The sequence below is a fragment of the Vespula pensylvanica genome, chromosome 2 (assembly GCF_014466175.1).
Source record: "Vespula pensylvanica isolate Volc-1 chromosome 2, ASM1446617v1, whole genome shotgun sequence".
Classification (NCBI taxonomy): Eukaryota; Metazoa; Arthropoda; class Insecta; order Hymenoptera; family Vespidae; genus Vespula; species Vespula pensylvanica.
This window is the reverse complement of record NC_057686.1, coordinates 10782094-10854182: the sequence shown is the minus strand read 5'-3', so window position 1 is coordinate 10854182 and position 72089 is coordinate 10782094. Positions and strand designations below refer to the sequence as shown.

At 36.9% G+C, this 72089-nt stretch overlaps 4 protein-coding genes across 4 annotated transcripts; 2 read left to right on the top strand and 2 right to left on the bottom strand.

The window, feature by feature from the left end:
* The first annotated feature begins 47148 nt into the window (after nt 1–47148).
* LOC122637815 lies at nt 47149–56414 on the top strand. The gene is made up of 5 exons (XM_043830210.1): nt 47149–47942; nt 53936–54079; nt 54367–54668; nt 54775–55031; nt 55355–56414. The coding sequence occupies exons 1-5, from the start codon at nt 47630–47632 to the stop codon at nt 56106–56108; spliced, it is 1770 nt and encodes a 589-aa protein (XP_043686145.1). The 5' UTR covers nt 47149–47629; the 3' UTR covers nt 56109–56414.
* On the bottom strand, nt 56246–59755 carry LOC122637814 (ATP-dependent RNA helicase DDX24). The gene is made up of 10 exons (XM_043830209.1): nt 59397–59755; nt 58821–59295; nt 58517–58743; nt 58285–58430; nt 57892–58184; nt 57601–57823; nt 57434–57545; nt 57253–57370; nt 57005–57182; nt 56246–56933 (listed from the first exon to the last, which is right to left on the bottom strand). The coding sequence occupies exons 1-10, from the start codon at nt 59580–59582 to the stop codon at nt 56648–56650; spliced, it is 2244 nt and encodes a 747-aa protein (XP_043686144.1). The 5' UTR covers nt 59583–59755; the 3' UTR covers nt 56246–56647.
* A 454-nt stretch (nt 59756–60209) lies between these two features.
* Nucleotides 60210–61930, top strand: LOC122638000. Its single transcript, XM_043830594.1, has 3 exons — nt 60210–60850; nt 60939–61175; nt 61401–61930. Exons 1-3 carry the CDS (start codon nt 60304–60306, stop codon nt 61928–61930), a joined length of 1314 nt encoding a protein of 437 aa, XP_043686529.1. The 5' UTR covers nt 60210–60303.
* On the bottom strand, nt 61625–65147 carry LOC122637999 (conserved oligomeric Golgi complex subunit 8). The gene is made up of 10 exons (XM_043830593.1): nt 64986–65147; nt 64745–64816; nt 64510–64634; nt 64160–64435; nt 63875–64088; nt 63642–63802; nt 63281–63556; nt 63018–63206; nt 62790–62945; nt 61625–62696 (listed from the first exon to the last, which is right to left on the bottom strand). The coding sequence occupies exons 1-10, from the start codon at nt 65038–65040 to the stop codon at nt 62334–62336; spliced, it is 1887 nt and encodes a 628-aa protein (XP_043686528.1). The 5' UTR covers nt 65041–65147; the 3' UTR covers nt 61625–62333.
* Between the last annotated feature and the right edge of the window lie 6942 nt (nt 65148–72089).

Here is a 72089-nt window from a genome sequence, read left to right as displayed (position 1 = left end):
CAATGTGTACTACTGACCAGTAACCTGCCGATACAACGAGAATGTACGTTCGATGTTAGATCATGCATCAAAGTGCAACGGTACTGCTCTGCCGTACGTTTTCCCATCGTTACTTTACCATATGGTCTGAACCAAGTCCTCACGGTGGAGTGGACCACTCTTCGAAATGATACATAACGCGTCGTGGCATAATGAGCCTCCTCGCGCGTCTATTTCCGTCTGGAGTTTAGCGATACATCACTAGTTGGAACGACTGTTGCTAACGTTCGAATAAGAACGATAGTAAGACTTAAAATAGATTCTTCTTCGACGTTCGAAAGACACGGAATCGATCGTTAGATTTTCTTGGACGATATTATTCTCGAATGGCTTTTAAAATGTTTGCATACCTTATCGAGTTTCGTTAATTCCGCGTTCGAGTCCGACATGAATAATGGAGGATTCGAGTTAACGATAAAAACTTGGTTTTACCAAGTCGATGAGGAAATAAGCTTTATTTCTAGAGTTCTTATCGTTCTTATCCGCTAAAGAGAACTTCGAGAACGTAATGTTCACAGATATCCAAGTTTACGGTTATCCGCAATAAGACATTCTCGTGAGAGTTTTTCTTTTTATTTTTCTCTTTAAAAATTCTTTTTTCCCCTTCTCTTCTTTTCATTTTTCTTTTCCTTTTTCACATAGCCTGATACTCGTGCATAGAAAACGAAAAGGTGAAATGGAAGAAGGTGACTACTATCGGCATGGGAACATCCTGTTCGGATTCGATCCCCCTTCGAGCTAACTTGTACGTTCCCGTGTCTATGATACACGATCGAGTGCCGATCGTTCATCCGTCCATCTATCAAGTTACAGTTACCTACTGAAGCAAAGCAGGCGTTACCAATCGATAACACGCGATATCGGACTGATCGGCACGATCACGCGTCTCCCTGGATGATCGGGAAAAAATTAAAGAAAGAAAAAATGGATACTTCTTTTCCGAGAAGAACCTTTGACCAACGAAATTGCGTACCGCGTAATACGAACTGCGAATTCCTGCATAACTTGCGGCAAAACAGCTTAAACAAGCTGGCCGAGGTAGAAAAGCAAAAGTTATCTTCTTTCGTAAGGTGCAGATGAAGGGATAAAGAAAAAAAGAAAGAAAAAAGGGGGAATAAGAAAAGAAGAGAAGAGAAGAGAAGAGAAGAGAAGAGAAGAGAAGAGAAGAGGGAAAGGAATTTCTACCGAAGAAGAAAGAAACAAATAGCAAACAGGATTTTCCTTCCTTTTACATTTTGTTCGTAATGGAATTTATTGAATATAGAAGAAAAAGAAAGAGAGAGAGAGAGAGAGAGAGAGAGAGAGAGAGAGAGAGAGAGAGATAAAAATCGACCGAGTGCCACGAATGTGTACGACTCGATTTGGCGTAATGATCCACATTTCGCGATCGAATCGTTCGATCCTAAGATCTCTTTACGCCCGAACATACGAAGGTGGAGAAGAAAATACTTGAGAGAAGATGCGGGAAAACGCTCTCTCTTTCTCCTTCTCTCTCTCTCTCTCTCTTTCTCGGTCGTTTCAAAGAGAGTAATATGCAAAGGGGAGATCATGCTGGGTAGATCCTCTCGCGGGTACGCGCGTCTGGTTATGCTAATTATATTGTGCCGGTATTACCGAGATATAGTCGGTCCGGTCGTTAAATATCTCGCTGTCGTGCATAAACAATAACTTTATTTTCCGCGAGAGAGCAATGCCAATCGGATTCGTGTCTATGGTCAAGGGTAGTAGTAAAGAGGCGACTCGATAGATATCGAGAGAACTCTCGTTACACTGGTGGATAACCGGATACGTGAGAGAACATGAGACAATGTGTAAGAAAAGAATAAGATAGAGAGAAAAAGTGAGAGAAAGAGAGAGAGAGAGGGAGAAATATATCGAGTATTTAGAATCGTGATAAATAAATCGTCCCACAACATATGTTTCCGTTTAATGCAACGATTTGAAACATCCATAGGAACACTCATAAGAGAGCATCGACGATAATTCTAGCAATCCTTTTAAAATTCTTTCCTCAGTTACTACATAATATATTTCGATATTTTTTCAGAGATATTGAGTATTAATCAATGATCATTATAGATATGACAGAACGAGTTTATAGTAATCGAGTAAGGTTTAAGATTTACATTTGTCCGGGTTCGATGGTCGCTTATTAAAAAATTCACGTTCGCGTGTGGGAATTACGAGGGAGGTTGGATTGCTCGGGGAGAAAAAGACTAACGAAGAGAAAAAGAGGAAGAAGGAAGGTAGAAGAGAAAACGTACATTGGACGTATAGCTCGCTATATATACTATATCGAATCGGAAGGCGAGTTTTTTCTTCTGGTCCTTGCTCGAGAGAGGTTATCAACCTTATCTGAGCAAGTTTTGGAGACAACGCGAACGGTCTCAATGGTTCCCGGCTACTACTTTGTGTTGCCCCTTCGTATTCCACTTATATTCTCTTTTCTTTCCGCGTACGAGTATTACCACTACTACCATGCTCCGTATCCATTGGCATCATCGAACCACGAAGAAGGATTCGAACGTTCGAGGAGTTCGACGACCTTACATGTCAAGACGCATGTACGCTTCTTATTCAGCGACTTCTCCAGCGACTCGCAAGAAAGAAGAATAAAGGAGTCAAAAGAGAGATGCAAGAACTGGGCGGGAGGAAGGGGTGGGGGTGGGGCGAGGGGCAAGCAGCACCCATCGAGCCTCACGAATCGTACGGCTGACACGACGCCGTTATTCGATTCAGGATTCCGCGATTCGTTAACATTCTTGGTCGGACCAAACCTTTTCGAAGATTCGAGTTCGTCCGTGAGTTTACTTCGGTCGAGATCTGTTTCGGCAATGCGGATGATGCCCGATTCCAAAGACACAACAAACGAGGACCTCCTTGGACCCATTCTACCGACGCTGCGATCGCAACCCTTCTCCTTTGTACGCGTGTGTATGTATGCGCGCGTGCGTGTTTGTGTAAGTGTCTGCGTGCGCATGCTCGAGGTACCTCGTTAAATCACAAGCTACTCGATAAAATCGAACCGTTATGATTCTGCGGATAGTTAATGATCGTCGTTAATAAAGATCGTAAAAATGAAAAGTCTTAGGTACATCTTGAATCTTTAGAAAAGCGTGGGAGATAACGACTCGAAGCAATCGAGTAAATCGAACCGTTCTTGATAGCTCTCTATGTCCCGTCGTTTCTGAACCTTTTTAAAAAGTTATAGTAAACTCGATATATACGCTTCGTCGCGGGAAAATGCAAATACCTATCTTATAGCTTTAGAGGAGAACGTTTTAGAGCACGAACGCGGCAGCATCGACGATCTTGGGATGCCGGTCATTCTGGATTGGATTAAGGTGGAGTTCGAGCTCGCTAGAAATATCCTAAATGTTCGCGCGAAAAGAACGATCTAAAGGATCTTCAATTTCGCGATAACGTTTAATGCTAAAATAAAAAAGGAAAAGCTATCCACTTCTTTTCTCAATAATTATTTCTAAAAGAAAGAAAAAAAAAGGAAAGAAGAGAAAAGAAAAGAAAAAAGAAAGGAAAGGATTTCCAAGTCCTTTATATACTCCTTGATCTGAAGATTGAAAAATCATTTTTAATGATGATCGTGATCGATTGGAAGCAAAAAGGAAACATCGTGTCTCTCGCGTCACGTAAGAGCGTTCTATCGCCTCATGAGAACCGTTCGTGCACGGTTAGGAGTAAATCGAGGTTCGAAGTAATTGCACCAACCTAGGAAACGCTTGCTCGTGAAATCCCAGTTTTCATGGAGTCCTCGCGTCCACAGAATAAACTCGGTAATTGGTGAGTCGTGGACGCGTTAAGAAGGAATCCAGGAACGAAGTGCCTTTCTCATTGGAACTCAGCGTCTCATTGATAACGTTTACGCGAACATGTCTGAGAGGAATAAAAAAAGAAAGAGAAAAAAGATGGAGATAGAGATAGAGAAAGAGAAGAATAAAGGAGAACGAATGCAATAGGAATTCAATGCGTTCGAATACGAGACTCTCTTTTTGCTTCTCTCTCTTTCTCTTTCTCTATCTTTGTTTCTCATTGTCCTTTGGCATGGGGGCGCCATTAGGAGAAGGAACGGAGCGTGAGCTCGTCGAAGATGCTAAAAATCGTTCTCCTAACGCGCACCGACGCTAAACGACTGCAATGTTAATGTCTAAAGTATGTTTCCTCTCGAAGCGTACCGCTTAATGGCCGTCGATCCTAAACTGGAAGAGAAAGAGATAGAGGTTGGTCGAACGTTGGACGATGTGCTGCACCTTTGTAAACGCTGCGCCTTCGTCGCACTGTAAAACAGGGCATCGATTTATTTCGTCGCTTTAACAGAGAGAAGCGTGGGTACTCTCTTTCTCTCTCTCTCTCTCTCTCTCTCTTTCTCTCTCTCTCTCTCTCTCTCTCTCTTTTTCTCTTTCACGTGCTATTCAATACCAGAATGAAAACTTATCGGAAGAACGTTACGAATACCGTTTTGTTCTAGCTAAAACGGATAAGATATGGCACGATTAAAGGTTTAATAGGTGTATCCTTTGCGTACGGAAACGAAGGTGGTAAGAATCCTCTCTTGGTTGTTTTATTTACGATTGAAACGACGAACGTTTCTATCCAAGAAAGAGACAGAATGTTTTATGTTAATCTATAGAAACGAATAGATAGTTGAAATTATCCATATATCCTTTTATGATTTTTCTTTATCTCTCGTTTCTTTTTTCTTTTTTTTTTTTGTTTTATTTATACATATCTCTGAAAGATACAAAAATATAAGTTTGTACTGTCTTTACTATCTGACTCGTAGGTCGATAAGGAGATTAGCAAAGATCAAGAAAAAGGAAAAGATATGGAAGAAAGAAGTAAAGAATGAAAAAGGGAGTAAGGATATAAAAAGCAAAGGGTAGACTACGCCTAGTGAATTTTGTATGGGCGTAGCAATGCCATAAAGCTTAAAATACGATGTTCCCGCGATGGACACGTTAATTGCTACGTAGAACGGTTCGGATGAAAGGAGCGTTTGATAAATTGCGTTGTTAAGGCGTCGTGTTAGAGAGTATACGAGATGGTGCGCTCGCGCGTGTTATCCGCGAGGCGCGGATATGCTACTCCGTAGTTATGTATGTATGTACGTAGGACACGGTATTACAAGAGAGTGTATTGGTAAGGCGCAACGCGCTGCTCACCTGCCCCGATCTTTCGGTTCTGATATATCGTTTGCCGAAGGACTGGGCCCCATCGATGGCCTCGAGGCTAAGCAGCAACGAACGAACGTATAAACGAACGTATAAACGAACGTATAAACGAACGTACAAACGAACCAAGTGCTCGAGAGAACGACGTGGATTCCTTCTCTTCGATTCTCTTCTTCTTTGAAAAAGTCCGAGAGAGAGAGACAGAGAGAGATAGATAGATAGATAGAGAGAGAGAGAGAGAGAGAGAGAGAGAGAGAGAGAGAAAGAGTGAGAGAGGAAAGATCACGGATCTCTATGTCTCTTCTTTCGTTAAAGATATTCTTTCTGTCTTTATAATTTCAATTTAACTCTTAACATTAAATCCCTCGAAGGTTATCATGGTTTATATTCGTTAAATTTTATCCCACGGGAATATTGTTTGAACGTTATATAAACATTGTCAGGACGTGGTGAGACTAATTTTTTGTTTATCGATCAGAAAGAAATTTTGTTACAAACGTAATGGAATTAACTCGTGGCCATAATTCGTGATAGCTCGTAAGGGTTAAAGGATATATTAGGGGAATGAGAAAACATCACGCATGAGTTACCAAAATCCAAGAAATTTTCATCGATCGATCGATCAAATTGATGACTTTCATCAGCCACGCGATCATCCGTGGGACGCATTTACACGAACTGAAGGGAACAGTAAGTGAAGGTAAGATGCAAGCGAAGTCGACGACACGAGTAAACCGCTCGTCAATAAAAAAGTTCTCGGAGTCGACGTGTGCACCACTCGCGGCAACTCCGTGACGACCTAACCGAGGTTAATAACTATTGTGATCGTCGTGCACGGCTGTCGAGTCGATGGTTAAGGTCCATGCTCTTGGCACTAACCTCTCGCCGGCAAAATTCCGATATAATGGAGATGACCTACGACTCTTAGGCGACTTAAGTATCCTTCACCTTGAGAGAAACGTCCGCAGAATCTTTCTTCGACTTACGTCAACTTAACTTCCTTTTCGTTTCCCGTTGAATAGAACAAATACGATTAGAACGAACATGTAATTAATGTTTCAAGAACTTTACGCTACTTTGCATAAAGCCTATACGTAATAATAACTTGTACATTATCTAATCTCTATAATTATCTAAGAACGATTATAAAACGGAAGAAAATCGATTCGTACGTTAGAAAATCGATATAAACGGCGTTTGACCCGTTCGACGCATAAATCGTAACAAGCCTGAATCGTCCGTAAGACGAGACGAGTTATCTTATCGAAATAACAGACCGATCAACCTTTTAAATAGAGACTCCGGGCATACGTGGATCGCAAAATAGCGAACTATAAATTGAACGTGGCGAGATAACTGTCTAACCGCTTTGACCCTAGCTAGTATGCGTCGTTGTTGGGTCACCAACAGCTTCATTTCAGCCTTTTAACAGTCAGTATTTTCGCACGTTTTGTAAACTTACAAAGATACTATGCTTCTTCAAGGCGATCGTAAAAATTTCAAGATAAGCGTCTCTCTTACGTTTCGTACGATATTATTTTACATAAAACTTACGACCCACGGGACATTAATATCGTATAATTTTCTTAATAATTTTAACAAAAATTTTCTCTTTCGTTTTACCGATCTTCGAAATTAACGTAACGTATTTGCAATTAACGAGACGCAACGACGTTATTAAGAGACTTTTAAGTGGTATCGTCGAAGCGCGTATATATATCTATCCTCGGATGATTTGAAGTTGTATTATATGGAAATGGTTGAGTATTTCATTGCTCTTGGTCGTACTCGGAAACGTTGTTTCAACTCTCGCAATCCCGCTGTGCCAGAAACGCTCGTTTATACAGGGTGGTTCGCTTAAAAAGCAACATTCGATTATCTCACTGCTTTCGAACTTGCTAAAGGGAATGAATCTCTTTCCGTCTCGTCCGGTAAAATACAAAGAACGGAAACGATCCTTTTTTTCTTCTTCTTCTTCTTTTTTTCTCTTCTTTTTTTTTTCTTCTTACGATACTATCGTCTCGGTCGTTGCCTGACATTTCCACGAAATCACCTGAGCAAAGTGTTTACGAATCGAGAGAAAAGTTAAGAGGTAATAAAATGAAAAAAGTAGTAGGACGTAAATCGAGACGATACGTGTTACGCGATCAATCGATCGTTTTACAAATCGTTAGAAAGTGGAACGATAAATTGGCGTGCTCCGCCAACCATCGAGATTTTCACTTTCGTAGAAACGTCTCTACCGGTTTTACGCTCTCGAAAAGTTAATAAATCGAGATTTACGAAAGGATATTGATAACATGAAAATCAACGAGAATCTGATCGAGTTAAGGCGATTATCTAAGAATGTTCTGAAAATAAATAGAAGATGAAAGGAAATTACAAAAACAAAAAAAGGAAAACAAAACGAGTGGACGAGTCGAAAGGAAGAAGTAATCGTAGCGATAAAAAATATCTACGATAACCGCATAATGATTACTCCGTTCTCGATCGACATTCGTATTTTCCTAAGCTTGAGAAAGCAAGAGAAAGAGAAAACAACCGTTGCGATTATTTGAACGAATAGCGAGCCGGACGTAGAGTTACACGTGTTCTCGCGCAAGACGTTATAAAACAGTGAGCCCGTTACGGACTCTGTTACTGTTAAACCAAAGGTAACCACAGCAAAAAGTCTAATCGAATAATCCCTCGTCCTGTTGCTCTTTCCGAACGTTTATCCCTTTCCTCTTTTCCTGCTCTTTCCTTATTCGTTCTTCCTATATAGCAGTTTGTCTCTCTTAGTATCCGTCTTTCTCTCTGTCTTCTCTAATGTTCTCTCGTTCACTTCCATTCTTGGAAATATACGTTACGTATGGATAAGTTTACCTTCGTTACGTGGACTGAATCACGCCCTATAGAAACACATCGAAACTTGCCCCTAATTGAAAAATTAATTACTAGAGGATTATGGATATATATATATATATATATATATATATATATATAAATGTATGTATATGTATTTATTTATTTAATATATATGTACATATATATATATATATATATAGTAATAAAAATACAATTCAATATTTTAAAGACTTATAGTATTTATCGGGATGAGTAAAAGAATGTACAATTAACATGGCTCATCAAAATCAACCCTTCTGACGTAAATTAACTTTTATTGTTTATGAACGTTCGATATCGTAAATGAATCCCTTGGGAATGTACTTGATGTACATATATTCCATTATTACATTAATATTAGTTTTTATTTATTTTCGTAATAAATTTATCCTGACAAAATTGAACTAGTGTACTTTTAAGGAAATTCAATCTGTGTACATTATGTTGTCAAGATACTCACTTACTCACTCATGGTGAGTACTATAAGCTCTTAAAATATCAAACCCTTTGTTTTACCATCCTATATATTATATATATACAAACACATACACACATGTGTGTATATATATATATATATATATATATATATATATATATAAACGTTTCCTCGGGAGGAAACTACAAGTTACTTATTTTTCCTTTTTTTCCTAGAATAGTTACCCTTTCCGATTTACGTAGAAGAAAAAAAAAAGAAAGAAAAAGCAAGAAACTCGAAGAAGAAGCAATAAATCTTAAAGAAAATCGAGAAGCATCGTTCGTCCCTATTATCAATCGATACTCTCACTCTCTCTCTCTCTCTCTCTCTCATATAACTAAATTTACTCTTTCGTTTGCTCGTATAATAATCGGCCGTAAAGGTAATTTGCAATCTGGAAAGGTATACGCCTATTTCGACGTCGTCGGTAGGAAGAAAGGAAGGGACTCTCTTCGAAGTGTTGTTCGGCAGACGAGATAAAGTTTATCTCAATGTGATATTTCATCCATGTTCGACGTAGATAGAAGCACAGATGTCGTGCGTTTCGATTAAATCGTCGATCAAGGATCGCCGATTTCCCAGGCGCGAAGGTATAACGCGTTTATAAGGTGTTTGCGTACACATGAAGAAAGCGGGCGTGCAACGTATAAATTATTTAAGAAACACGTATCGTGCCATCGTATAATGGCCGATCATAAATAACTTCGAGCGAAAATACGAGAGCCGCGAGGCGCTCTGGCAAAAATCGGCGTGCGCGCCTTCGAATGGAGGATCCATTCCTTCCTCTTCTTCCTTTCGTTTATTCGTTCGTTCGTTCGTTCGTTCGTTCGTTCGTTCGTTCGTTCGTTCGTTCGTTCGTTCGTTCGTTCGTTCGTTCGTTCGTTCGTTCGTTCGTTCGTTCGTTTATTCGTTCGTTCGTTCGTTCGTTCGTTCACTCGATGCTCGCCTAATCGCGCACGATCGTTTATCATTCGACGTACTAGACCGCTCGAAGGATAGAAGGACGTACGTAGTAAGGAATAAGAGCGATGCCGCGTGTCACGCGATTCTCCCGTCGCAGGACCGTCAACTTCTCTCGACGTTTAGTCGAGTAAGTACTTAGATACCTTCGTTAAAAGCACGCACGCATGCATATATCCTATACGATAAATATTATTAATGTCCTATCGCTTTGAAATAGCTATCGAACTCAGAAATACGAATATCAAAGGTGTTTAATCTGTGCAACGTTAAACAGATAAAAGAAAGAAAGAAAGAAAAAATGAAGAAGAAGAAAAAGATAAAGACGAAAAGATATCGATAGGAAGCAATTTCACGGTGACAGTGACTTTTATACTTTGAAATTATAGAAAATTTGCGTTTCAATTACATAGATTAATCGGTACTTTCTATCTTCGAAAAGGTAAATCTTTATTCCGTATTCATTTTCAACGACGAAGATTTACGACCTATTACGTTAATTATCGAGCAAAGGACTTTTTTCCTTACGAGAAAATCGATGCGCGTGTCGTCGATCGTCTGAACGTTAAATGCAAACTGCAAAACTCGTACGGGGAACGAACGTGCTCGCGGTACTTCGTAGCCGAAGGTCAACCGTTAGACTCGCTCTTTACCTCAGGGATAGTCTCGCGAGGTCCAAATGAAATCGATGCCATACGTCGTTCTCGCCCGAAGGCATAATCAAGCGCTCGCGCATTAGTGACCGTGTAACGGCAGAACGATCGGACAGACAGACGGGTAAGCAAGCAAGCAAGCAAGCAAATGAACGAACGAACGAACGAACGAACGAACGAAAGAACGAACGAACGAGCGAGCAAGTGAACGGACATAAACCGATATGAAAGAAAAGAACGGTTGTATAATTTTAGTCCGCTCTTTCTCTCTCTCTCTCTCTCTCTCTCTCTCTCTCTCTCTCTCTCTCTCTCTCTATCCAACCATAAAATTAGTCTTTCGTGTACGCACGGTACAGTTTGAAGACATCAACAAGCAATAGACGCAGCTCGAAATTAATTTTCTACGTGGTATATATTGCAATTGTATCGAGAGAAGGACGTGCAAAAAAGAAATAAGGGAAAAAAATGGAGAAAAGAAGAAAAAGGATACAAGTATAGATAAAAAGTATACAATATCTTTAAGTATACTGTCGATGGTTTATAAATCTATCGGGCACGGTTTTAAAGTCTTTTCGATTAACATTCATCGAGCAGTACCGCCGTTAATGCGCGACGATGTTCGTCTCGAAGGGCCAGAGAGATCGTTCGCGCTAATGGATCGATAGATCGAAAAGAAAAGCCGACCAGTGGAGAAACTTCGAAGGACGCGTAACGACTATGAAGGACTACGGATCAAGGACGTAAATTCAATCTCTTTTCGTTTTCGATACGTTAAAAACCTCAAATCTGAACCGTAAAGTGGCATTTAAGAAGTTCCTAATGAAATTTCAAGAAATAGAAAATTGAAAGATCGTCGAACGACTGAATCATAAAAGACGATTTACCGGTTTGGAAGAATATAAGTCGGATTGTTTCGTCGGTCAGTTAACTTTCATAAATTTATGATTTTATCGAAAGTTATATTCAAGGTAAACTCATCATCGTTCCGGGACATCGATAAACGTTTCGCTCTCTCTTTCCGTCTACCTTTACGTTCCATCAAGTCCACCCCATCCCAATGCACTCTCACGAATGCACTTTCTCTCTCTCTCTCTCTCTCCCTCTCTCTCTCTCTCCCTCTCTCTCTCTCTCTCTCTTTCTCTATCTTTTTCTTTGCGCGATAGTAGCGAACGGCATACCGAAGAAGATAGGCCGTGCTCGAGCCAGAACGAGCCAGACTGCGAACGGTGGAACTATCAATAAGTTTGTATCTGACAAGGGAAGGAATCGGAAAGGGTCTTAGATCAGCGAAGACCATAAAGCCACCCACGGCGAACAATATTTTAGTACGGTAGCAATGCGCGAAACCGGCTCCAACTCTCTGAGAGAGCTTGGTGGAGGTAGTACGCGATCGAGCGAGAAGAGAGCGCGCGTCCTCCGAGTGAACGAGCAACAAACTCGACTCCAGCATCCAACGGCGACGGCTATGCTCCGAAGTCGACCACCGCCTCTCCAATTATCAGATCGACTGTGCACTTTAAAGAGCGATACAACGATAAATGCGCATTCCCAAATATTTTACGTATACTCCCTTACTCCTTCCTTCTTTACCTTTCTCTATCCCTTTGGTTTTCCCTTTATTTCTATTTTCCTTTTCTTCTTTCTCAGAAATTTCTCTCTTCCACACACTTTTGAATATTTCTTATCATTACCGCGTATAATCTATTCCAGTTACTCAACAATCAGGATCGTAACGTTACGTCGCTAACTTTATCTCCTTCTTCTCAAACTTACAATCCGTATAGCACGTTTTATATCTTTCTCCCGTTGGTACGATATTAAGTCGTTCGAAGGAGACCTAATCTTGGAACACAATAAATATGCTTTCTCTACTCCGTCCCTGTCTTTCTTTTGGACGTAACGCGTGCACGGTATATCCGGTAAGTCAACTGTACGTGAACGTACTTTTACACACACACACACACACACACACACACATATATATATATATATATAGTAGATACGTATATAGCATAGATATATGTATCGAAGAACGGGGGTTGGAGTTCTAAGCGCGTTCGACGAACCAGCCGGTCTGTAACTCATGCCGCCTTGACGTATAGGTATTGTCCGCCGTAGTCCAGAAGTCCAGAACTACGAGCTACTACCTTCCTTCGCGAGTTCCGTTGCCGCTATCGTGACCAATTGCTCGTAGATAGAACACACTTCGAAAGAGAAGAGAAGAGGAAAAGGAAAAGGTAAAGGAGAAGGAGAAGGAGAAGGAGTTAGAAAGAAAAGGACGAACGGTGTCCGCCTGATGGTAGTGCCCTGTTGCCTATTGCTGTGCACTTACTGCTGTAACATGCGTTCGTGCCTGACACAATGGGATCTGAATTTCTTTCACGAATACTAGGCGCAAGAACTTACTCCCGATATAAAGCCGACAAATCGTTTTCCCATTGTAAGAAATTCTAGTTGATTCGTTTCATCGTTCTATTCGCATTGGAAAACGCGTATCCTTCGTTGAAAGAGTTACATGGTAAAAGTTTTTCTCGTAACCCACGTTTTGTTCTCAATCGTATTCCTCAACTATGAAAAGATAAAAAGAGGGAGAGATAGAAAGAAAGAGTTAAAACCACTAACGCAATTCGTTCTTTAACGATGCTTCTCAAAGGGATTCACTCTTGATCCGGTCTCTCCACCAGAAGCCACGATATACGATACGCTACCGTGTGTATCGGCAATGGATTAAAGCGATTTAAGTCGACAAATAGCGGTAGACTTATGGAATCGTTAAGCAATTTAACATCGTTACATACGTTCGGTAGTTTCCAACGATAGCCGATCTTACCTTCTATCCCTTTTCTCGGGATAAAGTATATATTTTTGTTTCTTTTTCCCTTCATTCCTCCTTTCTTCCTTTCTTTTTTCGTTCTCCTTGTCGGATATAATTACCCGACTGGACGGCTTTCGGTATGGCGGAGAGATTAATTCGATTTAGATCTGGGATAGCTCCAAGGTCGCGGCCGTTTAATCACTCCACCCCAGGACTCGATCGTTGCCCACCTGTTGGTCCGACCGCTTCTTATATCCTTATTATTCTTATTCTTCTCTTCTTCTTCTTCTTCTTCTTCTTCTTCTTCTTCCTCTTCTTCTTCTTCTTTTTCATTTATTTCGTATTTGCAATATTGCTTACGAAAAATCGACTCATTAGTTGGAAATACTTAACAGGTGCGATTTACGGAGTTTCTGTGATCTACAAACGACGACGATTCATTTACGTAAATTGAAATAATTTTTCAAGTTAACATTTTTATCCTCTCATTCTTAATAGTTCATAAAATCCGATAAAGCGTTTCGGTTTAATACGAAATAGATAGGTACGTTTTTCTTTATTTTTCTTTTTTTTGTCAACCATTTCAGGTCGACGAACCTCTTGATGCCGTTAACAAAGCGAATATGCAACGTAAATCAACATCGAATTTCACGATTCGACGAGCGCACGGCACGACTCCAATCCAATGCATATGCATGTGTATGTACGTATATATGTACTTGTGTGCAGTCGGCAACTAACTGGCACGGAATCAACGAGACGGGTTCGAGTTATATGAAGCGAGATGAGACGACGCAGGATAAGGCACGAAGACGTTCGAGCTTCAAAGTATCCATGAAGGACCCGTGCTCATGTCCGGTAGTTCAACGACCCTACCACCTCAAGGCCGAACCATACACTCATCTGAATACGACGGACCACGGTGAATTCTTCGCAAAAAACCAGTTCGCCCAACTCGGAGGCAGCTCGTTAATTTGGTAATATTTACCGAGTAAACAAACTCGAGTTTTTCTTCCTTACTTTTTCAGGAAGCTTATCAACGTGTTTTACCGTATTACCGTATAAACAAAATTTATAGTCGAATTAAGATAATGTTATTTTTGTTACCTATTCCTAAACATTCGGGACTATCGTAAAGCAGAATACCGATAGAAAGAGAAAGTTGATTTAAAAAAAAAAGAAAAAGAAACAACACGTACGAAAAGAAAAACGTAAGAAATATATCGAATAAAATAACTCTTCGTCCACCGGTTTGCTCTCCTCGAAATTCTTACCAAACATTCTCTGAACGCCATCACTAGAAACGCCCATGCGACTAGACTCGCTGCATGCTATAGTTCGTAAGGAGGAAGTAAGAAATCGATTCGTACGCGTAACAGGTGACTCACGATCTCTTGGAAAAGAGAAAGAAGTAAAACGAGAAATCAACAATAAGCGTATCGATAAGGCCTATCATAGCTATCTTGTGTGCCATATGCTGCGACCGGTGAAGCGTAACAACGAAATGACGACGACTCACTTTCCATGAACCTAACAAACGAATTTATCGAGTCTTTCGATATATTGGTAAGACGAGGAATTATACGATTATCGATATAAAGCTTAAATTCCGCACCAACGTGGCGATACGCGTAACGAGTAAGAAAAAAATGGTTATTCTCCATCTGTCCTCTCTCTCTCTCTCTCTCTCTCTCTCTCTCTCTCTCTCTCTCTCTCTCTCTCTCTCTCTCTCTCTCAATTCCATTCTTACGTCGATCGTTACAAAACGTTCTCTCGTTTTCTGCTTCTTTAAATAAAAAAGAAAAAAGCAAAATGAAAAATAATATAAAAAAAAAAAGAAAATATAAGAAATCTAGAGATAGTAAAATAATAAATAATATCGTTTGACAGAGGATAGTAAAAATGAAAGTGTCTGAGCCATGATCTGATCCAAGGAACTAAATCAATTTTCAACTTGCTTGGTACAACCCCCGACCCATACACGATCATAAACCAGTCTACGTGTGCAAGGCGTTAACTCGGACTGTACGTCGACAAGATATAGCTACCTGTCTCGGACCGAAAATTCTAAAATCCGTCTCGGTGTTCGATTACGAATCCGCATAGTGTATACTAGCTCGGAAGGCCGTCGGTTGTCTTGATAAGAACGCTCGCAGATGGAGGACGATAATTTCTCGTATATCGTAAATGCCACCCCAAGGAAAATCGTCGGCGTTTGTTCTCAACGACGACGACAACGACAACGACGACGACGACGACGACGACGACGACGACGACGACGACGACGACGAAGCAGGTAAGTGAGACATAGAAAATAAATATCGTGCTCGAGTAATGTACAACTGTAATGCGTACCTACGCTACACGTGTAAATGTAAATAAGTTTTGTGAGTAAGAGTAAGGAAGAAAAGGAGAGTGAGTCGTACGTGCAAGAAAATTCTCTCTTTTTCTTACTCTCTTTCTCCGTTTCTTTCTTTCTTTCTTTCTTTTCCGCGATGATGCAAAAAAAAAGGGGGGGGGGAAAGAAAAAAGAAAAAAAGAAAAACAAAGAAAAAAAGAAAAAGAGAAGGAACGCAAGCAGCACGAAACGACCGTCGATAAATTATATGGTCATGGGTTATCGAACGTACAGAGATTATGCAGATGGACGGCACGATAAGAAGAGGAGTTCTTCCTTTCCTTCTTTTTTCACTATCCCTCTTTATTCGAAACTTCCTTTTTCTTCTTCTTTTCTTTTCTGTTTATTATTTTTTATTTTCAATAAGTAATAAAGAGAGAGAGAAAGAGAGAGAGAGAGAGAGAGGGAGAGAGAGAATGGTATAAGGAGACTACGAATACTTCTTTCGATGATTATTATCGTGGGCTACGTCATGTATCACGTCATAGTACACGCTGGTGTAGGATATATTCGTTGGAAAGAGATCGTGAAAGGCTTCCTTAGAGAATCTTTTCTCTCTTTCTCTCGTCGACGTAGAGGACTCGTCCTTGTATCAGTCGGTGGTTCTCCGTCGTTCTCGTCATCGTCGTCGTCGTCGCTCTATGAACATTATCGACGTCGTGGAATAAAAGCAGAAGGAAGAGTAGCAGCAGTAGGGAAAGTAGTGGTAGTAGTAGTAATAGTAGTAGTAGTAATAGTAATAATAGCAGATAGTAGTAGTAGTAGTAGTAGTAGTAGTAGTAGTAGTAGTAGTAGTAGTAAAATAAGAAGAAGAAGAAGAAAAAGAAGAAGAGAGGATTCGCGGGCTATTTGCTACTCGCCGCCGAGAGAAAGCTTCATAAATCTTACGAAGGAACGACGTATTCCCTCGTGCAAAAGGCCTTATGTCATCTGGTCCTTCTTTGGATCGTGTGGGAGGACGTGCTCTCTCGCGCGCGCGCGCGAGTTGGATGCCGCTGGAAAGTAAGAGTCGAGAGAAATCCCAAGGTAGATATCCAGAGAAACAGAGAGAGAAAGAGAGAGAGAGAGAGAGAGAGAGAGAGAGAGAGAGACAAAGAGAGAAAGAGAGAGATTCTCGCGATGTACCGGACCGGTCCTTCGCGTTTCTTCCTTTCGTTCTTTTCTTTCATCCTCCCTCGTTCTTTCCTTTCGTCGTGTACTACTAGGACGCACGACGAATGGAAATCCAGCGGTGATGGGTGAAAGGATCGAGCTTTGTTTACGGAAATATTCTTTACTTATTACGAAGACGATTCGTTCTCACGATGCACGCTTCTTTTTTCTGAACAAAGACCAAAAACGAAATTTACGTATGCGATCCATATTACTTTTCCACTCCCAAATGACTTCTTAGAAGAACTAAGAAAGTATCTATGCACCCTCGATGTTTTTGCATTATCGTCCAGGGTCATAGATTAGAAAAGAGTTTTTTTACCGCGATATTTTATATTTATTACATTCGATAAAGTGGACGCTTTCAACTTGTCTTTTCCAACTTTTTATGGATCAATCCCTTTTCTATCCGTATATTTAAGTACATAAGTATTTATTTACTCGTCATGGATCATGATTTTTCATCTCATGTTATATATCATTCGTTCGATCTACCCAACGCATTTCGTTTGCTTTTCGTGATACATTTTATTATATTATTTACGTATTTTTATTTATTTTATTTTATTTAATCAGATAATTATAATTGATAATGATTTGTTTCACTCGCAAAAAAGAAAAAACTTTTACTAATATTTTTACTTGAAGAAACAACGAGAAAGAAACCTGCAAAAGTGAAATTTCTTAGATGCATCGTTCTCGGCCTCCAACCCATTCCCCATAGATAGCATCTACATGCTAGGACAGATAATTATAAGATATTTCTTTAAATTATATAACATATGCTTTCCACTCGCATCAGAGTTTCCTCCTTCGCACATAGAGAAATCCTTAGGATTTCAATATGTATACACTTATTCTTAAAAATCACGGAAATAAACGACCTGAGGATTTCGTTTCGCTAAGGTTTATACGAGTTAATCAACTCTCAACCTGTTTTGTCACCATCGCGAACTGTTAATAAAACAACGAACACGCACACGGATACGCACTTACGACGAATAGCACGTCCTCTTTGTCGCTCGTTACATTCGCCGTGAATCGTTCGCGTTCACACGACGCGAATTCTCATATCAGATATTCATCTTTCCCTACGATTTTGCCATCGAACGCGACACCATTGTTTTAACTATTGTTGGCATAACTCCGTGAGATTTTTATTACGAAACGGTAAGCAAGTAAATAACACGCGTTCCCGCTTTTCTTCTGTCGACGATTTACCTCGAACATATTGAAAATCATATTTTTTTACTTTACTAGAAACATTTTTTTCTATTAACAAAAATCTTTAATTTTTCTATAAACAAAAATTTTTCTATTAAAAAAAAAAAAAAAAAAAAAGAACGGAAAGCTAAAATTTATCTTCCTTCTTTCTTCCTTTCTTTTTCTTTTTTCTTTTCTTTTTCTTTTTTTCGTTCTTAACGTATCGAGATCATAATGTTGGACTACGGTGACACGAAGTTAGGTATATGGCGTGTGTATGTGCGGTTGCAGCACTGATTTATAACGATTTTAATAGAAATAAAGGCGCCCGAAGGTGCACGCGCGTTACATGCCAAGAAGATAGCGCGCGTTCATAACGTTCCGCGACAATGACATACTCTCGAGAATGCAGCTTAGGATGTAAGAATATGGAGACGGAAAACGACCAGACACGAGCCACGCCAACCTTGCAACATCCTCTTCTTTTTTCTTCTTTTTTTTTTTCTTTCTACAAAGTAGTATTTTTTTTGCAGATCCTTTCAGAAATATATGCAAACGTAAACCTGGTCGAGTTACATTCCTCTATGTTTTTGCTTTAATCGGTAAATTTAATTTGTTAATTCAAATAATGGAAGAAACAAAAAGAAAAAAAATGTCGTTATAAGAATGTAAAGATAAATAAAAAAATCATTAAAAATTTGAACGATATCGTCCAAAAATTAGGTTTCTATCGATAAAAAGAGATTATCTTATCTAAATAAAATATCTTTTATGTAAATACATTCGTACTTTCATTAAGTTGGTCAAGTTATCGTATTTGTAATCGCGCGTGGGCCCGGAAACGTTGGGAAAGGAAACGGAAACGTGTATGTCTCATAAAAAGAACGTATCGCGATCGAAGCCGCTTCTACTTTCGAAAGAGGAGCTCAAGGTCGTGCCATGTTTCCTGACCTACCTGGCTTCCATCGACTCCGTTATGCGTCCGACGTAATAAGAAGGGGAAAACAATCTAAAAAAAAAAAAACACGATGTCACCGATGATATTTTTGTATAATAGAATGTAACCGGGCCGTGGAAACTGGTATCTATTCGTATACGTGTGTTACCATTTTAAGTTTTAGTAAGTAGTAAATAATTTTGACATTCGGAATAACAATTGAGATTGGAAGTGGTGACCTGCAAGTATAACTCGAGCTGACCTAACTTTCCCTTAATTTATAATTCGATTCGAAAAATGAAAAGTGGTAAGAGCGAGAATGAGAGAGACAGAGAAACAGAGAGAAAGAGAGAGAGAGAGAGAGAGAGAGAGAGAGAGAGGAAGAGAGAGCAATTATTGAAATTATATATATATATATATATATATATATATATATATATATATATATATTATATACGAATATATGTTTTTTCATGAAATATTTCTTTTTACTTCTGTTTAATTTTTATTTATTATTTATTTATTAATATAATTTAATATATAATTAAATTAATATATAATTTATAATTTATATAATTATATAATTAAATTTAATATATAATTTAATATATAATTAATAAATTTAACATGCAATTTAATTTATTTATTAATATAATTATATATATTTTATTTATTATTAATCGATGACACGAGTGAACCTGAAGAAATTTAAATAAAAGTATACACGTGCAAATTATATACATATATACGTTGCTAGAAACTGCAGGAGATGAGGAATTCACAAAGATGGAATAGATTCCGCGAAGGCAGCGGCTTCGGATTCTAGATGATCGATTCAGAGTGTGGCCCCATCTCCCGAGTTCCGAGTATAGAAGTCCAGTTAGACTTTAGAATCCGTTCATAGGAATCCCATAATAGAGTGGAAAAAGATGAAATTACGAGCTTGAACGTTCGCCGCATCGTATTGCGAGAGACTTTATTCGCACGATATAAGAGATTCGAGTAAAATCGAGTCGAGTATAAGAGACGATGGGAAAAGAGACGCACATGGACGACGAGGACTTCTCTAAGTACTTGTCTGGTAAATCTTACGATCGCGTAATATGATCTCAAGTATTTGATTACGCCTATAAATCTAACTAGCGGGGTTAAATTGTCGCGGTAAACGATATCCGAGTCAAGCGTAAACTGCTTCATTCGCGAAACTAATATTCTTTTGTTCCGTCTTATTCTCCTCGATGTAAATATTATTCGCAATATAAGAATTCTCGAATCCTGCAGTCTCAAAAAAAAAAAAAAACAAAATAAATAAATAAAATAAAACAAAAAAAGAGAAAAAAGAAAAAAGAGAGGAAGCTCGAAATAAAAGAGAGAATCGAATCATCGTTATTTTTAATTGATCCTGTAAATTCAAGGTTAATCAGAAGAGGATTCGACGAACCACGACCACCACCGTCGAACGATGTTTCCCAACCGATATCGCTCGTTAAAAAACAAACTGTTTTCACGATAGAGATCAACGTAGTTAGCCTTTAATTATCCGTTCGAATGGACGAAATAGACAATGAAAGGAGGAACGGTATATCCTCGGAGAAGACCGCTTGTCGTTGAAGGATTCACGTTCTCCATTTAAAGAAACCCTTTCGCGTCGTATTATCTTTACCTCGCCTAGGCAATTCCGAGATACGGATCACAATCCATTTGCTCTTCCTTATTAGATACGGATCGGCAGCAAGCCGTGAGGAGGCAGCGCCGGCAGACACGATGCACGAAGAAGAAGGAGCAACCGATGCAACCGGCCAACCAACCAAGCAACCAAGCAACCAAGCAACCAAGCAACCAAGCAGCCAGCTAGCCAGGCAGGCAGGCAGATAGGCAGGTAAGCAGCTAGCTAAGCTAGCTAGCTAGCTAGTGAACGAGCGCACTGATGATGACGTTACAATCGATTTCAATCGCGCTCTCGTCCTATCACAAAAGGATCCAAAGGGCTACCCTTCCGTGTCCGCGGGCGCCTACCTTCCGATCCGTATCAACGCGTCTTTTCTCGCGGCAGCCGGATTTTCTCCTTCTTATCCTAAGAACCCTTTCTCCTTTCGTATTTCTCTATTCAGATGGATGGATAATAGACGAACGAATGGATAGATTTATTCCGGTTACGCGTCATGCACCTTCGTAGCCTTAAAGCATTAACGACGTAAAAAAAAAAAAAAAAAAAAAAAAAAAAGAAAAGAAAAGACGAAGAAGAAGAAGAAAAAAGAAAACGAGAAAATAGAGAAGAATAGAGTTGTAATATAACGCGAGTACTATATCGACTATGAGAGAGCGTTTCTTGCTACGTTATTAATGCCTTACGGATCGAACTTGGATCTAATACTATATAATATGATCATTTTTTTTTCATCGGCAATTTACAACGTTCGAGAGAAGACCTAACGAACGAACGCAAAGTGTGTATAGACTAGTCTCTCGGTGGGAAGAACGCGCGAATAAATAGAGAAGCAAAATGATGATACATCCCCGAAAGGAGGGAGATGTAAAGTGCACTTTACTTGAACTCTTAAAAGCATACATACCTACGCACATTTATCTACAGACACATAGATAGACGTATGTACTCACTTAAATCTGTACGCATACCACGAAAGAATTAACGTCGTCCACTCGACTAATACTCGCATCTTCTACGGAGACAATTACCGCGGTCCATATATGCAGTCTGGTGCAAAAGAAAGAATTCTCTTCTCTCTTTCTCTCTCTCTCTCTCTCTCTCTCTCTCTCTCTCTCTCTCATTCTCATTCTCATTTTCTTTCTCTCTGTGCATATAAGTGAGAAGAGTAAAAAAGGAAGGATAGAAGAAAGGAAGCAACAAGGAACGAAACAAAAAGAAATACTAGACAAGGAGTCGTACAGCGTACAGCTCAGAACGCACGAGGAGGATCTTCGGTTCCTTGCGAGAAATCCGACGAACACAAGCGACCGCTCCGTTTCAAACATAGGAGAAGCTTGAAATCGCGTACGGATATACACGAACGATCCGAACGTACAACGTTTCCTGTTAGCTGTTATATTCCCGCACGCACGAGCACGGCAGCGTCCTCTTTCTCTCTTTTTTCTTCTTCTTTTCTTCTCTTTCTTTTCCTCATTCTCTTCTTCGTCTTCTTCTTCTCCTCCTCCTTCTTCTTCTTCCTCTTCTTCTTCTTCTTCTTCTTCTTCTTCTTCTACTTGCTTACCGTTCTATCTCCCTCCCAGACAATTTGCTTGCGACCCTAAGATTTATGCGGTCCCGGCAAACAGTGCCACTACTGTTACTTTCTTCCTCGTAGAATCGCGCGGTACACGCGGTAGAAAATCCGTCTTACCTTCCTCCTCCTCCTCTTCTCTTCTTCCTCTTCTTCTTCTTCTTCTTCTTCTTCTTCTTTTTTTTCTTTTTCTTTTTCTTCTCCTTCTTCTTCTTCTTCTTCTTTTTTTTCTTTTTCTTTTTCTTCTCCTTCTTCTTCTTCTTCTTCTTCGAACGATGCCTGAAACGTTGTTACGCCGCACTTTCGACGAATACGAGTAAAACGAGTAGCTAACTCATGATCGCCGTGAAACTAGCCATAATTTTTTTGTTTTTCCTTCCTTTTTCTTTTTTTTCTTTTTTGTTTTTCTTTCTTTCTTTCTTTCTCTCTTTTTATCAAAGTTTCTCTTCGTTCTCCTTTCTTTCCAACCGAGACAACTCGTGTACTTCATAAAAATAAATGGCAAAAATAAAGAAATTTCTAAACATGGACATCTTATAGCATTAAGATCGTAGGTAGCGATTTGTCTCTCGAAGGCTTATCAGGTTGTTGCATCGATATAATTTATGTGAATCGATGAAACGAGAAACGTTTCGAAAGCTCTCAGAAAGAGAACTCGTCTTATCAATGGAACGTACCGTATAACGATACCAGATTGGATGCCGGAATTAATACAAGAAGGTCGAGAAATTATCAGAGATAAGGTGTCGGTTTGAAGAAGAAGAAGAAGAAGAAGAAGAAGAAAAATAAGGACGTACAGTGAAGTATCCTAGCGGATACCGTGATAGCTGTTTTATCTGTTGTATAATTCTGATAGCCCGAGAGACTGTATTTATTACGCTAATACTGATAATAGCTCGTACCTATTGAAGATGCGTGATAGAAGAAAGTTCGCTGCCACCGTTAAGCGACATCGAGGCCATACCTGTGTAAACCCTGTGAGGTGTGGTCAAGAAGATTCGCATCAATAATCGAAGCTTTCCAATGGCGTGAATTTTCGAAATTATTCACTGAAAAATATCAAAATTTTATTACCAATCCAATATGAACCATATTTCAAGATACCGCTTCGAAATTGAGAAAAATTGTAATAAATAAAATTGAATAAGTTTCTACGATCGTCAATGATAATATTCCAGAAATATTTGTACGAATTTTAATGAAAAATCAATAGCGTAAGAAAAGATTCATCAAAATTATTTAAAAAAATGTTATATACGCTATCGTAACGATGAAGTTACGCCAATGTTTCCTCAGCAATGTCATTAGCAGTTTTACCGATATCAACTATGTATATCCTTCGATCGTTTGTGATCACGTATGTAAGTTCATGATTCCGTTCTTCGATGCGATCGACAAAGACAACGAACGAAGATGTTGCAATCGTGTTCGAAGTCGACGGAGTAAAGAAGTAGGGAACTTGTTATATCCGCCAAAGTGGAGCAAGATTTATATACGAATTTGTAATTTAGATAGGGATTTAATTAGTACCGAACACGAGGTCGCTATACGTCTATCCGCACTTACGTATCCATCCACGTCCACCGAGCTATTAGCGATAATGGTTCGTTTCCATGAAGATGAAGTACCAGTAACGATCAAGCATGACCAGAGGAGAAGAGAGAGAGAGAGAGAGAGAGAGAGAGAGAGAGAGAGAAAGAGGGAGAAAGAGAGAGAGAGAGAGAGAGAAGAGTTTAGTACAGCCCCTGCAGCTTTTGTATTTTTAACACTCGGAATGTTCCATCGGCACCAGCATCACCTACGTCGTCCTCGTTGTCGTCTTCGACATCGACTGCACGGTGTCCTCGTGAAACCTGCGGTCAAGGAACCGAAGGACACGATTTATTATGATTGGTTCGCCATATATCGACTACCAGACACCCCGGGCAAAAATGAAAGCACGTTTATGGCTGTCTCACCGCGGGTATAGTTTGCCTTATTGTTCTTTAAACGAAAAAGAAAAAGAGAAGGAGAGGGAGAGGGAGAGAGAGAGAGAGAAAGTGACTAAGAGAGACGAGAGAGATAAAGAAAAAGAAAGAGAGAGAGAAATAGGAGAAGAGAAAATGGAGGGCGACTTTCTTTCGGCTTACCGTTACGTTAAAATATGCGATCGGTGCAGGTGCGTTTGGTGCTTTTGCAATTACTCGCATGCCGAGTTTATCGTGCTTTTTACGACGCGTAGAAAAGACCAATCGTCTATTATCTGTCCTGGTTGTATTACTTTTTCCCTTCGATATGATTTACGTGTACGTTATGTACCTACGTAAAGGCGAGCTTTGCCCTTCTAACGATATATATATGTGTGTGTGTGTGTCATATCGTTACGATATATATATATATAACAATATATATATATATATATAACAATATATATATATATATATATATATATATATATACGTATATACGAACACAAAGAGAGAAAGAGAGAGAGAGAGAGAGAGAGAGAAAGAGAGAAACTTACACGCTTGTTATAAGAAAACAATATGGTCTCCCAATGTCGAGAGATCACGTATAACGCAACGACATTTTCCGGCTTCTCAGGTACGATTCTTTTGAATTGCGTGAATCGTCCAGCAATTCGCACGAGACTCGTCTCTCTCCTTATCCTTCGGAGGTCGATGGGACAAGTCAGTGAAGTCTCTACTCCGAAGAATAAGAGAAACAGGAATCCTAGGCGTGGAACCTGACTGAATTGCGTAGCGACTTATGGGAAATGTGAAAGCTGCTCCCGTAACGTGGGTGTTGTCGATCTCACGCACGCATTTCAAGACTCGTTCCTTCGCTTATCTCTCTCTTTTCTTCTCTTTTCCTTTTTTTTTCTTTTTCTTTTTCTTTTTCCCTCCTCTTCGCTTTTTAATATTCATTTCGAAATCTCTGTTGATTTTACGTTGGGTTCATCTTGAAATGGTCCGTTGAAAGAAGAAGGATTTAAATGCAAGTAGAAAGAGAGAAATAGTCAGGGAAGATAAAGAGAGAGAGAGAGAGAGAGAGAGAGTATATATACACTTATGCGAATGAAATAACGAACGGCTTATGCTCTGCTATACAAATAAGCGTCGCGTCTTCCGAGCTTGAACTTGGCAGCCGACGTTATTTATCACCAGGAAGCGTGGGACCTCTGATTAACGAAGGTCAGAGTCGGTGCACAGAAACTACAAGTACAAACCGTTCTCCTTCTCTCTCCCTTCACCTTACAGTAGTGGAGATCTATCGATAGTGCGTCCATTTAAATCGTTCTGCTCGACTTTATTGCCCCGAGTACGACTGTACGAAGGTAAGAGAAAATTCGTATCGATGAACAAAAAAAAAAAAGAAAAAAAATAGAAGAAGGAAAGGGAAAAAAAACAATTGTCCAACGATCGATGCCCTTAATCGTCTTAAGATAATACTCCGAGTAATTTGTGGCAATTTAAGGAAACTAATTTTCAAGAACAACGAATTACCCATCCACTTAGAAATAGCAGAAAATCTTACGAATCGATCAAACCGGTAGTTAATCACGAGTCCACGAAGTAATTTCCAACTAGCCTCTGTAACCTCTGTAATCGCGATCGCGCGATCTTAGCGGACGACGCTGTGGACTTTACGAACTCTTCTCTCCTTATAGATTTTATCGATAATTTAAACAAAAAAAAAAAAAGAAAGAAAAAGGAAGGGAAAAAGAAAAAGCAAAGAGCTACTATTTTTGGTTGCGTGAGAAAGTAAAAAGAAAGAAGGAAAAGAAAAAGAATTAGTAAGTAAGTAAAAAAAAAGAAATATTTGTTGATTATTCGATACGACCAAATTAATGGATCGTTGAATTTCAAGAGAGATCTTACGTAAAGTCGACGAGAGTTACGTAAATCGAGGAACGAAAGCACGATCTTCTTGGGTGCCGATCGAGAGCGACGTCTCTTCTTCGTTGCTCTTCTCTTGGCAGAGAAGGAGATCTTTTCTTTTCACTGTCACACCAGAAACAAGAGAGGAAGCAGAAGAGGAAAGATCAGAGCGTCCAGTCGAGCTAAGATCGGTGACCACGGAAAAAGACAGACAGAGAGAGAGAGAGAGAGAGAGAGAGAGAGAGAGAGAGAGAGAGAGAGAGAGAGAGAGAGAGAGAGAGAGAGAGAGAGGAACACCCGCAAGTACCGTTAGTTTCTTCCTCAAGCGGCCCCCCGGGACCAGACGTGTAATTTATATATCGCCCTGTGCTTACCTTCTCGTCCTCTTCGTCACCGTCGACGTCGTCATCATCGTTGTCCTCGTCGTCGTCCTCGTCGTCATCTGTTAGCTCCGCGAAACATACACAAGCTTTTTTATCACTCCGAAAGAAATAGAGAAATGGATACGTGAACGAGACACATTAAGTTTTTCGTAAGTTCGGACGAAAGCGAAACGATAGAGTATCGTAGATGTGATAATTAATAAAAAGAGATAAAAATGATGGTTGACGTTAGATATAGTTTGAAACTTCTTCTAGGAGAGGTATCGCGATAAAAAAGATATGAATCTTTTGATATTACAAAAGTCAAACGGCGAAACTTCCGACAACCTTATAGAATTTGTCGATTTAACGTTCTTTTTTGTTATTATAACGATTAGAAGTAATCCCCGGTGGTACCGTCATTTCCTGGTAACGCCTTTGGATGTAATCTCCATGAAGAGTTAGCAGTATCCTTAGAGGATGTCGATTATCATTGTCGCCCCGTCTCACGTACAGGATCTTCTGTCGAGTCATTATGACGCGGCAACTATAAGGGAAGAAATTGGAAAGGGAATTTCTTTGCGAACGATACGCGGAAGAAGATAGCTTTCCTACGGTTCTAAAAGTTTGCAAGAATGTATCATCGTGTACCAATCACGTTTGCTTTCCTCGCAGTCGTCGCAAGTAAGCAAGCAAGCAAGCAAGCAAGTAAGCAAGCAAGCGAACGAGCGAGCGAGCAAGCGTAATAACCTTTGGGTGGATCGTAAAGATGAAAGTTTAAAAGGAACGATACTCTTTCGTCCTTCTTCGTATCCTTCCCCATTCCGATGTCCCCGAGATACGCTCGGAACGGATCACGGTAGATCCGCATGGATCGCAATGATCATCGCTCAGAAGTTCGAAGACGTTCAGAAGACGTTTTAAGGACGCTAACGTTCTTTAGGGACCTGAGGGACGCTCGAGAAAGAAACGAGGCGGATCGCTCGCGCTTCCTGCTCGAAGTTTACGATATCCAGCGAGCTTTGACACGAGAAGATCGCGATGACCCACGATTTATATTCCACTAGCAACCATAACTACAACCTCCTCGGGACGGTACCGGACACGGGACTGGATTGGACGCTCAACGCACGCATGCAAATGCAACTCGCGGTGCTGATGCGACCACGTCCATTAGGATTGATCGACTACATTAATACAACTTAGTGCCGACATGCTTGCGACTCGCGTGGATTCCATCCTCTCTTTCTCTCTCTTTCTCTCTCTCTCTCTCTCGTTCTCCCTCCTTTATTTATTCCCCTATTTCGTTTCCTCTTTTCTCCTTTTTCCTCTCTCTCTCTCTCTCTCTCTCTCTCTCTCTATTCCTTCTCTTCTTCGCTCGACAGATCCGCAGATCTTACGATCTCGCAACGTGCCACGCCGTTTTGAGGCTGCTCGACCAGCCGAGAGCTATCGACCATCGGTGTCTACTTCCGACAAGCTATCTTCCCTCCTCTATCTGTATACGCGTCTTTCGAACGACAACCACGGCGACGAAAGAAACTTCAACGAAACCTTATGCTTAGATCTTCAACGAGTTTCACACGCGATTACATCGATCAATTCTAATCGATAATTTCTACAAAAATTCTCGATATCTAACGATCTTATCATATCTAATACTAACGCATTAAATATCTGAAGCACGATAGTGTGTCACTGTATAAAACGAGAATGTAAATTTTCTAATTATCGATATTCTATTCGTTGTTTAAAACTTCAAAGAGAAATATTAAGAAACGGAGAAAGAATGTGTTTTGTGATTTGTGTATAGTGCACGCGTTGAACGCACGATTCCGTTCGCGGGTCGAGCGTGTAATCCTCGACCCCTTAACCCTCCCCTCACTTCTTACCTCGCGGCTTTCGCGTACATAACGCGTGTACGTGTAACGTGCACGTTAAACGTTAAGTCGTGCAAAGCTCGCGGGAGCATAAATTTCCTCGCGTGCACGGTGCATCCTGCTGCTGTTGCTGTTGCTGCTGATGCTGTTGCTCCTGGTGCTGGTGCTGCTGTTATTGCTACGGCTGCATCGACTTTGCAAACTAACCGACGAATCAACGAAAAAACGAATCCCTCTGCTTACTGCAAATTTCGACGATACATTTTCTTTTCTTTGTCTGTGATCTTGTAATTTACGTAATGTAATAATTATTATTACATTAGATAATATAATAATTATTAATTATTAGATATAACAATAATATATATTAATATTATATATAATATAATATAAATAATTATGTATTTATAATAATAAATATTATTACTATTATTGTTGTTGTTGTTGTCGTCGTCATTGTTGTTATTGTTGTTATTAAATACGCGTAGAAATAAGTATATACATAAGTATCTACAAATGAACTATCTAAAAAGAAAAGAAAAAATTTGTAATAAACGTAACAACAATCATGGAAAATAAATGATATAAGTAAATAGTCGAATTTTTTTAAGTTCATTTCTATGCAATCCTTTCGTCCTTCCTCGTCTAATTTACCGTTCACCAGATATAAGAAGTCTAAAGTGCGTGACGCTTATTATCTCGATTCTTCTTCAAGAGAGAACCACGCGTACGTGAATTGCATACCCGCAAAAATTACGACTTGGCGAAACGATAAAAGTTTCGCGCGCCTCTCTCTTTCTCTTCGTCGTATATATCCCTTCGGGACATTCAGTAACGCTGCAAGAAGAAGGAAGAAAGAGTAACAGAGAAAAACTTATAGAGAAGAATGTAAGATAGAGAGAAAGAGAAAGAGCAAGAGAGAAAGAGAGAAAGAAAGACAGAGAGAGAGAGAGAGAAAGAGAGAAAGAAGACACGTCAGTTCTTTTGGGCAACGCAGACTATTAAAGTTAAGGATCGGCAACGCCCATCGCGATCATAGTGATTACCAGATGCGTATTACGATGCAAAAGCTGCCTAATTCCTCCACCTCCACATGCTATTCCTCCTTCTCCTCCTTTTCCTCCTCTTTTTCTTCCTTCTCCTTCTCTTTGTAACTCTTTAGTTGAAACCATCTTCTCTATCTTTCTCTACTCCCCTCCTTTTTTGCTCCTTTTCGAATCGTGCTGTTTCCATCTCCTAAGATCAAGGAAAGAAGAAGTAAAAGAAGAAAAAGAAGGAGAAGAAGAAGAAGAAGAGGAGGATAAAGAAGAAGAAGAAGAAGAAGAAAAATAAAAAAGGGACTCGAGGGAAGAAGAATTGGGGTGCGAAAAGGATACGTCCTTCGCGCCACGTCCTTATCTCACGCGCATCTCTTACATGCTTCGTTTATCCCCCTTTAACGATGAGAAGAGAGAAGGTGCTCGCGAGTACGAAGAGAAAGAAAGATAGATAGAGAGACCGAGAGGAGGCAGGCCATTAGGGCATTACGGCTATCGTGCCTTCGAAGTCGCGCACGTTCTACGTAGGTATAGCATACTCTAGCAATCGTGTTATATGTGTAAGCATGTATACGTTTGTGCGTGTGTATATATGTGTATATAAATATCTACACACATAACTATACTTGATACGATATCGAACCACGTTAGGACCATCCTTGTCACGCTTTCAAGGCCGAAGGGTAAGAAAAATTGATCCTTCGGCGATTTCAATAAAACGTCGGACCGATAGTTACGCGTGGCCGTTAAGAGGCTTCTTTAAAGGCGATAACGCGGCTCGACTATGCATCCTTTATAGTTGCATTAACGGCGAATATCGTTTGACGATTATCACCGGGTGGTGCTTACAAACTCTCCTTCTCTATCTCGTCTATATCGTAATCTTTAGAGAACTTATTCGCTTCCTTCTTCGAATCGGAACTTACCGACGAACGACGAAAACAGAATAAGAGAAAATTGCTATTACGCTATAATATATCTCAAACGAGCGTACGATCTGTCGTTGTCGTGCTCATTAAAGAACCTGAAATAGTTCTATCGCTGAAACTCAGGATGGGGGTTGGTAAGCCGGTAAACCGTAAGAAAAGCGAGAAAACCGCGGAGACGGTTATAATAAAATCTAATTAATAGTAAGCTCTTGAGAATTATAGTATGGAAAGAACGGAGTGCCAAAGGAAGAGTTAAATAAGTGCGTGCCGAATGGTACGGACCTTGCTAGTTCTACCTTTCTCTCTTTCCGCGCACATTTTTTTTATCATTTTCTTTTTTCTTTTTCTCCGTGTCTTTCTTTCTTTCTATTTTCCTTTCCTCATCAGCAGAAGCGTGTACCTCGAGTTCTCTTCTCCCTCCATTTTTCTCTCCGTCTCTCTCTCTCTCTCTTTCTTACTCGCACTGCTAATTAGAATGATTCCGAACTAACGACCACGAAGTTCTCCAGACGCACGACCGTGTACCAAAGGCGATTCGCTGCCGCAGATCGTCGTAAACGACAATATTTATGGACACGAAACGTAGAGAGAAACGTAAAGACAAAGATAGAGAAAGAGAAGAAGGGTTGGTACAAACGGAGAGAGTGACAAAGGAAATAAGCGTTATAAGGAAAAAGGGAGGAAAAGGTTTAAGAACAGTACGGGACATTTACCGTGCAATTACGCAGCCCGATAGTGTATCCGAATAAAGTTATTACCCCGAGTCCTTTTCGTATTATATTACGCGTAATGAATCGTACGATGTAAACTAATACCGTGATCTTCCTACCAAAGAATTTAACGTATGCGATTTTTGTAAAAATACAAAGATTAAACTATCGAATTGCGATCAGATAATCAAAGAGAGAGAGAGAGAGAGAGAGAGAGAGAGAGAGAGAGAGAGAGAGAGAGAGGAAGAGAGAGAGGAAGAGTACAAAATTTCATGCAACTAACGAGCATCACTTTCTTTCGATCTTCGCGTCACGTTGTATTACATTCGAATCGATTTCAAACTAAAAAGAAACCTCGATGATCCTGAATCGCGTGTGAAACCGTAGAATCCCGTGAACTCGTACGTCGACGCGTGATTGACGTTCTTTCGTGGAAGTATTTATCGTGTCAGTGATCAGAATGATCGCGAGAAGTTGATTTCGGTTGGCCTGGATAGCCGACGACTGGTTCACGAAACCTTCTCTCTGTCGTTGTCGTTTTCGTTGTCGTCGTCGTCGTCGTCGTCGTCGTCGTCGTCGTCGTCGTCGTCGTCTCTGTTGTTCTCTCACTTCTCTTGAGTAAAAACAGGTTAACCCACGCTTCGTACAAAATCTTCTCCCTTCCGAGGCAGGTCCAGCCTCGGAGGCTGCAGCTGCAGCCATCGTGAGGTGTCGTTGCCACCTGACGTGTTCTCTCTTTCTCTTTCTCTCTCTCTCTCTCTCTCTCTCTCTCTCTCTCTCTCTCTCTCTCTCACTCTGCCCCTTTCCCTCTCGTGTCGTTCAACGTGACGCAAGGTAAAACGAAGTTTCCCTTCTTCTTCGTCTTTTTCTTCTAATCTCGTCGACGTCTCGTCTTCACTCGGATACGTCGCTATCTTAGGCGAGACCTATCGTGCCAGCTGAAAAGATTTTCTTCGTCGTAAGTATAATCATTTTTTGTACCGTCGTCGGAGTGCCTGAGGTGACAACGCGATCTCGCTCTACGTGACTTCTTCTCTTTCCTTTTTTTTTTTTCTTTTTTTCGTGGAAAAGAAAAAAAAATAAAGGAAACGAGTAAACAGGAATTTAAAAACAACGGATGTGATATGGCTGATTAGAAGCTTGCTAAATTTTTGTGGAGAGAAAAAATGGAAAAGAGAAAAAGGACGCGCAAGCACTTAGATCGTAAACGTGTGCCTTGAACGCACGAAGGATTTGATTAACTCAAGGATATATGCATGGTAAGTTGTAAAAAGTTCTCTGCAAAGACAATACGTCCTTTTTCTTCTTACTCGCTATCTCATAGAGACCAGAACTAAGAACGTCGGAGTAGTAACGCATGCCAATTCTAAAGCAAGAAACGATGTCACCGTAATTGGTAGGTTTAAACTTCGAGCATGGTCGCCCGTTGAGTGGAAGGGGGAAGCCTCGCAAAAAGGTCGAAACTCATTATCTCGGTTTTGCTTCGACCAACGCTTACGGGCTATCCCGTACGTATGAGCCTGATCCAATTTAGGTTATGGCCGATCTTGAGCACGCGAAGTGGAAAAACACGAAGGGTAGAGTAATTAAGTCGACAAGCGCGTTTCGATGCCTGTTTATATGGGTCAGTCGGTAGAGAATCCAATCGAATGAAATTTCCTTTTGATTATCCTTACCCATTGCACGAATCTCTCTAGAAATTCCATTTATTTATCCGACGGTTTATTTTACGATTTACCGTGATAATTCAAATTGAAATTATCGATGAAAAATTAATGATTAAGATTAATTGAATAAATTGAAATCGTTAAGTCGTATTAAAATTTTAAATTGCGATTCGCCAGTTCTACCTATACGATATTTCCTAGCCTTCTCTCGTCCTCTTGATTCTGAGGTTCTTTGTCTTCGGCGTAAAAAGTGTAAAACCGTCGTAAAGTTTCAGAATCGTTTTATTTCTACCTTCGCGCACGAACCTTTTGACGCGTATAATGTAACCTGTACCTACATGAAATTTTAAACGAACACGAATATTCTGCGAGGCGTCGTAAGATACGAAGGACGAGGGCTTTACAAGAGCGGAACGCATGTACGTTTCCGAAAGAAAGAGGTGAGATACGCCTTTACCTCGTGACGTTTTTACGTTATATTATATGGAACACCAGACGGACTGTAAATCATAGCAACAACGTACGTAACATTGGAGAAACGGTTCGGCGTTTAGCGTAGGAAATTTATGCACGGAAAGTGCAGATCGGAAATACATAATTCAAGATGGGCAATACTTGTAACAGGCTCAACTTGAATTTCTGTGTATATATTGTACGCGCATATGTTCGTTGATAGTTTGCTACAACTATTTTCTTTGTCAATCTGAAATGCGAATTAATTGAAATTATTTAAGGTCAAAACTTTAATTAATTATACACGTTTCCTGTCCTTTAAAAACTCAATCATTTTTCTCTTCCATTCGAGACACTAATTTCTTGCGCAAGATAACTATCGTAGATTTCGAAAGATCGAAAATTTCAAACAATTCTCGAGAGACGAACACGCTCGTTCGCACGATTGTACTAACTTAATAAGAAGCACGACCGTGATGTGGGCCGCACAATGCTTGCTCGATACGATCTTCGAATGCGGGTCCTTTCACGTTAAGACCTAGCGGTTACATTAGATTTCTTAAACCGTAACAATAAGACGGTCTATTAGGTGTTTGACGCATGCATTGAAATCAAGCGAACCTTTCAGTTAAATCACTATCCTCAAATGTTCGAAACGAATCTAATAAAATTTGTAATACATAACTTCTAATTTAAGAAAAACATCGATACTAAAATATTCTTTATGTTTCTCAATGAGATAAATTAAATAAAATTATAATTATAAATTAATTTCTCAAAAATAAATTAAATTGTTTGTTTATAAATCAAATTAGTTTGTAATTAATAAAGTAAATGTAAAATATATTTAATTAGAAATTTTTATGGAATTTGGAAAATATTTTTCTAACACACTGAAATTTGTAGCCTTTAGCTCAATGCTACTTGTTTTATACAATTTTTTATTAAATGAAACGCGAATAATATCTCACCACGTGGAGGTTGTTATATACGCAGACACACGAATGAAGATAATATATTAATTAACCGCATTTATAATCGAATTTTCCATTCACTCAGTCAAAAAATCGATTAAAGATATCTAAACCGCGATTTTGTCTTATCCTGTTCAAGAACAAGAATGAATTGAATAAATTATCTTTTTGAAAAAAAAAAAAACTTTATACAAGTATGTAATATAATATATTTTTTCAATATAATTTACACAACCTGGATATGTACAAATTATATTCTATAATAAATATAGTAATATTATTATTATACAATATTATTGTCACTACAATGTTTCAATAATAAATAAAAACTCGAAAATCTATTAATTATAAATGGTAAGCAAACGTGGTTTGAAGCGTATTAAAATAAATCTATCCTTCTTAAATTAATTTAATTATTATGCGCTGCGTGACAGTCGACTACACTTTCGATTTCAATATACAATAGTATTTAGATATCCTTAATAATATTCAAATTAATAAATCCATGTAAGTAATAATAAGCATAAAACTCAATAAGTATCATGAGTAATCTAGCAAGCCTTAAGAACTAACATGCGATGCAATAAATAAATTCTTTATGCACATACAGATATACCTTTCCATAATGCCATAATATTAAAGTATTTTTCGCATAACAAATCTATATACTATTATAAATTTTATATTTATAATTTACAAAATTAATAATAGTTATAAACAATTCTAAAAGTGTCAAGAAATAAATTGTCTTGATAGATAAAAGGTTACAAGTTCATTTTAGGCTTATTGGTATTGGAAACGAAAAGCAAACTAAATTTTTGCGGAAGTTAATAAAAAATAAATGTAACAATGTATTATTAAATAACTATTAGAGAAATTGATTAGTGAATATCATCATTTGTAGTAATAAATCTTGAATCAATCATTATAATGATATATATTTAATTAATTTAAATAATAACTAAATATTAAGAACAACTCTTTTTTTTTAATCTTGACTATTAATAGAATAATCAAAAGTAATTACAATTATATTCAATATTAAATCTCCGAAGTTCAGTTATGCAAGTAAATACATAATGAAGCACCTTATAATCAGGTGCTAATAATTAATACGATATAAACGATTTTAAAGAGTTTATAGTTTAAATTTGTAATTAAGCACAAATCAAGAGATTTTTTCAACGCAAAATCGAAAACAGTTGATATAAATAATATCGATGATTGTCCATTGGTGTTTAAATGAAACAAAAAGAATGTAATTATTTAATAGTAATAATAATTTATAATAATGAAAGTTCATACGTAAGATCATACCTAGCAGAAGGCACTTTTCATTTAATGTTCCTATTTATTCCTAATGTTTTCTAACTTTCGATATCGATGAATTAAATTTTATACTTATAACTCTATATTATAATAGCTACATAATAAAATAAAAAAAAAAGATCAATTTTGTTAATTTACTGTAATCAACAAAAATATGAAATAAATCTTTAAACTTACTACAATAATAAAATATATGCTATTGTATAAATATATTTTTCATATAGCTTACACAAAACTTTATATAAAATTCAATTTAAAAGAACAAAATTAAAAATATTACGAACAAAAAGAATTTTAATATATATAAATTCTTATTTTTAATCGAACAATATTTATCTACGTTTAATAAAATGCATTTTTAAGTCTAATTTATTTTAACTAAATATTTATCTATTTTTATATTGATTCAGGCACATTCATACGTGCCAAGAAGATGACAAGGTACATCATATCCAATTTTAATAAATAATATCGGCGAGGAAAATGACAACGTAGCAAAGTGATAAAATATATAATATGATAAGACAACGAGCCATTCTCGGAAGGCCCTATTATGCTAAGAACCTTCGAAAATAACTCATAGTTGATAGTTGCCCTCTTGAGCCATAGTTTGTAGAGTCCTCTTCGGTATATAGCCTCTTATTTGCTTCGTATTCTAGTCACTAGGCACATTCGAGTATTCCCTACATATAATTTATAATAAAAGAAAATTCAAATAAAAGGACTATTTTCTTTACTTTATGTGCCTAGTGAACTTATCTTACCTTACAAACGATCAAAACTTACGGATCCAGAAAATTCACCAACCGTATAAACACATACATACAGATTTACACGAATATTCAAGCAAATATTAATTCTAATGTTATTGTAATCTAAAATTAGGCGTATGTATTGAAAAATTCAAAATTCGGAGGAATAATAACTATGAAAAATGTAATATTTTTAATTTATAAGAAAATTTATATAATATGAAATATAATTAAATTTATTTATAAGAATTTATGGAAGAATTATTATTAAAAGTTATAAATGTTTTTAAACGAAGTATAAATTAAAACGAAGTATTAATATGTTTAATACTAAATATCTGACATATAATCAAAAATCTTTGCGATTTTTGTGGAAAAAAAATAAAATTAGTTTTGTAATAAATGTAACTGAAACTGTTTGATATATGAATCATTTAATTTATGAAATTACAGAATGGTTATGAGGTAAATAACATATATATATATATATATATATATATATATACATATATAAATATTATTATAATTAATAAAAAACAAATCTAACAAAGTATTATTAAATAACTATTAGAGGAATTGATTAGTGAATATTATTATTTGTGGTAATAAATCTTGCATCAATCATTATAATGATATGTATTTAGTTAATTTAAATAATAAATAATTATAAACAAATGTTTCTATTTTTTGTAAAAAAACTCTTGAATATTTTTAACATTTCTGACATATCCTTGAATATATCCTGAATTGAATTTGTATACTGTATCTTATCTGTCCTTACTTCTATAAATTCAATCAAATATTCATACAAAAAAACATGTTATTTGCCTTAACACAAATACACATTAACACAAACATTTCACGACTATGTAATGAGTTTATGAAATATTACAGTACACTAATCAATTCGGAACAAAATTTCGTGAAATTATAATTTATTAACTAATTCTTAATAAACAATGAGTTCATATACATTCTCAGAAATTTTTATAACAAACACAATGCACATTTATAAAAGATAAATTCTTCGAATAATTTACAAAATTAACAATAAAAAAAAAAAACAAAAAGTCGATAGAAATAAGAGCAATAAGTATTTGTAAAGTTCTTATTTTGAACTATTTAGAAAAAAGTTTATAATATAAACCTATTTTATTATTGTTTCCTAATTATGATTAACTTCGTTTATATGTTTATAAACGTTATCAGTATCAATAAAGTTCAAAACTTTCTATTATTGATAATTATTGTCGTGAAAAATGCGAAAATATACGGAAACTACGATATAAGAAAGAGAAATTATTATTAATTTACATAATCAGTATAAATGTTTATTAGAAATTTCGCAAATTATAAACGGACCTCGATCAAAGTATAATTACATATAGTATAATTACAAGGTATAATGCATTAGATACAAAGTATAATTGATAGCTATAGATTAAGGAAGTAGCTGTAAAATAACACAAAAAGTAGACATCTGCAGAAAATTAATCAGTATACTGGACAAGTCGTTATTAGGATGATAAAACAAAATCTAAAAATAAATGTAATAACAATAATTGAATTCCTTAAAAAAAAAAAAATAATTTAGATATTAATTTATCTGTTAATACTATCTGTGCATAGTTTCATACGAAATCAAAGGTATCACAATCAGGTGTCCCGTAAAAAATGTTTCGTAAGTGAAACGAATTAAAAGAATTGAAAGATTATAATTTGCAAATAATAATATTAGCACATTAATGGAGTACTGGAATAGAATTATTTCTATAAATAAGAGTAAATGTAATATTTTCGGATCTGATAGACATTGTACTATTTGAAGAAAGAAAACTGAAAAAATCCAGTTCATTACTCTAACTTATTACGCGCCTGAATGAACTCATTGTATACTAATTAGAGATTCGAACCAATTTGCTATAATCGATTGTCAGAACTAATAACCATTGGGTAATAAACTACTCTCAAAATAAATACTAGTATGTTCTAGCATATAATCACATCAATCTATTAATAAGTAGAGAATGAGAGAGAAAGAGAGAGAGAGAGAGATTTTATTTATTCATTATAATATAATGACTCTATTGTTCTAATACTGGTATATAATTATATTAATAGTATACAAGTATTTTATTTATTAAAATGTTGAATGTCGCACGCACACCGATGGCCCATATCGGACTTTCCATCCAGGCTATTATGGTTATTTTATGTAAAATAAAACGTGATCATGTAATACTTCAGAATATCATCAGCAGGTGCATAATTATGATATATGATGCAATTTTCATACTATTTTCGACTTACAAGGGAGAAACGAAGCATATTATATTTACTATGCTTTACTATGCTCTTTTATCGAAGTCGGATGATTAACATCTGACTTTTCCGTTAATATTTTTTATTCGTGATATCTCGCAAATTTGAAAATAATACGTTTTAAATTATATATTTTTTTTAATGAATTATAATTTTAATATAATTTTAATATAATTTTAATAAGTTTAAATTAATTAATAGAATTAGAGAAATATTAATTTTCAGAAATCGATTGATATATTAGAAGATGTACGTTAGAAAAAATATATTAATTACCTATAATTACGAGAACAACGAAGCTCCATTCAACTTGGTAATATCTTGTATATGATTGTCGTGAAAATTTCGAATATTTCAATCTATTATAAAAAAAATGAAGAAATGTTAAAAATACGATATACAAGTATAAAACCTATCACAAAAATTACTTTATTAATTACAATTATGGAAATAAACAACCAAAAAACGCAAAATCTACTAATAAAGCCAAAAAATGCAGAGAAAAGTAAAAATATTATCATGACATATATTTTCGCTATAAATATCTTTTACTTACGATTGTTGTTTGACTCGTGAATAATACGTTTTAAAAATCATGTTTTTTAGGAATCGATTGATACACTAAAAGAAGAAGTGTGATAGAAAAAATATGCTAATTAGTTATAATTACGAGAACAACGAAGCTCCATGCAATTTGTCATCACTGATCTATCTAATATAATAAGTACCAACTTGATGATCAAAATAATTGAACTATTTCCATTCAATATGAACGAAGCATCATATCGTATATCTTTGTTGAGAAAGTTGAAAATTTTTCGAACTATTATAATAAAAACCACGATAACGTATATCGTATATCTCCAAACCATGAAAATGAAGAAAGAGCGATATATATAATAACATATAATAATAAGATCGTTTATGATCAGAAAAAGTATTACTTCCCGTAATAAAAATCTATTGCAATGTTTTTATCGCCTATAATAAACCAGTTAATAAGTATGTTGTTTTTTTTAAATAAAGTAGAGATAAAACCATTTAGAAGTAATATTGAATTACTATAAGAATATTTACTAATAATATATATATATATATATATATATATATATATATATATATATATACATATAAATATATTTAGATAGATAGATAGATAAGGTAGTAATTTCATTCGGTAATAATGAAAATTAACGAGTGATACTTAGAAAATGTATCGATGACAGGAAAGTGAATTTTAAATAGAACATTTTTTCAAAAGAAATATTTGAGATATGAATTTTCGATCCTTTGATCATTTTAATGATCAAGATGTTAAATATCTTGCAATTACATTTACAAGTAAGCAAGGTTCATGGCTAAGCGATATAAAACTCTCGTATATATTGAATGATCCTTAAGTATTACAGTCATCGAAAGGAAAGGATAAAAAGGAAAAGGAGACACACGTACCGTTATCAAATCGTCCAAGCAAGTTCGATGCGTGCACGAATTGGACGTTGTAGCAATTTTAATTCTTTCCTTAATGGACATTCCACGATTACTAAGGCGACAGCAGACGATTTCGTTAATTAGTGTAAAATAAATCGAAATGAAGAAACGCGAAAGATGTTACTTCTCTTTCTCTCTCTCTCTCTCTCTCTCTTTCTCGTTTCATATAGCTTGTTAAAAAATAATGAAAGTTGCTCCTCTAATTAAATCGTTCCAACTAAAAAGTGGATTTATGACAATTATATTGACTTTGAACTCGAAGATATTATATCAAGTACTTCCTTGCAATTATCGTACAGTATCATATAATATATAAAGAAGCTACGATTAAAAAGCTTCTTACGTAACTCCGTGTCTTCGTAAAAGTCAATGACTTTCCGAATATAACAATCGCTTCCGAAAACGCATAAGTGTTCGAATGCGAACGAATTCCAGGGTCGATATTTATGGTCCTCGTTAAACGTACACGGTCCAAACGTTCTCGCTGTAATAACTCGAGAAACGAAAAAAATTGCGGTTCCTCGAAGGCTCAAAGCCCATTCCGGTTTGCACGATTAAGGTTTTACGTCGTTGCAACGGCTTGAACAAACACTGTTTTCGCGAGAGGCGAGAGAATTTTGCGGTTCCGATTATTATCCCGTGTCGTAAAGAAAGCTGCTGCTTTTACGCCTTCCATCCTTCCCTTCTCGACTTACCTTCGTCAAGTCCTTGCGAAACACTTCGAACAATAACATCTCCCTTTGTATTTTTTTTAACATGAGATGAAAGAATAATGAAATATGGGATATGTAAAGGATTCGAGTGCAAACGTTACATGGTAAAAGAAATAAGAAAAAGGCAGAAAAAGAGAGAGAGAGAGAGAAAGAGAGAGGAGAGAGAAGTCATGGATGACAGTCGAATGTTAATTTACTTGGAGACAAAGTGTCAAGACGTGCCAATGCGAAAGCCAGAATTGGCGAGGTGCGTCCTGCGTTTCCATGATTTCATGCTAATTTAATGTATCGGACGATGGCATGCATTCCAATGTCATCTCTCTTAATAAGTATGGTACGCATTTCTTAATAGTCAGGAAGTCGTCGGTCGATTTAAAACGGGTAGAATGACCGCACGCTCTCATTTCTTTCTTATACCATATTCCAAGTAACTTTGTTAGAAAAAGATTGATCGTATTAATTGGTATAAGAACGGTGTGAAATTAATACGATTTACAGATCGGAGAACAAATGAAGAGAATTCAAGTTATTCGTGATCCTTGAAAAATTATTATATATAAACTTTATCGATAGAAACAGTACAAAAATAACAAAATGAAGATAAACATTTGCCATGAAATTTCTCGATTTAACTAATTGAACGAGGTCGTCGAAATGATTTTATCCTACTATGGAACTTTCGTTGCAATCTTCTCTCTCTCTCTCTCTCTCTCTCTCTCTCTCTCTCTCTCTCTCTCTCTCTCTCTTTACAGAGAAGAGAAACACCAATAATCGTTCTCCACGAGTGGGTGTAACTACAGAAATTACACAGCCGGCCGTTTACATGGCATACTCGTACGATAACGCGTTCTTGCTACCGTGTCAGCTCTTATCTCGAAAAGTCTTCGTATCTTGAACAGTCATACTGTTCTCTCCTATCCCTTTCATTTGCATAAAAATTCACATAGAGAGTACTTTATAAGCCTTACTGCCGTAACGACATCTCTTCGTTCGCGCGATATAATTCGCATCGAGTGGATTTGATACGATCCTTGAGAATTCTCGCGTCGATATTTTAACTACGATATTGCTATCATACTTTTTTGTTTTCTTTTTTTTTCGTTTGATTATCACTCCTCTTTGGAAAGAATCATCGTTCTAATTTGATTCTTAAATTGTTTCGATAAGAGATAAAATTAAAAAAAAAAAAAAGAAACAAAAGGGGAAGAAAAAAGAAATTTCAGTGAAAGAAAGAAAAAAAAAGAATAAAAGAAAGAAGAGAAATAAAGATTTTCTCGAGACAGAGGCAACGAGTCGACGCTTGGAACTTATGAAAAACGCGCGACTCTTCGTGACCTCAGGCATACTGCCCTTTGTCCATATCCACTTGGAATTCTTTAAAAGTTTCTCTCTTTCTCTCACTTCAACCCTTTCTCTCTCTTTCTCTCCTATCTCCTTTTTCCACCATAAAGACGAGAACACCAGACAACAATGAGATGAGGGGAGACTGTAAGAGAAAGAAAGAAAGAAAGAAAGAAAGAAAGAAAGAAAGGAAAATAGAAAGGAAGAAAGAAAGAAAGAAAGAAAGAAAGAAAGAAAGAAAGAAGGAGAGAGAGAGAGAAAGAAAGAGAGTTCAGTTAAAGTGGCGGTGGCGACGATAAAAATGCCAAGTACCTTGCAATTACAACTGCAGGTAAGCAAGGTTCGTGGCTAGCGATGGCTACGAGCGAACATACAAATCCATCCTAAAATCTTAGGATAGAAAATATAAATTTGCTAAAATAAATATGAAGTATTTAAAAGTTACAAGGTATTCGTAAATAGTTCGATAGAAAGACGGTATCAAAGAAGAATAATAAAAACGATGACGGTTTTCAAAATTTGCTCGGAGATCGCGAAAGGTTTGTAGATGCTTCTACGAGAAAAAGCAGAGACCTCGGCAAAGAGGCCTTCCTCTCTAGCGGAGTATACTCGTCTACGTTCTTCGTTGTGCTACTAATAAAAGATATTGCTCCACGAAAGAAAAGAAAAGAAAAGAAAAGAAAAGAAAAGAAAAGAAAAGAAATAGAGAGAAAAAGAAAAGAGAAAACAGAAGGATGAAAAAGAAAGCTTCTTGGGTATTGTACAGCACCTGCCACCTTCGCTGACTTTGATATTGCCTTACTTAACTTCATTTGCACGTGTATTATTTTTATTGTCTTAAGTAGTCGGTAGATACGTGAACATGACTGTTCTTAAAGCATTCGGTCTATTTCGCTACAGATTCGTCAAGCATATTACATCTGCTGTACTTTTCAAGGTGAAACTAAAGAAAAGATAGAGATTGAAAAGAAAGAGAAAGAAGAAGAAGAAGAAAAAGAAGCAGAAGAGGAAGAAGAAGAAGAGGAAGAAGACGAAGAAGAAGAAGAAGAAGCGAGGAGAAAGAGGTCGAAGCCTGTGCAATTTCAAAATGGAATCGAATGGCTAGTGTGAGCCGATCTCAAAGGCTGCGATTCGAACGGTCCTTTTTCTTTTCTTTATCCTCTCCCTTTCTTTTGCTGCTTCCTCGGGGAAGATCCAAGAAGAGAGAAATCGATATGACCTCGCGCAAGGTCTAATTAAATCTATAAGGTTCTCGGTAAGCAGACGATGACCGAGCCGAGCCGAGCTGATGGAATTCCAGGTACACCACCGGCCTCCGTAGAGAGAGAGAGCTTAGATACGAATTCCTCTCTTCCAATTGGACCCTCCTCTTTTCCTTCCACCCTTCGCTAAGGTCGCTCGAGCAGAGAGAATAGTTTCGCAATGAAAGAGAGAGAAAGATAGTGAAAGAGGGAGAAAAAGAAAGAAAGAGAGAGAAAGAGAGAGAGGTTCTCCAACGGAACGGCCCCGAGAAACAAACTGGTATGCCAACGGGATTTACGAGCACCGTCTTCGCACTTTTCCAAGTGATTAGGATCGCCGGGTGAGCAGCGCGCTCGATAAGCTTCCACTTTCGATCCTCTGCCCCGGGATTTTATCTCGCGAATCTTGCGACTCTCGAACGAGCGTCATAAAATTATCGCTCGTTTTGCGCTGTAATTACCCTCCCTTTCTACCACCACTACTATAACACCACCACCACCACCACCACCACCACCACCACCATCGTCAACACTACCACCTCCACGTACGAAGATCCACGCGAGAGAAAAGTTGAATCGAATTCTTTCTTATCCTTCCGGCGGATCATGTTTCGTTATCTTTCAAAATCGAAAATTGGAAAGAAACTATATTAAAGTTTAACGAGTACACGGAGAGCGTGCATCTAACATTATGGTGTTCAGTGAACGCACCACTGTTGTTCCATGTAATTCAAGAAAGTTACTTCGACGTACGAGGCACGTTCTCCGCTACGTTCACTCGTACTTCATTCTCATAAATTATGTCGTACGTTCCCGCGATTACGCTCGCGAAACCCTTTGTTTCGTCGTCATACTTGTCCTCGGCCTCGTCGTCGTTGTCTTCTCTAGGAAGATAGAGAGAAAGGAGAAAGAAGATTCCGCACCACACCCTGACTCGCCTGGTAATAATAATTGTTTGCGCCTCTTACATCGAAAATGGCGTCCTTGTCCTTGCAAGGCTACCACTCCGTATACTCGAGTCTCTTTTCCAACGATCCTTCTAGCAACGCCGTGGGAAAATCGTTGCGATCGCGATGGCACCCTTCCACCCCCACCTTCTTCCATATCTCCTCCTTCTCTTCCTCCTCTTCTTTCTTCTCTTCCTCCTCTTTTTCCTCCTTCCACCAACATCGTCTCTTACCGGCCGCTCGCTTTGACTGATCTTTTAGCGAGATTAGTTCCTATCTCTTGTATGGTCTTTACTAAACGCATCCGCGGTAAATATAGAATTAAATGGACCGAGACATTGCTACCGACGATATTAATAAACTTCACATTTCACATACCCCAAGACTCTCTCTTTCTATCTCTCTCCCTCTCTCTCTCTCTCTCTCTCTCTCTCTCTGTCTGTTTGTCTGTCTCTCTCTCTTTCTCTCTCTCTCTCTCTCTCTCTCTCTCTCTCTCTTATGAATGAGAGAGAAAGAGAGGAAAGAATTTCCTCTCTATCATTGCTCCTGCGGTATCTTTCTCGAGTATCGTCGAGGTTCTCGTTCTCGTCCTCGTAACTTCACCGTCGTTAAATATTTTACAGTTTTTCGCGGACGTCCACGACTCCACATCGTCGAGTCGATACATCGAATCGAATTGAAATCGTTCGAGGAAAAAAGTAACGTCGAATAAACGAGTCGTTCTTTAAATAAACATCGACCTTCCAAGGCAAAATAAAAATAGGAATGACCGTGAAAATGAAATCAAAGGATAGATAATTGTAAAGTAAAAAGATTTCAACTAAATTTACTATTTACTTATATCGTCGTAAAACAAATCAATTAAATCGGCAAACGTTTCAGATCAAAAAGCGGTAGTTCGTTCGATAATAGGATATTGCACGTTATCTTTGTTACACAATGTCCTGTTCTTTTTTTTTTCTTTAACTTAACGTAGTCAACATTTCCATCGTTCATCGAGCGCAGCGAATGATCGCTTGCGCGTAACACGACAACTCGATATTGCATTATATCGATGAAGCAATAAAATCCAGCTTGCACATACGTTACGCATACGAATATATATATATATATATATATATATATATATATATATATATATATATACATTGACCAAAGATAACACGTATCGAGACGCAGCACGGATGACGATGCAATTATAAACTTATGAACAAAAGAATGAAGAGTTGAATCGATACAAGTAGTTAAATTTTGTAAAATCTATTATCTACGAATTAGATTATTTATTTACAAACAACTAATAAAACGATAGTTTCTTAGAAAGAAGATTGAAGATTCTTTCTTTAAAAAAAAAAGAAGATAGGGGAATATAGTTTTTCACGAAATAGTTTAACAGAAAGGGACACGCGTACGTCCGGAGGAAGCTCCATTCCGCTCGATTACGCTCCAAGAGGATATTATATGGAGGAACTATTAAGGGCGGTTCGCTTCTGCGGGTAACAGCTTCTCGAGCATAATGGTAGAAGGATCCTTCTATTGAATAAACCCACGTCTCGCGCGTGAGGTTAGACGAGGTATAGTAGTACAACGTATTCTGTTGAGCAACAACGACAACGACAACAACAAGAAGGAGAACGACGAGGACGACGAGGACGACGACTTGAAGCAAAGTTTGCCAAAGACTGTTCGGCCGAGTACAGGCTGGTAGCATAGTGTGACGTGTGAGATGGTAGAAAAGGTGGTGGTGGTGGCGATGGTGGTGATGGTGGTGATGGTGGTGGTGGTGGTGGTGGTGGTGGTGGTGGTGGTTGTAGGCCCACGAGATACAACACATACTACCGGCCTACGTGTTTCTTCTTTCTCTGTCGTAGTGTCAGCAGGCCTCTTACGCTCGGCTCACTTTGTGCGAGGCGTCAGTGACTTCGCGTCCGCCGCTCCGATCGGATCTTCTCCTGGATCAAGTACACGAAAGCTCATCTCTACGTTCGTAGATCGTTCGTTGAGTATCTGAAAAGCGTTTAAATAAAATCCATTAAAAAGGATTCGCGAATAATTTTGATTGGCGTGCTCCTCGACGAGCCTTCGAACCTCCATATTTATTCTCTTATAAAATAAATATGAGAGAAGAGAAACGGTCCCGTAAAAACATTCGACATATTATTCAAACCTCTGAAAGATGAACGTTCCAGAACTTCGCTCCAAGTGGAAAGATCTTCTAGATCGTTCGTTCTTTTGAATAGAATGCTAGGAGAATTCGCTCGTTTAGATCACGATTTCTCTGGTGCGATTTAAAATCGCGCGGTAAGAAAACTGCTGCTGCTGCTGCTGCTGCCGCTGCTGCTGTTGCTGTTGCTGCTACTCCGATCGATCGCTTCGGCATGCGAGAGAACGGAGCGAGATATCGAGGCATTTGAAGGGCTCCCCATGGCCTGCGAGAGAACGCAGAGCGATAAAACTTGGAGAACGCGAGAGGGAAGGAGAAAGAGGGATATGTATCTTACGTAGCACGTGAGAAAGCGGAGATGCACCGGTAGATCGTTAAACGCGACGGGGATCGAACCGCGGGAGATAACCGGCGTGCAAAAGAGAGAAAAACAAAAAAAGAACAAAAAGAAAAGAAAGGAAAGAGATACCTACGTATAGAGAGAAAAAGGGAGATAGAGAGAGAAAACGAGAAACGACGAAGGAAGAATCGCAGTACGCTCGATAGATCGATCTCGATCGTGCATCGGAATCCTCTCGAATCTTTTCCCGCCGTTTGAATCGATCTCGGTCGATCGATTGAAAAAAGTGCCGACTCGCGAGTGTTCTTCTTTCGGAAGCGTTTCAGAAACTATCCGCGAGTATCTAGAACGTGCCAAATCGAACGTCTGCTACGTACAACGAATGCAAAATCGTAAACCTCGATTTCACTACGTACTGTTGCAGCTTGGTAACAGTTTAGCGTGTAGTGAATGAATTTTGCCTTTATCGAGAAAAATTCAAGAGGGAAATAAGAAGAGATAGAGAGAGATTAGATAATAAATAAAGAGGTAATAGAAAAAGAAGGAAAGAAGGAAGGAAAGAGAACACGTTGAAAGTGACAGTGAATGGCAGGGTACGAAGAGGCCGAGTGACATAATCGAAGAAAGTGCTAGAGTAAGAGAGAAAAAGAGAGAGAAAGAAAGAGAGAGAGAGAAAGGGGTATAGAAAGAGAGAGAGAGAGAGAGAGAGAGAGAGAAAGAGAGAAAGAGGGGAGAGGACCGAACCTGTTATTAACCGGTAAACGCGCAGCCGCGCTCCTGTCAAGGTGGTGGTAATGAACCGACGAGAAGGTGCAGAGATTCGAAATGCTTTTAAAGACAGGGAACGGTACGGTCATCCGGCCGGTGCGAAAATCAAATGACGAATCGCCCGAGAGATCGGGCACGATGCTTCTTCTTCCTCGTGTGTTTCCTTTCTCGTACGGTCCTCGAGCTTTTCGATCGTTCTTCCAATAGAAAAGAAGAAGAAGAAGAGGAGGAGGCTCGATCGTGATATGTTGGAGAGGTGTTTCAGAGAAAAAGGAAGAGGAAAAAAGAGAAGGAGTTGTGTCGTCCTTGTGATCGGCTAGATCGAGAAAGTAAGAGAAAAAAGATTAGGAAGGAAAAAAGGAATAAGAAGAAAAAGAAGAAGAATAAAAAAGAAATATAAGGAAGTATGTCGTCGAACGGTGAGTTCTCGACAATGTCCAGCGAGGAAATGCCCTCGTTACCGAAGAGTCTACCGAGTTCTCGCGAGGCGACGGCCGAGGGTAGTTCCGGCTCGAGTGGCGGATATATGCCGCTTCGAGAGTTCCTAGATCGATTTTCGCTACCGAGGGTCGTCAGGCTTGAAGGTACCAGCGGCAGGCCCGTCCTCCTTTACAAACAACAACAGAGATCTCTTCGAGTAACTGCTACCTTACTGATACATCGATATCGACACGACGTTAAAGTAGGACCAGAAATTGTCATTCCTGAGGGTTATCCAGGTAAGTTTTTCTTATCGTTATAGATCTATCATATTTGGAAGTTAAACGTTCTGATTCATCCTAAAAAGAATCACTTTCTTTATATTCCTCTTTTATAGAGGTGCAAGGAATAGACTGTGAAATTGATGGCACGCGATACCTCGTCTTCTCGCTTCAATTGATCCCAGGCAAATTGTGTAACAACATGCGTGGTGACCGCGGCGAGCTTTACAACTCGCTCATAAATTCGTACTTGCTACGTGGCAACGTAACGCAGGCTTATGTAGTATGTAGTATGTAGTATGTATCTATATCGCGAGAGTAGTAACAGTAAATCGCGGTAAGGAAACGTTATTTAACGCCCACGAATTCGCGGACACGCGGATGGAAAGGGAGCATTATTCACGATGAATCCAGGACACAAAGCGAAATCATTTTTCTCTCTACCCTTTGTGCCCACGTATGTTTCTATATACACATGAGTATTATACATGCCTATGTGTTCGTGTCTAAACATACACATACACATTTTTTTTTCTTTTTCAAGTGCATACATATATATATATATATTTTTTTTTTATTTTCCTTTTTTTTTCAAATGTAATAACAAAAAAATTTATCAGGTTTTTCTTTTTCAATCGATTTGAACCCTTCCAATATTCTTCCTAGGATAAACATCTCGACTCGACAACGCTAGCTCGTCGTCGAACGATTCCAATCGAACGTTGGAAAGATCGAGAGTGCAAATTCTCAGGTGGTCTCGCGTAAACGGAACGCGCCGTGTTTCGAAGTCCAGTTGCGCTCCCAATGCGGATTTCTGACTAAACCGATTCAACGACCAGTTTCCCTTCTGCGTCATCGTTGGAATTTCAACGCGTGCAACGCGCTTTCGTTTCGAGGCCGCTTGACTTTCGTCACACGGCTAATTCGATTAGTTTGACGCACGTGCGTGAAATTCGCGATTGGATTCGTGATCGTGAGAGAGCATGAAGGAATCGCGTGTCGTTTCCTTCGTCGTTATTCCATTGACCTATTTTAAGGCTCGTTTGTTTATTGCTTGAAAGAACTCATTTTCCTATAACTGTAGCTTTTCTTTCGTCGTAAAAGAAAGAAGAATATTAAAGAAAAAAAGAAAGAAAAGAAAAGGAAAAAGAAGAAAGAACAAAATGAAAAAAAGGAAAGAGAAGAAGAAAAATAGAAAAGGATTTCTCAGTCCGTCGAGCAACATCAATGTTAAACGACGATCTTGTTCTTCCCTTCCTTGAGATCTCACGAAGAGTTAAGACGTTATAGCAGGATCGAAACGACGTCGTTAACGTCGAAGGAATTAGCGAGACGTCTTTCGTATCGTCGATGCGCCGTCGCCTTTCGTATCGTTCGTAATTTTCTCGCCGATGTGGAAAGAGAGAAGGCCACGGCAAAAAGGGGTACCACTACTCGGCTCGTGATTCTCTTCCACGAAAGAAGACGAAGAGAAGGAGGAAGAAGGCGACGAAGAAGAAGAGGAAGAAGAAGAAGAAGAAGTAGAAGAAAGACGAAGAGAGAAAAAGAGAGAAAGAAAGAGAGAGAGAGAGAGAGAAAGAAAGAAGTATAAAGCTGCTGTGAGAGAAGCAGCATTAGAGGCGTATGCTCCTCTCTTCGTGCTCGCTATATATCATCGTAATCAGCTTACGTTCGCGTGTAAAAAGCTCGCAAGAAAAGCAAGCCCGTCTCTTATCCTCTATTTTTATCTTCTCAATCCACCGAACGATTTCCGAGTGCAAGAGAAACGAAGAGAAAGAGAGAAAGAGAGAAACAAGGAAAAATAGAGAAAGACATAGAGAGAGAGAGAGAAAGAGAGAGAAGGAAAACGGTAAAACGATGCTGGGAAGAAGCAAATGAAGACATCGTTTCGTGGGATAAGAAGAACATTATTGCCATCTCTTCTTGAATGAGTACCTCGAATCAAAATAGCTAAAGTAGAACGAGATACGTCTACTGAGATTGAGGAAACATTAAACGGTTTGTTCCGTTTGTCGAGTGTCTCCTACGAAGGGTTGGAAAACTAATTAAAAAGTAAAAAAATAATAAAACTAGAAAAAAGCCACCAGATATAATTATACGTGGTAAAAAGGATAATAATAGCCAATTTGCTAAGATCTATTAAACTTAAGATGGAAGAAAACGTAATGGAATTATACGATCTACCTGAAAACGAAGGATTTCCGTTTCTAATTTCATAAAGAGAAATAGGAAATGAAAAATATAGAAGGAAAGAGTAATATATACATATATGTGTGTGTGTAGGTATCTTAGTTCTCTATGCGTTCTTGAAATCGGTAGTACAGCGAGAAACGGAATCTACTTCGAGAGGAACTTGAACCTTCAACCAGGATAAAATTACTAGGGAAGATTCAGCACGAGGATCCCGATTCCAAGGACCGATAGCGAGGATGAACGATATCGCACAAATCACCAGCTCTCGCTTAACCACCATTTGCGAAAGCCCTTGCAAACGACTTCGGGCTCCAGTTTACAGTAATTTATTAGGCGTGTAAAAGCACCGTCGAGTACCACGAGATAGGTCGATGGCCAGACTTTCGATCGAGTCACGATTGAATCTACTCTTGCGTGTGACTCGAACGAGCTCTCTTTGTTTTTTTTCTTTCTTTCTTTTTCCTTCTCCCTTTTACTTCTTTAATTTCTTTCGCACGTGCCATTCAAAACGATGCCTCCTAAAATTTTATAGAACGGTTTACGAGTTAATCGTATGAACGATCGTTCGGTACCATTTCGACTTTGTAATACAAGCAAGAACTTTTCATTAAAGAGCCGACAGCACTGCACGAACAAGATTTATGAACCGTGATTATGAAAAAAGGAAAGAAATAAAAAGAAAGCTAAGAAAGAAAATAAGAAAAGGAAAGAAAAGAAATAGATAGACTTTTGTTGAATCCTTCGGTATCTCTGTAGTCTCGAACGATCTTGAAAACGAGCTGTTTCAAAGGATGTTGCGATGTACATGCTAATTTGTGTTTCTACTAATAAATTATACGTTCTAATGACTCTTCACTTTATCAGCGTGAACGCGCTTATACGGTCTTAAAGAAGACTCCCTTCGTAAAATCTCGTCTCCCGCGTTCCGCGCTTTTATATCCACATTCGATATATCGTTATTATTCCCTCGACTACTATTTCCTTCTTAGACGGTTTTATGCGCAACGAGAACGTCGTGTGCCAGACGAGTCCTCGACCCGTCCTGAGTCTTGATTTTAAATAACAGTCATTATGACGTAGCTATAACTCTTCGAAGCCGGATACAGAGAAATTATGCGGATAGTAGCGGATGGGTAACTCCTTCGTGTGTACTTACGCTTTTCCCATTACTACTTCAACGTAAAACTTCATGTATTATTAACAACGGAGTCAGTCGTTTTAAATGTCTTTTCAAATGCGTAATCCTAAAGATATAAGTCTCGTCGATCTAACGGCAAATTCGATAGATATGTTAATGGAAAAAAAAAAAAAAAAAAAAGGAAAAGAGTAGGAAGGTATGCTCGAGAAAAAGGGTCTCCCCTTTTCTAAAGGTCGTCTTTAGAATTTCGAGAGTTCGACGACCTAAACCAAGATAACATCTGCTTTTCTATCGAAGCAACGGCCTGTTGATTCGTAGGGTCTATTGTACCTTTTCATCGAAAGAAAATCTTCACCCCCGCGTAGCGTCCTTCAGGTTGGTTAGGGATCTAAAATCTGAATTAGGATTGATTCCTTAAAAATACCGAGTTAAAACGTGACGGGGAATACAATAAGGCCCGAGGAACATCTGCTTTCATCAGATAGGTTTAAAACGACGATTCGATAAGAAGACCACAGATGAATGAAAGAAGAATATAAAAAGGTAAAAGGAAGAGAGAGAGAGAGAGAGAGAGAGAGAGAGAGAGAGAGAGAGAGAGAGAGAGAGAATAGTATAGTATCGCTTTAGTACTGTTTTTCTCTTTTTCTTTTTTTCTTTTCTTCTTCTTCTTCTTCTTCCTTTCTTTTATTCTTTCTTTTTTTTTTTTTTAATTCTAAACGCACGTTTATAGTCACTATAGACGTACACAAGTACGTTTGTCACGAAACCTATCTAATGTTGATCTCCCGTGCCGAACGTTAAATTCTGATGCGTGTCTATGAATACCTTTTACAACGTGTTCCGTTTGGTAACGGGTTACGTTTACGACGCTATAATACTCGTACGACTAGGGTTAGCCAAGCATTGGTCTATGTCTACGTCTATGTCGCCTGAACATTTCTTTCTATATATACTTCTTTTATATATGTATATGTATATATATATATATATATATATATATATAATATATGTATATATATATATATATGTATTTATGTTTTATAGTACACTCGTACCAATTAGATATAACTATATACAAAACCAGAATCGATGACAAAAGATACATCGATCGATCGATAAATCACACATTTTTTAATGAAATGAGATTAATTAGCTGTGAAACTAATTAATGGAATAAAACGATCAAGAGATAAAATAATTAATGGGAACAAATAATCTTGAAATCGATCTTCAATTGAACGTCATTGCGAAATCTTTTTCTTTAATTATCCATGCATAACTATTAACCATGCTACCTTGTCAAGCGTAATAAAGTAAAGAAAACAAGAGAAGGCAATAAAATCTTGCAACGTTTCGCCGCCTTCGACTCAGCAAAACTTTATTTTTCCGTGGATTTTTTTTTTTCCAAGCGGATGCTACGATCTTGGTAATTACGAGCAGAAAGGCGCTTAAACAGCCGCGTTAACTATGCCGAATACACGCAGAGAAATGGAAAGTAAAGGAAGGCCGCAGTTGTGCAAGGGCCTACTCTTTACATTTTCTTTTCCGGACCGATCGTCTCCCCTTCTTTCTATTACTTTAGAACGTTATCTTCGTTCCGTGCGAACGCTGTTTCTCTAACATCCTTATCTTTTATATATTTTAATAAAATTCAAGATATAACTATCCGTTGTTTCGCTTAACTCATTCTTTACTGATCTCAGATATGCAAATGAATTATTCTACGAGAAAAATTATTAAAAAGAAAAAAAAAAAAAAGAAAAGAACTACTGAAAAGATAGAAATAATTTCGATTTCATGGGATCTTTTTATTTCTATGATTCGTTCGTACGATAAAGTTTAACGACGATTCTTCCAAACTTCTTATAAAATAAAAATCAAAATAAAAGTCAAAGTAGAAATAATTATTAAGGAGAAGAGAAAGATGCAAAATTCTACACGAAGCATTCTCTTTGATTTCGACGTAAAAAAAAAAAAAAAAAAAAGAAAAAAAGAAAGAAAAGAAAAGAAATTCGTAGAAAAGAACGTTTCTTTCGGAAAGAAAGGAAGGAGAAGAGGCGGCATGCAAGAAAGAGAAAGAGGTAAAGGTGAGATAGAAATAGAGGTAGAGGTAGAAGTAGAGGTAGAGGTTGAGGTTGAGGTTGAGGTTGAGGATGAGGATGAGGATGAAGAGAATCGTGTTTCTTAAAGACCGCGTTGAACGAGGAGCACGCACGCGCGCGCGCGTGCATTCGCCCATCAGGCCGGCATTCTTAAATCAATTAACGACAACGAAAAGAACCGGCCGACCTTCGATCAGCCAACCCATTCGAGAAGAGACTACTGTGTCTCTCGAATCTTCTTCCTCTTCTTTCCTTCTCTCTCTCATTTGTTCTTTTTCTCTTTCTCTTTCTCTTTCTCTCTGTATTTACCGACTCGCGCTACTCAAATCGTTTCTCTTTGGGGTTCGACAAAATGCCGCCCTTTTTATAATCCTCTACGACGAATTTAAGAAAATATTTTCTCCTTCCTCTTTGCTATTTCCTATGACACGAATATCCTATCCTTTTCATAGAAATTAACAAAAATTTCTTTCATAGAATAGAAACCCCTTTGTCGGTAAGATTCTAACGAGATAAGAAACTCTTTCACAAAGTTTTTTGATTATATAAAAATAATACAATTTTTGTTTCCCTCGTAGGATGGTTTTCTGTGATATCCGGTAATAACACAACGGGTAGTGCACGCGTCTACAGAAGGGTGGAATCCTTGGTACGAGCCGGTGTACCAGCTTTCCTTCTGGCGGCGCCATTGAGAGCATATACACTTACGCACTCGAAAATGGGTAATTTATTTTTTTACTAGACTTTCAGAATTTTTCTTCCGTATGAAATTTTAATATATTTCTTCTGTTAGAAATTTGTCAAACGTTCTTCTTTCTATCTCTCTTTCTTTTCTCTCTGTTTCTCTTCTCTCTATGACGAATGAAAAGAAAAAAAAAAAAAAGAAACTTTCTTCTCTCTATTAGAAATTGTATCATTTTTATTTTATCAAAATGAACGATAATTATTTCTATGATTCAAAGAGATCTATACATTCCTTTTTTTTTTTTTTTTTTTTATTTGATTTTAGAAAATGGGAATCTTCGTGCTCACTACACAAAAACTACGATAAGAGCCGGTGAGATACTGCGACTGATAGCCGTTTTTCAAGATACGAGAAAATGCACCTCGGTTACTTTCGGTATCTCCGGAGGATCATCGGAGAGAGATCAATACGCGCAATGTTTGGATCCTCACGGACGAGAAGTGTTTGCACCACTCTCAGCGAGGGGTGAATTTTACGCGATATGTCAGAACGGAAGTACGGATACTGGAAGCGATGCAGTGCTCTATAAAGTTCATCATCTTGCAAAGAGGCCTTTACCTTTGAGAGTAGGTTGCGCTTTTGTCTCTTCTAATCATCAAATTATAATATTTAATAATTCGTTTGTCGAGTTTTACTTCTCTTCAAATGTAAAGATTACTTTTATTTTCATAGGTACGACTGATAGCAGGTCCACTGCCGGTTCCATTACCAAGAGAATATGGTGGTTTGATGCAATTGGAATCTTCAACGCGTGGTCCTATCGTTTTAGGATGTATAGTTCCAGAAAGGCCGGTCCATAATCCAGAAATGTTGGAATTAGTAGTATCTGGTAATGGTGCACCTAGAGTGAGAAGAGCACGATTAGGTTATCCATCAGAAGCAAGATTGTTGGCATCACCGAAGATGCAAAGACTCCTTGCCGCGTGCAGGTAAAATGCATTATCCCTTTTCCAATGAACATTCCAATCCGTTGATAATAATAAATGATTCCCTTATGGATTCAATGATTTCTAAAAAAGAAAAGCTTCTCTTTATAAAACATTAAAGACTGTTAGACGATTCGCACTTACCATTTTTCTTCGTATCTAAGATACACGATGGAACGCGTAAGTTCTTTAGCATAAATGCAAAAGGCACGTTCAAAGTAATGCGACATATACGTCGATGTCACGTAGGACGGTATGCATTCGAAAGATGCAAAGCGTTCGCGAATGCATGTTCGAGCGTGGCTTAACTGGTTCTTCCACTTTAGCCGAGCAGTCGGAGATCGTGCAACGGAACCACGAGTGGCACCTTTGAAATTACATCCAAGCACGGAGAACTTAAAGGAGATGCATTTGAAGAAGATCAAGCCGAAGCCGGAAACGAGACCGATACTTCAGAGTTTGAGGGATGGCCTGGAGCAACTGAAGAAGACTACTGTTAGGGAAAGAAGCCGGACGAGGCAGAATTCTGGAAATGGTTTTCTAGAAAGGATCTCGAAGCTTGCTCAAGGTAGTCGTAGCAGAAATCCCGCTAAGAAATCAGCGTCGTTCACATTCGCTGTTAGACCCGAAGTCGCTATGAAGTCTCAGGAACGCTACTCCAGTTTGGAGCCAGAAACTACCTCTCGACAGAGTCGCGTGGACTCTTCCAAACAACCTGTACAAAGATCGGTGTCGACCAGTGTCTTGGAGGTTCCACCAACGAGCGTCGAACTTCAACCGAATTATTCTCGCGTCCGTGACAGTCTGACACCTCTTCCGCCAGTTCCACAACCGACGAAACCCAAAGCCGATGAGATTTATGCAGAGATATGCGACAATAACACGACTGTCCAGATACAAAACTGTCCTGGAAGTCACGTCATGGCTAGCATTAAGATTATCGTAAAGGGTAATGACGCTCCGTTGGAAGAACAAAATCCAATCCGCAAGAATAGATATATCAATTCGATAATAATTAACGATCAGATCGACTCAATTATCAGCACAGAGGACGAAGTTATTTACAATACGATATTTTGAACAGATTGGATTACGATCTATCTATGTATTTCGATTATTCTTTTTTTTTTTGGAGCCATCAGAGATACCATTTAGAAAATAGAGATGGGCTGTGCTTCGTGATCAATATCGCACCGATCGTACTTCTCTCGTAGTTATTCTTTTTCAATTTGTATTATATTTACGTAAGGAAAATTCTTTGGAATAAGTATGCGTAAGTTTAGTTACGAGTCTAATATACTTTGTACATATTTTTTGCCACATGCGTTAACTGTAATAAGGCTACGTACGCGCGCATATTAAAACTGCAGATCGCTCGATGTAATTAAAAAAAAAAAGAACAAAAAAATTTAAAAAAAAAACAAAAAAAACAAAAAAAAAAACAAAAAATATGACTTTATAATTCATGGATGATAAAGCTGAAGTAACACCAGTTAAAAGTAATCCTTTTTATCACCTTTTGAGGACGACAAAATAATAAAAAATAAATGTATGTTTTTGATGTCCCTTTCCTTTTTCGTTGTTTTCTTTTTTTTTTTATTAACCTTTATACATTAAATTTATTTCGAATTCTGTACTTTTCTTTTCTTTATCGGTCTTTTCCTTTTTAAAGAATCTACGTTCTTTTTTGTCGTTTTTTTTGGATCTTTTTCTAAAACTTTTTTCATTATATCGATTGCTTTTGAATAGCTTTGATTTAAATTGTAATCTGTATTAGTATCCGGATATTTTCCAGAGAATCCTTTTGGAACTAATGGTTTTGATAAGAGAGATGCTAAATGATGTCTTTTTGTCTTCAAGGAACGTCGTAAATCTGCTATTTCCTTCGATTCGATTGTTGTTTCTCTAAAATGAAATATAGAAGAGATCAGTAAAATAAAATTAAAAAAGCATTAATAATATGGAAGAAACATTACAGTTGATCTTCATCCAAAATGATATCCATATCTTCTACTGCTTTTTGTAACCACCCTTTGTGTACATTATTTCTTTTGCATTTTAATTCTAAGCTATCTATTTCTCTAGCAATATCGATTCTTTCCTTTACGGCTATTAACAGTCTATCTATCACTGGAAATGTAGGTATATCTTCGGCTAAAAAAAAAACAAAAGATCATATTTCAAAAGTAATCAAAATAATTATTAATGATAATCGTAGACTTACTTCGTCCTAGAGTTTTACACAATTTGCTATAATTCTGTTTTTCTGATGGTTCCATCATAAGAACTGTTATTCCTTCTTTTTGAGCTCGCGCGGTTCTACCACTTCTATGTACATAGCTCTAAAAATTTATTGATAAAATAATGCATAATAGAGTATAAATTATTGTTCAAGTAATATATACCTCAGATGTCCTAGGGACTTGGTAGTGTATTACATGTTCAACGTTAGGAATATCTAATCCCCTTGCAGCTACGTCTGTTGCTATCAATATACCATTCTCATCAGCCTGAAATCTGCATTATTTTTTTTATGACTATAGGTCACTAAAAATCCTTTATAATTTCTTACCTTTCAAGATTTTTTAAACGTTGTCTTTGTTGCATGTTAGCATGTAAAGGTAAAGGATTACATTCCAATATGTTAAAAAGAGTGGCCAAACGTTTAACACAGCCAATACTGTTACAAAAAACTAAAGTTCGTCCACTGTGTCTTTTTAAGAAATAATAAAGGTAATAATCTTTGTGATCTATTGTACATGCAATTCTACATTCTGTCAAATTGGTAGCAGTACCTGAGAATAAAAATTAATGTTATAATTTGTTTTTTTAATAAAAAATACCAAGTTAATAATCTGCTTACCAGTTTCTTTTGTAATATCCACTATTTTTGGATTTTTTATTTTTAACATATCTATGATCTTTTGTAATTTTTGACCGGGTGTAAGTTTAAATATTTTACTTTTTCCAAATCTTTTCTTTTTCCTTTGTAAATAATCAGGAATATCATGAACCAAGGTTAATGTCGCAGAAAATACAAAAGTTTGTCTTTCCTTCGACTTCTTTTCATTCGCATTAATTCTTTCTATTATATCTTGCAATTCTTGAAAATGTCCTTTTTCTAACATTCTATCGGTTTCATCGATCGCTAAATATCTGATACATATACACATTTTTATTATTTTCTTATTAAAATCATTATATTAGAAAAAAACTGATTATATTGGCATTAAGTTTATTATATTTATACACGTACTTAATAGAATTCAATTGATTCAGATGCACATTACCAAGTTGTATCAATTCCCATAATCTTCCTGGAGTGGCAATTACTATTTCAGGACCTTTACTTAAAAGTCTTTCTTGTTTAACAGCAGCCATGCCACCTACTACAACTGCTATCTATATAAAAGATTTATCTTAATAAATAATATTAAGTAGATTGATTAATAAATAAATAGATCGATTTTTGACGTAATTTTTATTACCTTTATATCAGTATATTTTGCAGCTTTAACAAGATGGTCTTTTATTTGAATAGCTAATTCTCTTGTTGGCGTTAATATCAATGCATACAATGGTTTTGTCGAAGAATTTCTTTTCTCCTCTATTTTTACATTATCTATTACACGTACGCATCCAATTCCATCAATGTTAGCATTATTTTCCTCTAATTCTCCCTCACTCGTATCAGAATTCTCACTTCTATCAAAATCTTTAACATATTTAGATGTGATATAATAAACACTAACATAATTCATATTAAGTCAAATAATAGATATACATTCTTACCATCTTCATCATTGAAATGTTCGTCATCACTTTTATCTTGTAACTGATCTTGTTTTTGTTTTAGATGTTTATTCTTTAATTCTAATATACCATTTAAAATAGGAATACCAAAAGCTAAAGTTTTTCCACTACCTGTTTCAGCAGCTCCAAGAATATCTCTATGTCCTAATATCGCTGGCGCCAGAGTTAAAGATTGTATAATTGTAGGAGTATAAAACTTTTGATCCGATAAAGCTTTTATTATCTCATTCGGTGTACCAAGGACACTCCAAGCAGAAACATTAATATCTATTATATCGCTTTCATTACAATCAGTCTTATTATCTTCGTTTTCATGTAAACTTATACTTTTGTTAGACTTTGATAATGATTTTGTATTTGATTCTTTGATTTTAGCTTTCTTTGTCCGAGGCTCTAGATCTTTATTGTTTACAATTTTCTCTTCTATATCGTCACATTGCCATTTAGATACTGACTATATGAAATATATATACATATGTAAAAACTATGTTATTAACAGAGCAAAAAGATCAGATAAACATACTTAAAAAAAGATAAAAAATAAAAAAGAATTACCTTACTCCTTTTTTTAGACTTATTCGTAGTTGCAACAATTTTTGTTTTTTTATTGGATTTTTCTAAATTATAATCAGTTAATTCTTCTATACCAATTAAACCTTCAGCATATCCATCAGAAAATACTGCACCATCTAACTTGAATGGTTTCCATCCATTAGATTCTAAGTGTTTTAATTTCGTCATTTTCTTAAACACTTGCTACAATTACTGTTAATAATAAATTACTATAATTATTTTTCTAGAAGAAAAACATAACCTTACTACTTGAAAACAATGCTAAACGTCGACACGCGGTACGACATGCGGTAATCTCGATAGTTTCGATCATCGAGAGATATCGAAAATTAAGTTAAATGATAGGTTATACAAATTTTTCATTATTACGATTACTGATATCGAATTTTAAAAACACTACTTGTTTCTATTCCATCCAATCGAATACAATTATTGTAAAATGATTTACCAAAATTGTTTATAACTTTTCATTTGTATAAACAGAAACCTTCATGTCAACACAAATGCTTTGAAGTCGGTATATATATATATATATATATATATATATATATATATATATATATATATAAATACGATTCTGTTTCAGGTTAAAATTTATCATTTTATATTAAAAAGAAATAGATAATAAATGTAGGTTATTAACGAATTTTTCTATAAACAATTATCCTGTCTTTTCTCTCGAATGATAACGACCATATGCTATTTTCTTATTTACTTATATTCTTATAAGTCATTTGTGTATACTTGCGGAAGGTCAGAACGTCTCGCAAAGGAAAGAAAAACTTGTATGTTCATAATATAATGCTCGATAGACGTAGATGCGAAATCAAGTCATATTTAATCTTCGTTGGGATAAAACTCAAGAATTTCATTTTATTTAATCACGAAGATGTATAAAAAGGCAAATAAAGTGATTAGCACTCCCATCGAAAGTGAATTCCCAAATAGTTCATTGTCGATGTCGGATATAAAGCATAGCTCGTCGGATGGTGTAAAACAAATAAATACAAGTGGTATTAAAAGAATTGCATCCGATAGTAGTACTAATAACAAAAAAATCAAACGTAAACGAAGAGTTAGAAAATTGTATAAGAGAGCTGCGTATTATAATAAAAAAGGAAGAAGATTAATCTTATCGGAAACCTCTAATAGCGAATGGGAAACACAATCTATAGATACATATACGGATAAAATAAAATTATTACAAACGAAAGAAAAGAAAAATCAACAAGAAATTCCATACAAATTATACGAAACTCCGGAACGTATACGTGATGCGAAATATAACGATCACAATAATTTCTTACTCTCACCGAGTTTAATCTCTTTAAGATCAAACGATAATTCTCCGAACAAAGATATCGTCGATAAAGAAGATGATTTAGTGTTTTTGGATGAAGATAACAAAGAAATTGATCGTATCTCTCCTATTTTTGGTATGGAAATTATTCGAAATTATGAATATAGTTTTTTTAGTAAATTCACAAATTGATAAATTCCTTTTTCATTATTAATTGTTATTAGTGAGATCAAATCAGGTTAAGAAGTACCCATCGGCGAGAGAAAAAACATCGGCGAAAAAATTATTAGTAAATAGAGAAAGTGGAAATTGGCTCGTAGATGTTCGAATACCTACGAATAGTGCCGATTTATTATGGGATAAATACATATCAGAGCATTCCGATGAATTCCCTCAACATTTTCGATCTAGTAACATCTATAAGACTGATACAAAAAGGATTGATACAGAAAGTGATACTGGTGAGTTTTCGCATTTATTCAATCATTAAATTTCACGCGCGAAATAAATATTTTTCTAATTTATTTTGGCTTTTTTAAGTATTATTTTGTTTTCATGTAGTAATGAAAATAATTTGTTTTCAATGTTGTAATGACGGACTTTGTTTATGTGATTTTCGTGCACGTAAATCGAGAAATCAATGTACATGTATTCTATAATTTAGAAGAACGTTATTTTATCTTCAGATACAGATGTTGGTGATATTTTAAATATACTTGATGGAGAGAAATTAAAGTTATTGAAAACCAGAGAATTGTCTAGAATCAAGGGTAGTTTCAATAAAAGAACGGGTTTGTTAACAACAAACAATGATAAGATTGTTTATATATCAGACAATGAAAGTGATTCGAAATCCTGTAAATCAAAATGGCGGAGAGGAAAATGGATTAAGAAAAAAGAAAAATTTATGTTCAGTTCAAGCGATAGTACGGATTGTGAAATACAGAAACAAAATGGTAATTTAATGTCATTTAACGAATTTAATGCGAAGCTTAAAGTGAATAGACCTAATCGTGATTCGAATCGTAAAATGAAGAGATATCTTTCGTCTCGAAATAAAAACCACGTATGTACTTCTTTAGCTTCGTCGTCCACAATGTCGAAAGACAACTCTAAAGTTAAAATTAAATCGATGGTATCTTTAAAGTCTGTACATTACAAAAGACAATCAAGTGGTAATTATCATATAACGACTATAGAGTCTTCGTCGTCGTAAAATCAAAATTTGTTTATATTTATTTATCTTTTTCTGGTCTATTTATTATTTATATTTATTTATTTATGTTTTCTTTATTATTTTATTATACTTATATTATATATATTAGATGTACTAAAAGTATTGAAACATATCAAATAATGTCTGTATGTTATTGCATCGAGGAAATTTATGTTTGTTATATTTGGAAAAATAATATAAATTCTAATTTATATTTGCTTGCTTTGAATCATGTATCAAATTATTATATTTTCAATCATGCCAATTGAAGTATGTATGAAAAGAAAAGTTACTTGTGTATCGTTTAATACATATATAAATAAAAATATGATTTATTTCATTTATATTATTCAAGCACAAAATAGCACATAATTCATTTCTTTTTTTTTAAATTTACAATAATTTATTCTGATTTAGAACTACTAGGATTTATAGATGTTAAAATGTTTTCTGTTGATTGCGTTGAAATTTGTTTAATATCTCCTTCGTTGGATTCTTCATCTTTTATGTTAGATTTTTCATCTTTCACATTATTCTCTATTGTTTCTTCAGTTTCAATTATTTCTATTTTCTGGATTGACGTAGCAACAACTTCTTCCGAATTTTTCAAATTTTCAGAATTTGTAGAAATATTACCAGAGTTTAAAATATTTTGTGTAGTAGGCAAAGGTAGTTTAGATACAATAGAAGCTTTTAAACTTGCAGTAGGTGGTAGTAAAAATAGTACAGGTTCTAATATACTTTTATGATCCAAATATGTAATGCCCTGTAATTAAATATTATAGATAACATTATTCATCTTATATCTATTTTATACTGAGAAACAGAAATTTATAGAAAATATTTTATATGTATATACCTCTTGCTGTAGTACGATTTCTGAAATTCCCAAATGCTTTGAGACTTGATTTGGTGGAAAGATAGCATGTATACAATACTGTATATAAGAAATTAAGTATTCACTCAAGCATTCTGCAAATTTAATCATATTATCTCGCTCTATAGCAGCAAATGCCTATATAAAAGATATTCGATCTTAATAAAATGGAAAGAACATCCGTAGGAAAATGTATTTGCTATAATATACCTGTTGTTCTTGTTTATAAAAAATTAACATTGCTTTAGCTACAGAGTGGAGTGATTCTTGCAAAAGTTTAGTGCACATGGTGGATACTGCGACTGGTGCGCATAGTCTAAGTTCATTAAATGCAGAAATTAATCCATTACAATATTCTGCTAATGGATAAAATTCTACAAGTTGTTCCGGTGGAATTTCCTATCAAATATTATAATATTTAGATGTATATTTTTTAATATATATAAGAACAATTAAATGAACAATATACATACAGATTTAGTTGTAGTTTCAGACTTAATATCAGTTCTTTGTGGTTTGTTAATTAATGTAAATGTCTCCATATCTTTTTCAAATTTTCGTGTCGTTCTTCTAATAGCTAATTCGAATCGGTCTCCTATTACTCTTACAAATATATCAGACATTCGTCCTGTAAAATCAGCACCTACTCTACCAAACGATAAACCAAAATATGTGCATTGACCCAAAATGGAATCTATAGATGTTACGCCTGGTAAATCTTGTTCTAATGTTGTAAGAAACTGCGTTATCTACAATGATAATAATAATAATAATGATGATGATAAGAAGTTAATAAGTTTTACGTTTGAGAAATTAATAAGGTGTAGATGATACCTTTTCATCTAGCCAATGATAAAATATAGCTGATTCATTTACATTTGGATCCCTACCAGGCATTATCAGTTCGTCATCGTTGAACATAGCTCTATATTGTGTTATAATATTAAACAAATGTATCCTAGATAATTCTATAGTTTTCGTTACATGAAGATTAGCTAAAAAGATTAATACAAATTACTGTCAACTATTGGTTATTTGTAAATATATATATAACATAGATAACTTACGATCTTCTTTTGGAATAGCATTCAAAAGACTTTGCAGCCAACTATCGCGTGCTTGAAGAAATTTTATACGAAGCTCAGGTTCTGTAAAAGCATCCATGGAACGTAAGAGTCCTACTAGTTGCAAACATCTTGGAAGCGGCAAATCTCCTCTAAGCGATCCAACAACTTGTCCGACCATTCCAGACCAACTACTTTCAATTTCTGCTACTATAGACTATATGATTATTTAAGAAAGTGTATCATTTTTTATTTTGTTTTGATATATATTTCCTATAATATACATACCGCTATAATTGGAATATCGCCATGCTTAGCCCCTAACTGGCGTGCATATTGAGAAAGTTCTAACGCTTCATTATATTGATTACTTCTTAAACAAGACTCCATTAATTGTGGCATCTCTAATACCTCAAGTAATTCAGCATTTCTCGTTAATGTTAAACTATTTATTCTTCTACGTGTACTAATATCTTTAGAAGTATCACAAAACGTTTGGCACTTTTCCACAAATTCTGGAATTTTTTGCACCAGCCTATCGAGACGTATTTCGGTCTCATTAAACTTGAAACGACATAACATGATTAATCAATTGTCAAATTAAACAACGAAAAAGATTATATATTGCGTATTATTACCTCCTTAAATATTTCTCTAGAACTCTCCGCAGTTTGTATAAAAGTTTTATAATTTCCAAATACCAATTCTTGAGTTGTTTCTAATACTGATTTTCTCTCATCCGATAAATGATCGGGTTCTTTAACTTTAATTTAAAAGGCGTCGTTAATATGACAACAAATTTATTGGATATTTTGTATATATTAAAATATAGTTTATATCGTAAATATAATTACATGTTACAGTAAAACTTACTTAATTGATCAACATCAAATCCACCAAGTTTTGACAGATATTGACCAAAGTTTGAATTTTCCATCCATGGTTCTATAATAAGTCATAAAAAGTATAAAAAATCAGAATATCTTATGAAACTTCCTTTTATTCTTTTTTGTATAAAATACAAATGTATCAATGATATGTATATTATATTTATTATGTTTATATAAAAGTAACAGCAACGTATTACAAGAAATAAAAATTTCCAATGATTTACCTGGTATTCCTTCAGGGAATACAAGATTTATTACTTTCTCGGTATCTAGATCCATATTTTGTTTTATGACAGCTTTATTTATTCATAGTATTATAAAAATTATTTTCTTCAGGATATGCACACGTTTTACAACCTACTGTCATTTCTTAACGGATTAGTACTTACACGTACTATCATCTATGGGCGAAAAACAGGAATGAAATTATAATTTCCTACATTACCATCAAATACAGTTAGTTCAACATTCATCGCTTAAATAACATTGCAGTTTTTTCCTTTCTCACAAAGCAAATATATCGATGTATCATGAGGTAAACATTCAACATATTTACCGTACAACTTCAGACGACTTTAACTTTCTCTACAGAACCCAGATGGAACTAGTGTTGACAACGATCGTGACCGCTTTATTAACCTTAATATATTTGTTTAATTATAATTTAACTATTAAGTTTAGAGTTTATAAAGTTAGTTTGCATTTTCAAAGATCAGATGTTCAACAGATTTTATAAATTAATTATTAAAATTTACAATGGAAATATTAATGTTAATTATTAATACTTATTAAAAATAGAATCAATGAGTGAATAATAGACTATCATAGATCTACATAGATACACATATACATGTGTTTGTGTATTATATGTATATATGTAATATTCAAACGATTTATTACAAGGATATTTATCAGCCTTTTTCGCTTTCATAGCGTAAGCATAATTTTGCAGATCCTTTGAGCGATATAAGGTGTCCTTATTCCGAGGGTCTCGAGTGCTTCCATTTATAAAGATATAACGTCAGGCACTCCATCGGTGAGAAAATCCGCTTATTCTCACGACGCAGATTTCGTCGTTTGGAGGAGCTTTGGGAAAGCTTCCTTAAGTGGTTATGGCGCTTCGCCTTTGTAGACCTTCGATTTTCGGAGATTCTTTGAGAAAACCATAAGAAAATATATCTTATTTTCATTTCTATTTCTTTTTCTTCTGAAAACTATCTCAATTTTATGAAAAACATAATTCAAGGTCACGAGATTTCGTATCGTTAGTCCCGCAATTAAAATTTATTCTCGTTTCTTGTTTTTCTTTCTTTTTCTTTCTTTCTTTTTTTCAATAAAACTAAAAAAAGATATATTATCTGACATTAATTTCGCAAAAATCTTTTCGAAAATATTATAAAAGACTGAGATTGATATAAGAAGAAATTTCAAGTCTACGATACGATTAGGCAATGTAGTAGAGACGGCGGTGGCTCTATTAGTTACCCTCTGTCTCGGAACGACCTCCTTCTACCGACCCCCGCAACAACATTAAAATTACCACCGAAATTCAATTCCCAGTTGGAAACGTATCGTGATGAACTCGTGTAAGTCATACTAGTACACGGCGACAAAGACTTTACGTAGAATCGCGTGGCAGGGACGGACTCGTCGGTCGCCATCTTAAATTTGCGTCATCTCGACGAAGTCTCCTTTCATAAATTAAAACGAATAAGTATCAACTTGTATCAAAAAAAAAAAAAAAAAAAAAAACAAAGACAAAAAGAAAAAAAAAGAGAATAAAACAAAGAGAAGAGAGAAAAGAAAAATAAAAGAAAAAAAGAAAGAAGAAAGAAAACGAAATCATATTTTTATAAAAGCATAAATTTGAACGTATCGAAAAAGATAGAAAACATTGATTGGAAATTAAATAATACGTAAACCATTGTTAGAGATATCGTCGATAATAATTGTCATATAATCAATGAGGGTGGAAAAAAGAAAATAAAGTGATCACGAGAGGGGATGAACGATGACACGTCCCTGGCTAAGACACGATATACCTTGCGAGAAAGTGCATATACATGCAGGAACATACAAAGGAGAATAACACGTACATTTCCTCGTTCGTACACATATATACGCATATATACACAAGTATATATACATATACATATATATATATATACGTATATATACATATACATATACATGGTGGGAGCAACGAATAGCTTAGGTTGGTGGTTAGTTAGCGTGCAAGTACACGTATCAAAGGCACTCAGAATCCGAGCTTAACAAAGCCAGCTTTGGGTTTACCAACCGTGTCACGTAGTACGTGTATACCTTACCTGCTCACGCTTCGCAAAACCTAGAACCCCCATCCCCTAACTAAAGCAACGCGAACACCCCGCGATCCCTCTAACTTTGCCCTTAATACGTCAACGAGGAGGGATAAGTTTCGGCGGAGGCAATTAAAACTAATTATTCTCGTCCGTGTCGCGACCGTAATCGGACCTTTCCCGATCATGCTTAATTATCTACGAACCGTTTGAAATTTCATTGTTACTTCGGCCGATAATAGAAAGCGATACGACAACTTCTCCTCCCTTTTCGGCTGTCTCGAATAATATCAATTAGTTCCGAGAAAAGCAATTTACTTTCTCTCTCTCTCTCCCTCCCTCCCTCTCTCTCTCTCTCTCTCTTTCCATCTTCTTTCTTTTGCTCTCTTCCTTTTTACTTTCCTTTTTATACATCGAGATCGAATCTACCGAATAAAAATGACTGACAAAGAGCCGTGCTTAAAAATAATATTTTTTCACGGACATTTATCGATCGTTACGATAACTTTAAAGGTTAGAAAAGAAAAAAAAAAAAAGAAACTGATCCGTTCGTCGCTGTTAAAAAGAACAACATAATAGCCAGACCGGTGAAGGGTGTACAAATTCGGCTCGAGTGGTAGTTGGTGCTGCTTAGCAAAAGATAAGATCTGGAATCGCGTGTCGCGAGTTCTCGATGGATCAGGGACCACGCTCTCGGAAAGTTCCGAGCCAAATGTGCAACTAAGTACCTACTTAGCCATCGTTCGATGCATTCAAGGGTAGAGGGGGATCGAGCGATCACATTTGAATGAGAGATTTAGCTAGCGGATTTTCCTCCCGGATCGAGCTATTGTGTCGTTTAAACTCGACCACCTGACGTATTCTTTCCGAGCGTTAAAACTCCCTTCTCAAAGAGAGATCCTCTTTTTTTAAATGAATCATTTTATTTATTTATTTATTTATTTATTTAATTCGTTTTTCTTTGATTTAATAAAACGAGTTTTCTACGACTTAAAAGTTTCTGCAAAATAATTTCGCGATCGTAATTCTACGAAGACTCAACAGAGTTTAACGAAGAAGTAAATCGAACAGCTGCGAGGACTGCTTTTTCCAAGCCACGGCGTCAATCTGGCCTGGAGGATTCGACGAGGATCTAATGGACGGGACCACGCCCAAAAAATTAGCTCAAACGAATAAACGCGACTGTCCTACGAAGGCTGAAGAAGTTTTGTCCAATTTGTCGTTATCGTACGCAAAGATTTTTAAATGTTAATTAATTGCTCGTCGTATCGATTGAAATAAATTTTACGATTTACGTTGGTATTTATATGAAGATATTTATCGTACGATATCGATCAATTTACGTCTACGAGAGAGAAAAGAGAGAAAGAAAAAAGGAAAAAAAAAAAAAGAGAAAACTAGAGAAACGTCCTAATCGCCGTGACAATACTTTATCGGAGTATCTCGAATGATGTTTTTGCACCCTAACGTGCAGGAACGTTCGCCCCTTCTCGTAATACGCGTCACCCCATCTATCGAATTATTTTGATTCTGCGATAATTCATCCCTAATACCATCTCGTCCCCGTCTCTTCATCCTCATCTCGCGTGACGAGGAACGAAAAAAAAAAAAAAGATCGAGACCCGATTCGAAATCCTTTTTTCATGGAAATGTGAAAAAGTAAGCGGCCTCCACAAGGTCCTTTCGTTGAATTTACGATCGGAGATTAGTAGGATTAGACGTAAACTGCGACCAATACGCGAAAATTTAAGATCCGTGAGTTTTCGAACGAACATATGTTTTTTGTTCCATTAAAGCAAGTAATCGTATTTTTTCGTTCTTTTTTCTTTCTTTTTTTTTTTTTTTTCTTTCACAAGAATACTAATTAGGAGAATGGAAATAAATTTGTCGTTTTATTTGATATTATGTATTATTATGCAGATATATATATATATATATATATATATATATATATATATAATACTTATGTATCAAGTAAATCATTTTTTTTTTTTTACTTTTTTAATAGATTTTACATATTATCTTGGGATATCCGAGATATTATGTAACGATCTACTTAGATTCAACCACAAATTTAACGATAATATTTCACAATTAATTTCGATTCGATTACACAATGAATGTTGAATTTAATTCGCAAATTAGCATGTATTAATGACGATCTATACGAAATCGATCGACTTAGAGTAGCTTGATCAAAGGCGACTATTCGACGATATTAAAATTGTGAATTAGAAAAGAAATCGGTCACCCTAGTTCGTTAGAATGATGGTTCTGTAACGATGAAGCTGTAGACGTTAGATCGAGAGTTTGTCGAAGGGCTTAAGCGTGTAGTTCGCATTCATCGTTAGAACGTTAGATCCCCAAGCGTGAAGCAAAAGGATCGTTAGCTGAAGGATCGTAGATACGAATCCTTTGCCCGTTACGAATTCACGATGCGATTCTCTGTTCGGACGATTTCGTTGTAATTTTTGGAAATATACGAACGTGTCGGACTTGTTCAGGCAGCGTTCTACGTGCGATAATCCGCGTAGAGGTTCGTATTGTCGACGTGAAATTGAATTTTCGTCGATTAGATTTTCGGCGTTTACGGTTGGTTAAAGCCAACAGGAGAAGAACATGGCAATTGTGAGCACGCCCTGCTTAGACAGCTGTGTAGAAGAAAGAGAAATAAAGAGAAAGAGAGAGGACACACTGGCACCTCCAACTATACTTTTATACGATCGACCAACCCCCTGATTCCAACATTATTATAATCTGGCCTCGGGCCTAATTTTAGCAGATCACGGAACCGTACCTAATTCATTGTCCGTCTCCTCGAGAGCTCGTTGCCCATAACTAGGCTAACGCGAGATCGATCGCGTTCGTTGGAATCACTCGCAAATTCGTACTCTCGAAACTGGCTTGAGAATCGTGAAAGAAACTGGAAGAATTTGCGAAAGTGTCGAGTCGTCTACTTCGAAATCAAAGGAAAGTAGTAATCACTCGAGAGATCTCTTTCGAAGTGATTGAAATATCTCCAAGAGATCTGCTCGAGCAGTTCGACGATTTGAATATTCCACTGGCTAATTCGAACCTGACAAAAGATGTTATTCTGTCCTTACGACCCTTACATTTCCTCTCTATCTCTCTCTAACTTGTTCGTTCGATCGTTCTCTCTCTCTCTCTCTCTCTCTCTCTCTCTCTCTCTCTTTCTCTCTCTCCCTCTATCTGTCTTTAGTCTTCCTTACGAGACCAAGTTCCTATCCTTTTCAACGAGCTCCCGAGGGAGAGACAAAGTTTGTGCTCGTGCCAGGCGTCTTGGTTAATCACTATAATTGATATTCCGTTGATATCACCGCGGCGAGTAACGGAGTAACACGGTAACGAAGTAACCCGATTAAAGGCAGTCTCTTATTGGTTCTCTCGCTCGTTCTCTTCAATCGAATTATATTATTATCGCGTGCTAGCGTGAGATAAAGAGAGAGAGAGAGAGAGAGAGAGAGAGAGAGAGAGAGAGAGAGAGAGAGAGAGAGAGAGAGAGTTCCAGAATAGATCTCGCGAGTTTAGATCTTCCAGTTAGAAAATAAAACACGGAGAATAAAACGAATATGAATTTCAATGGTTTGAAAAATTAACCAAGTTCTATTTTAAAAACGCTTACGAATGACTGAATATTCTGAATCGAAAGAGTCAACTAAACGCGAAACTGTGATTACAGTATTTTGTACGAAAACGTATCGTATATATCCACCTTATAATGAACGACGAACCGTTGGCATTCGCAAGTCTTCTGGCTGGCAGCAACTCGTTTAGCAGGAACAATGACGTATGGGTAACTTCCTGTGAGCCTCCACCGACCGGAGAATCTACGTTTGAGAGCGAGAGAGAGAAAAAGAAAGGAGAAAGAGAGAGAGAGAGAGAGAGAGAGAGAGAGAGAGAGAAGTAATAAAAAGACACAGAGGGAGAGAGAGACTTTTGCCGAGGCAAAGCAAAATCTGGAAAACCGCATCACGCAAAGGCGGTTACAATACGCGCCGCTGATTTCCGACATTAATGACATATTTGCGACAATAATGTTCTGTGTAAACGAGTATATTATATAATGACGAAATGCTCGGTTACAGAGACGGGGTGCGCAGGACGCTCACGCATACACTCTTCTCTTTCTCTCTCTCTCTCTCTCTCTCTCTCTCTCTCTCTTTCTCTCTCTTTCTATGTATATCTATATCTCTGGCTCTATCTCTGTTTCTCTTACTCCAATATCGGCGTTTGCGCGCAAGTTACGCGTGCAAAGAGTCACTTGTATCCATGTATATATGTTCCTCGTGTATGTTTGCGTGTCGGCGCGTACGTAGAAGGTATTCACGGTCGCAGGAAACAGCGCATCATGGTAATAACCGTCATCATACGTCGACCACTTAGAACCAGGCTGCGCTCCTCGTGGAAAATTCGTCGTTTTGTCGCTGCTCGCGAATCGTCTCGCGGATTATTCTTCTCTTCTTCTTTTTCTTCTTCTTCTTCTTCTTCTTCTTCTTCGTTTTATCGATATCTCTACAGGAAGAAAAGAAAAACGAGTCGAAGTTTGTTGTAAAACAATTTTGTTCTCCAACTTCGTTCAGAAATTTAACACAAAATTATGTTATCCTTTTTTTTTTCGTTAGATAATCGAATAATCAAATATTGTTTATTTCGAACGACCGAGAGTTGACTTACTTTCTTGTTTATATTCGATCGCGTTTTTATTACTCGCAGAGTAGGTCGTAGGTATTAAATCGCGATTAAAGTATCGCGTTCGCTAACGAGTATTCGTGACAGCGACACGATATTAAACTGTCTACGATATCCGCAATTTCAGTGACTCTTTGGGGAAATGTAGAAAAAAAAAAGAAATATATAAGGAAGGAGAGGGTAAGAAAGATAGGAGGACGTAGGTAGATGCGTGTATTATGGTAAAGTCGAGAGTGAGAGAGAGAGAGAGAGAGAGAGAGAGAGAGAGAGAGACAGAGAAAGGGAAGAGAGAGAAAGAAG

Excerpts from the sequence above, each read along its gene's own strand:
- LOC122637815 (XM_043830210.1), top strand. The coding sequence starts at position 47,630 with ATGTCGTCGAACGGTGAGTTCTCGACAATGTCCAGCGAGGAAATGCCC. Across the intron at positions 47,943-53,935 it reads CATTCCTGAGGGTTATCCAG|GATGGTTTTCTGTGATATCC; the intron begins GTAAGTTTTTCT and ends TTTCCCTCGTAG. Across the intron at positions 55,032-55,354 it reads AGACTCCTTGCCGCGTGCAG|CCGAGCAGTCGGAGATCGTG; the intron begins GTAAAATGCATT and ends CTTCCACTTTAG.
- LOC122637814 (XM_043830209.1), bottom strand. The coding sequence starts at position 59,582 with ATGACGAAATTAAAACACTTAGAATCTAATGGATGGAAACCATTCAAG. Across the intron at positions 58,744-58,820 it reads ACATTTCAATGATGAAGATG|ATTTTGATAGAAGTGAGAAT; the intron begins GTAAGAATGTAT and ends AATATGTTAAAG. Across the intron at positions 57,183-57,252 it reads GTGTAAAACTCTAGGACGAA|CCGAAGATATACCTACATTT; the intron begins GTAAGTCTACGA and ends TTTTTTTTTTAG.
- LOC122638000 (XM_043830594.1), top strand. The coding sequence starts at position 60,304 with ATGTATAAAAAGGCAAATAAAGTGATTAGCACTCCCATCGAAAGTGAA. Across the intron at positions 60,851-60,938 it reads TCGTATCTCTCCTATTTTTG|TGAGATCAAATCAGGTTAAG; the intron begins GTATGGAAATTA and ends AATTGTTATTAG. Across the intron at positions 61,176-61,400 it reads TGATACAGAAAGTGATACTG|ATACAGATGTTGGTGATATT; the intron begins GTGAGTTTTCGC and ends TTTTATCTTCAG.
- LOC122637999 (XM_043830593.1), bottom strand. The coding sequence starts at position 65,040 with ATGGATCTAGATACCGAGAAAGTAATAAATCTTGTATTCCCTGAAGGA. Across the intron at positions 64,817-64,985 it reads ATTCCCTGAAGGAATACCAG|AACCATGGATGGAAAATTCA; the intron begins GTAAATCATTGG and ends GACTTATTATAG. Across the intron at positions 62,697-62,789 it reads AAATCGTACTACAGCAAGAG|GGCATTACATATTTGGATCA; the intron begins GTATATACATAT and ends ATTTAATTACAG.